Raw genomic sequence first — 72089 nt, forward strand, 5'->3', positions numbered from 1 at the left:
CATGTTTGTACCAGCCGATGTTTCATCGTCGGCTTTCCTTTGCTTGGGACACCACTCCATTTTCCGTGGACGACCCTCTTCGTCCAGGGTTCGCTGAACTTTCACAGCCAGATCAGGTCGTGCCTTCCTTAGCGTATGCAAGTATAACCTTTCGGCTTCCTCCAGGCTGCGCAATCGCTGAACCCTACGCTTTTGGGAACGGCTGAGTCCATCAGGGCACCACCTTGGCCGGTGGTACCTGTCTTCTTCTTCTTCTTGTCCCTCGTCTTCTGAATCCTCGAGATCTTCCCGTCGAGGGGACTCAGCGCGTTTGCTTTGTGGCGGGAGAGGCCCTAAGCGCTTGAACACGGACACGTTGGCTGCCTCCTTCTTCTTCTGGTTGCATTCTGGGCAATTGCCGATTGTGGGCAATCGGCTCATTCCTGAATCCCAGCGATGTACGAAGAAGGGCAGTCCCGATGCTGTCGTTGTCGTCTTGCTCCCTTGATTTTCCTTTGGCACGGCGCTCGTGCTCCTCCTCATCGCGATCATGCCGACGATATCTTCGGCTTCTCTAGCCGACGATCTCTTTCATCATCATCGGCTGGATCGTCGGCGTTGGTCATACCGACTCACATACTTGTTGAGGAGGTGATCGGAGAGGGGTCGCTGATATCTTATGTTCTTCACTTCTCCCTACGTGACGTAGCGCTTGCCATCATGAGCGGAGCCGATCGCGTGGAGCGGCCTCCTGCGTGTCCTTGCTACGAGAGCAGCTGCCCTCGTCTCCATCTTTGCCGGAGTGGTGCCCGTGTCCTACCATGTTGATGCTGAACGAGGATCTGGTGGCAACCTTCGTGGTAAGTGCATTCCACCATGTTAACGGCGGGGAAGGGTTGGGTGTCGACCTTCATGGCGTACTGGTTGAAAATTAGACGCCCTTTTTCTATCGCCGTTTGGATGTGCTGATGCCACACCCTGCAGTCGTTGGTGGCATGGGAGAGCGAGTTATGCCATTTGCAGTATGGCTTTCCGTTCAGCTCTTGTACCGTGGGGAATTTGAGACCTTCGGGAATCGTCAACTGCTTCTCCTTGAGCAGGAGGTCGAAGATTTGCTCAGTTTTGGTCACGTCAAAATCAAACCCCACAGGCGGGCCTGGTGGCTTTACCCATTTGCGAGGACACGGGGTTGCCCCCGAGTCCATTCAGCCACTGCTACCTCTTGATCTCCCGCAGAAACTTCGTCTTCCTCGCCTCGACCAGGACTATCTGCACGCTTGAATTTGTCTGAGTGCAGTGCAGGTGGCGCTGTTCATATGCCGACGGTTTACGAACCATGTGCGCCGGTGAGGGGTAGTACGCTTGGGAGGCCATGTCCTTGAGCGGTGTTGCAAGGCCCGCTACTGCCAACTCGACTGCTTCCTTTTCAGTCACACGAACCGAATAACATCGGTTCCTAAGATTCCTGAAGCGCTGGATGTATTCTGTCACAGTTTCTCCACGCTTCTGATGTATTTGTGCTAGATCGGCAAGGCCAGACTCGGAAGCCTCTGAGTGATACTGCATATGGAACTGTTCTTCCAACTGCTTCCAAGTCCGGATCGAATCTGGTGGCAACGAGGTGTACCACCCGAAAGCCGATCCCGTGAGGGACTGTGAGAAGAACCTCACGCATAGTGAATCCGACACTGAGGCCGTTCCTAGCTGTGCCAAATATCGGCCCACATGCTCGATGGAGCTGGAACCATCTGATCCACTGAATTTAGAGAAATCAGGGAGCCGATATTTAGGTGGTAGCGGGATCAACTCGTAGTCGTCAGGGTACGGCTTGGAATAGCCGATTGCCCTCCTTTTCGGCACCATGCCGAACTGGTCTCTCAGTATGGTGCTGATCTGATCCGCTGTGCTGGCTGCAGGAGTTGAACTCTGAAGATTCGCCGGGGTGGCGTACTTAGCCAGCCATGTTTGCTTTTCCAGCTCTGAGCCAACTGCAGGAGCTGAGCTGTGGAGGTTCGTCGGGGTGGCGTACTTAGTTAGCCACGTCTGCTTCTCAAGATCTGTCGCTGACGTCCCTCCTGTTTTCCCAGAAGTCCCTGATGTTGTGGCCTGGTTTGTTAGCGCCCAGTTACCGCAATCTGGCACATACGTGCACGTGTACCCGTGAGGGATCTCCTTAGGCGCCTCATGCAAGAACTGGCAGTCACTAGGGTCACCACCAATCTTGTAGATGACGAATGCCGGTGAATTCGGCACTTACAGGTGCTGCCAACGCAAATGGCAGCGGTGGACGGAGCTGGAGTGGCAACTCTCCTTGATGCGTCCCGAGAGCTGGTCTGACGGCGAGTACCGGTGCCTCATGATCTCTGGATCACCCGAAGAGCGACACGCTCCAACGTGTTTACCAGGTTCTCGAGTGGCGGTGTAGCGAGTGGGCCACCAAGTAGTTGATCTCTGCCGCGGGGACCTGGTGCGTTCTTCGACGGGCGAGAGGTCTATCCCATCGAGTGCACCATCGGCGAGAACCCCTTCCACGATGCCATGTGTACGGGTTACGTGGAAAGAGCCGATGAGGTCGGCTTCGAGGATGGCTTTGACCTCGTCATACTTCTTCTTGAGCTCGTCGGTCGGATCCTCGTACGTGGCGGAGTGCCGTCCGCCATCTCAGATGTAGATGGCGAGGTGGTCGATGTCGAAGCTTGTCCCACCGGGCGTGCCAGAATGTGTTGCGGTCAAAACCCACCGGCGGGCAGCGACGGGCAACACAGTAGAGCCGGGAACAACCTAGGGCTTCGGCTGGCCCTGGTCCCTCTGAGCGACGGCCCGCAAAGCCTCTGGTACACACGTCCGATGCTGATGCAAGGGCGTGCCACCTGACCTATACCTGGTCAGGAAGGTGATGGAGATGCCTCGCTTAGTTTCTGCATGGCATACACGTAAACATTAAATACGAGCCTCGATCGGCTCTCGGGTTATCTGTGAATCGGCTCAAGGAGCCGATCCACCCATGATTCGTACGAGGTGCACGAATATATGGTGGTCCTGCTTGATCAAGATAAAGCTAATGCGATCTACGACGATTTAGGGTTTTCACCGCATAATCGGATCATCCTACTCACGATTGGGCCTCGCGGCCACGCACGGTGATCGTAAGCCGATCCTAGATAGGGCCTAAAAACCAACACGAGGTTGATCCCCGGAACATCCTGCCTAGGACTAGCAAACGACACCCTACGTGCCGCTGGATCCTCCAACCCTTTGTAAGGCCTAACTATTGAAGATATTAAACTAATCCTTGAAGAACAAGGAGCAACCGTAACGGATCGGATCTACTAAATAATGATCAAGCGGGGTGCCGCCCCTACACCTAAGATAGGTGTAAGGGCGGCTAGATATGCAAGGGTTGCACTACGATAGCATGTTATACGAAGAACTATGCTAACCCTAACACATCTATGATAACTACGTTGCTCGCCATCAAAAAGGCTTCAGTACGAGCAACGCATGAACAACATGAAGCCTGTGCCTAGATCGCAAGATGCGATCTAGGCAGCATGATGCTTACCGGTAGAAACCCTCGAGACGAAGGAGTTGGCGATGCGCCGAGATTGATTTGTTGGTTGAACGTTGGTTGTTGTTTATTCCATAAACCCTAGATACATATTTATAGTCCAGGGGACTTTCTAACGTGGGAGTAATCCCCACCGTGCATGATACAAACTCTAACTTTTAATCTAAGATACAATCTACCATAATTAAAGATACACGGGCAATCTAGCCCAAACTCTTCGTGCAAGGCCGCTTCAGAGATCTTCCACGTGTAACCTTCCAAGCCCATCTCCCTTACGGCCCACTTCCTGATTTGGCCAAAATCTGGTGATAACAGAAGCCCATAGATGAGTGGGGTTTCGTCCTTAAGGATGAACCTGCTTCGCCAGTCAAGCCGCCTATGAGGACCAAGCTGCGCCTTAGCCTGCTGAAAAAGCATAAAAATCATGAGTTTATCCATCGGGAGGTAGTGCGCCGGCGTTAAGGATGAACCTACTTGGCCCAGAAGAAGGAACTCAATAAAGTGGTGAAGGCGATGACTGAAGCAGTGAACACTATGCGCTATGAATTGCAGAGCGATATCCGTTGCATATCTGCTCTAGAGGAGTCCAACAGGAAGATCCGTGCGGCCTTCTCCAACGCCATCCCTCCACCTTGAAGCTGCAATGGTATCAAATAATTGCAAGGATTATTTGATCCCACCTGGCTTGATTCCAAGATTGGGGAGATCTAGAATGCCTTGTAATCTATCCCTTTAGTTCGAATATTTACTTTCCATCATGCACTTAGTTTGTAGTTCGATAAGGATTGCATTAGCACTTGTTTACTTTCTCTCAGAAAGTGAATGATTTTTATCCAATGATCTTGAGTTGTTATGCTATCTGAAGTATTATTGAACTATGACTATTGCATTAGATGTATGAATTAGGATGAGTATAATTGTACTTGCATCATGATAATGATTTTATGGTCCTCCACACCAGAAATCGTTTATAGGACATAGGAAAATTATTTACAAAGTATTTTATGATCATTGGTTCCTTCATGTCAAAAAGAAAAACATAGAAAGAAAGAAAAATAAAAATGAGAAATAAAAAGGAGGAAAGAAGAAGTGCAAAAAGAAAAGGACTTACTAGTAAGATTCATGAAGAAAAGCTAACTTCATGATTTTATGATATTAAGATAGAGTAATCTTCTTGTATTTTATTAAACCTCGAAAGGTGTGGAGGCCTTTAAGTCATTTGAGTTTGAGAAGTATGGTGTCGTTCATGCTCTAGTGTACATCCGATGTTATAATCCTTGTTCTTGAAAATACCTCATTTATTTTAACGACTCTCGCTTCATGAACAAAGATGACTCTGTCCATAAAGCTCCTATCTTCCTCGGGGATGAGCAAAAATCTAGCTTGGGGAAGTTGATGAGTGCATATTTAGCATGCTTTTGCATTGTTAGTTTATCAGGATATCATTGAGTAGTGGTAGGATTTTTGTATTTCACCGCGCTACCGCGTCCTTTTATACTTGTCTACACAGGATCTCAAAATAATAAGTTAATAATGAAATATTAATGAAAATTGTCATTTTCTGGCATTTTGATGTGATAGAAATCAATTTTGCACTTAATAATGTACCTGGGCGAAAGGATAATGCGATGACAGCTTCTAGCAGCTTTAACGGGCATCAGTACGGGCAAGGCCCGCTCGTATCGTCCGCCCGTACCACCCTCCAGGAGCACCGCCTCGTCAAATACTTTCACCTCCCACATACGGATCAGAGATGAGACACACACAGCTCCGCGAAACCGAGAAACACCGCCCCAGATCAGATCTCAAGAAGGAACTTTGGAGAAGACAAGATCCGGGCTGCTACGTGGATCCTCGGAGGACAAGGCATCATCCCCTTCATCATCATCAACCGTTGCACCTCCACCATCATCATCATCCAACCACACTCTATTCCTTTAATTCCTTCCACAAGATTATGATGATGTTCTTGATTGTCTTCATGTGTGAGTAGTCCTATTAGTTCTTGGGGAGATGGAGAAATCCTAGCATGCATATGAGATGAATCTAAGATGATCTATGATTTGAAGTATTAATGTGTGTTAGTTTCTCTCTTGATATTACGTGTTGTGCACCATGTAATATATGCTTATTGATCTTGAGAGGGAACTACTCTTTAAAGTGTGGTCAAGTGAACGGCGGGAAGTGACATTACCATATCGGCGCTTTTACAAATGAATAAGGGTAAGAGGGATTCACAAATCTCATGTCGAAAGCATATTTTATCTTAATTAACATGAATCTTAGTGCTAGAAGTGGATCCAATAATCCCCAAGAACACTTTGTCTCATTAAGTTTCAACCCATTTCTTACAACATTTTTACTGCTTTATTTACTTTATTTGTAACCATTTACAACACCCCTCTTTAAGCATTTGAGATTAGAAAATATTTATTAAGTAATCTTTAGTAGCAAGTAGCAAGACGCATTAAGATCCTAATCAGTAGCTCCTCGTGGTTTGATACTCTTATTTCAAAACTAGCTACAATTGATATGTGTTCTTGCAGTTATCAAAAATGCATCGTGGATGCGCATGTTTTTGTGTTGACTTTTTCATGAATCGAACCATGAGTGCGTAGATCAGAAGAGAGGAATTGAGCATGAATAGAAGCACTTCACTATAAGAGTACATACTGAGATACATAGGTTGGGATATTACAAACTTTGATCTACTCATTTACGATCACAAAGAGAAACTTACTGACACGGGAGGTGTACAAAATGGCGAAGTGGGGTTACTCCTCAAACGAAATTTCTAATGGTAGACCAAGTGCGGAAAACTTGATAAAATTTGGTCAAACAGGTTTCAAACCTAAACATAAATTGAAGATGTACAGTTAATGAAACTCAATCGATTGTTCGGATAGAATCTAATTATCAAGGCATATATTTTCCATGTACAACTTATTTTAATCGAAACATCCGTGTGATGAGCAGATGAACGTATGTGAATGACATCAAGGAAAGTGAATGGAAGCAACCCACATGCCCAATTGACAAGGTTGCATTGCTACAGGTGGTTTAAGATTTGTGCGAGTGAAAGAACATGGAGCCCCCATGTGTGGTTTTGGTAATTGATGACAATCCCTATGGACTAACGGTTGCATTGAGAATCTATCTTAGGTCCATAGCCATGTGTTGGTCTCAAGGTTTCAAGATGGAGAAGATGGAGTACAATGACGAAGACGGTGTCGAAGAGAGATGAAGACCGTGTTGAAGATGAAGATGGATGAAGACGGTGGCGTGCGTACAAGATCAAAGAAGACGGTGGCGTGTATGTTGAAGGAATACGGTGGCATGTACAAGGTTGAAGAGGATGAAGACGGAGCTTGCCGACTCGAGAGGAACGCGCAAGGACAAGGTTTGTGCTCGATAGGATAGTGGATCGCATCATCAGAGAGAGCTCAAACCTTGCATGCATTGCATCGTGTTCCTTAGTTCTTCTTGGTTCTTATCCATGAGATAATTTAGAGCTTGTGTTCATTCTCATGACAAGCTCTAGCTCATCGGAAACGGATTCCGGATGCATCGCATGTTGCATGTGCAAGGGTGATGATTTTCCCGATATACCATATTGAGAGGTTACACCTCTATGACCATGAGAAAATCATCACTCACTCTTTTGCATGTTTTCACCTTGTTTAGTGGTAGCTCTCGTCGTCCTCTTTCCGCCAAAATTGGTTTCACCTCAATCGGAGTTTCCAAGCTCGAGATATTGTCGTTTTCGTATCGCAGTTTAAAGAAAAAATGGGGAGGGCGGTAGTACCGGTCAGGTACCGGTCAGGTACCGGTTTGGTCTCTGCGAGACAATAGATTTGGTCCGGTATTGACCCGTTACCGACCCGGTAGTACCGCTCGAGCGGTAGTACCGCTTGTGGTACCGCTTTGGGCCGATTTTTGACCGTTTTCTGCACAGTTTTGCGCGCGAGCGGTAGTACCGCTCGGGCGCGAATTTGACCGTTTTTCTGCCTCCAACAGCTATATTTTGGGCCCCCTATTTATACCTCTCTTCCACCTCCGACCCAAACACTTCTTCCCCTCCATTCTCTCTCCTCCATTGTTGACCTTGAGTTGTTTGATCCTCCTCTTGATCCCCCCACTATTTCTTGCATATTTTTGGGGGAAAGGAGAGAGGAGATCTAGATCTAGAGCTTCACCAATTGAATCCCTCTCCAAGTGAGGGGATCTTGCTAGATCTAGATCTTGGAGTTGCTTGGTGTTTCTCCTCATATTTGTTCTTCCTCCCTTATTCCCCCAATAGCTTTTGTAGCTTTGTTGGAATTTGGGAGAGAAGAACTTGGACATCTTAGTGGTGTTCTTAGCCATTGCATTAGGTGCATCGGTTTGGGTTCTCTCCGGGGTTTCGGTCTCGTAGAGGGCATGTTGACCTTGGTGGTGGTGTAGCCTTAGTGGCCTTGTTACCTTTGTGGTGTTGTAGCCTTTTGTGACCTTGTAGCCTTTGTGGCCTTGTCGTCTTTGTGGCGTTGTTGCCTTTGTGTTGTGGTAGCCTTAGTGGCGTTGTTGCCTTAGTGGAGTGTGGTAGCCTTTGTGGTTTTGGTGCCGGTTGTGGCGCGTTGGTGTCTTGGTGGCCTTGTCGCCGGTGTGGCGTGTTGTAGCCTCTTGTGACCTTGTACTTGAGAGCCTCCGTATTGTGGAGTTGCCTCAAGCTTGATACTTGGGAGTTTGCCCAAGCTTGTACGGGTTCGGTGACCACCCTCAAGGGTCCCTTAGTGGATCGAGGCTTTTCTCCTTGGAGGAAAGGCTCGAGGAGAATATGGTGGCCCTAGTGGCTCATTGGAGTGCCTCGTGCCTCCACACCGCTCCAATGGAGACGTAGCACCCTTGGGTGTGAACTTCGGGATACATCGTCGTCTCCTCGTGCACCGGTTACTTCTCAACCCGAGCTCCTTTACCTATGCGCTTTACATTGTGATATCTATCATGCTTGATGCTATATCTATCTTGTTATCACCTTGTTGCTCATCGTGCTAGCATAGGTTGTTGGAGCACTTAGGCAAACCCCTAGTTGATAGGCTTTGAGCTAAACTAGTAAACACTTAGTTTTATTCCGCCTAGTTTAGCTCTCAAGTAGAAGTTTTTATACACCGCCTATTCACCCCCCCCCCCCCTCTAGGCGACGTCCTAGTACATTCAATTGGTATCAGAGCTAGGGCTCTCTTCTCTTGTTGGGCTTCACCGCCTAGAGAGTATGACGTCGGCTAGAGGATTAGTGCACATTTCCACCTTTACATTTGATGGCACTAATTATGATGCTTGGAAATTATACATGCTTGATTATTTTAGGGGCATGCACCCACATGTGGAGCAAATTCTTGATATGGGTTTTTCTCCTCCTAAGGATCCACAAAATCCAACCTTTGAGGAGAAGAAAAACTATTATCTAGATGCTCAAGCTACTAAAGTGCTTTGCCATGTTGTGAGTCATGTAGTGATTTCCTCCATCGCGCCTTTCCGGAGTGCTCATGAGTTTTGGACAAAGCTTCGACATACATATGGTGGGTCCAAGACCATTGAGGATGATCGCACTCCTTCCACTTCACCAATGTGTGGTAAGACACAAAGTATTGGTATGGTGAGTGGTGATGGACATTGCATTGTTGACGGTGAGCCTTCTCTTGATGATTCTTCATCCCTATCCCATTGCAATATTTCATCTTTGGACTTGAACACTTATAGCACTATAAATGCTTTACATGCTAGTGTTGGTAGTCCTTGCATGTCTTCATCCTATGTTGATATGCTTGCCTTGTCTTGTTGCCATAATGAAAATACTTTGCTTTCCTCTAGTATTTGTGTGACTAACCATGTAGAGGAAACCGAAGATACTATGGGCCAAGACAAGATCTTGGATGGAGCTTCAAGTAGTTCATCTTCTTCTTCATCGCACGGTTCCTACACTTGCCTTATGGCTAAGGCTTCTAAGGTATCTCCTTCCTTGGAACCCTATCTATCTAGTGATGATGAGGATGATGATATGGAAGAACTTAATGTTGCTTCCTTAAACATGATGGGTGAGTTAGTATTCCATGCTCTCCATGATAAGAAATTTGCTTGCTCTAACTTTATGAAAATCTTGGCTTTTGCCATTGAGAGCACAAAAATTATTGAGAAAAAGGAAGAGCATGAGCGCGAGTATGCAAATGAGATTGCAACTCTTAGTGAAGCTCTTGAAGAACAACAAACCACCAATGAAACTCTTGAGGAGACCTTTACTCTAGAGCTTTCTAAAGTAAAGGAATCTCGTGATAGAGCTTTAGAGGTGGCACATGATTTTCAAATTAAAAATGGTGAGCTAGTAATTGCTCATGCTAAACTCCTTGAGGATTTTGAGCTTCTCAAAAATGGCTCTAGGGCTATTGAGAGTGAGCTCATCAAACTCACCGAGTCACATGAGCAATTTAAGGCTCTCAACCTAATAGAGCTTGCTAAGTTGCCTTCTTCTTGTGCTATTATTGATGATGCTTGTGCTACTAACTCTACCTCTTGTGAAGCATCCATCTTGAAGGAGAATGTTGAGCTAAGGGCTCAACTTGCTTTGCTAACAAGCAATTATGAGAAATTGGAAGAAAGTCATGGAAAGCTTTCTAGCTCCCATGATGATCTTCTAGTCTCTCATGATTTGCTAAAGTTAGCTCATGAGGCTATCATGTCTAAGGTAAAATCTTGTGAGCCTCATGTGAGTACTAGCACTACCTCTCAAAATGCTATTTTGCCATGTGCTAGTGCTTTTAGTTCACCCACTCATGCTATGGACTTATCTTGTGGTGAACTACCTTATATGCCTTGTTGCTCTACAATTCCATATGCTAGTGCTAGTAATTCACCCACCCATGCTATTGCTATATCTTGTGGTGAATTACATACCTTGTCTTGTTGCTCTAGCAATGAAGCTTCCACTTCCTCTAGTACTTGTGTTGTTACTAACCATGTAGGGGAAATCGAAGAGCTCGAGGCCCGAGTCACTTCTTTGAAGAAGGACTTGGTAAAGGGTCATGAAGGGAAGCAATCCCCCAATGATAAGAGTGGACTTGGATTCAACTCCAACGACAAGAACAAATCCACCACGCACAAGCTGAAGAAGGGCCAAGGGCATGTGAAGGACCCCGCCAAGATTGTGTGCTTCAAGTGCAAGATTGAAGGGCATCATGTTAGATCGTTCCCCTTGAAGAAGAAGCCACATGGCGAGAAGAAACAAGGGAAGTGGCCTCAAGATGGAGCTCATGGTCTTCCTCAAGGTCAAGCTCAAGGTCTACCTCGACTTGAAGAAAGGCCGTTACCCAAGAAGGATCAAGCCAAGGCTCCCGTTGTGGAGAAATCAAGTGAGAAGAAGGAGAAGAGAAGAACATGCTACATATGTCGCGAGAAGGGCCACATCTCCTCCTTTTTCACTAGTGGTAACTCATCCAACCTTATCTTGATCGATGGTGCTTATTCTCTTTGCAAGGATAAGGTTGGAAATGTGTTTGCCAAATATATGGGCACTCAATGTGGTTTCTCAAAAAGAACCATTTGGGTTGTCAAGCCTATTGTGACTAAATTCTTAGGACCAACTTGGTTGGGGACCATCAAGCCAAAATTTGATCAATAGGTACATGTGGAGGGCATGGAGGCTTGACTAGTTCATGAAGACTTGGGGGATCTTCATCATTCTCGCTTCCTCAAGTCAAGTACTATTCCTTTCATCCTTTACCCATGCTCCTCCTTGCGGTAACGAGTCCTCAACTCCTTTACATTGAAAGTTACTCGCTCCCCTTTTACATGTGTTGGTTTTGTACCTTGCATGTGGTTGTGTATGTTGTGCCGCCTACTTGCTTATCTTGCTTCCATGCTTATATATGTTGTGTGGAACATCATGTACAATTGTTCTTTGTTGAGCCTATTGCATCTTATTGATATCTTAGTTGTTGGCTCATGTGAGAAATTAATGGACTATCCCATTTTGGGGGAGTGATATGCTTTGTGCATTTCACAATCCTAAAATGTGCGACATGATGAATTAAAATTCTATAATGTCCATTAATTATCTCACTTGGTTCTTATTTGCCTCTTGCACGAAAAAATATCTTTATCACATTATGGGGGAGTATTATGCTTTGTGCATCTTACAAGCCTAGAAAATGTGAACATTTGAGGTTGTGTCACATAGAATTGATATTTTAGATTATCTTGTTCCTATGTGACATGTGTGCTCAAACAAATCCCATTTTGCATAAAATGCTCTTATTGCTATTCTCTTGGATTTTGTTTGTGGGAGTTTTTCTTGGCATGGTTTTCCACATTGTATTGCTAGCTCCATATACTCTTTGGAAAATCATGTGCTTCATGTTATGCTATTCATTGCCTTGCATGATTGGTGTAACTAATTGAAGCTCTCAAGAATCTCCTTTTGCATTATGGTCAATTCTTATCCTTTACCATATGCTTTCTTTGTTGTGAAGATGATCTTGGACATGCTCACAAACTACCATATGGAAATATTTCCTAAATACCTCTTGTCCTTGGACAATTGGTAATAAATTGTGTGGTATTGTTCCGGATCATCCTCACACTTGGCTCATGTGCTCAATTGCTTCATTTCTTGCCAAGAATTTGTCCTTGTGGGTTAGACTCCCATATGTCTTCCTTGCTTCGTTTGGATCTCCTCTTTTCACTTGAACCTTGTTAGTGTTTTGATAAACAATGGTTGGCGATGATCCTGCATTTGTGCATTTTGTATTCAAATACAAAATCCTAAATAGTGCACTAATCTTGGGGGAGCTCTCCTATTTTTGCTAAGACACTTCCTTGTTTCAAGAATTTGACCTTGAAAGACAAACCTTTTCTTTTCGGTACTTTTGTGCCATCATGAAAAGTGTTGAGGGTTTGGTTTATTTGGAACCTTGCTTTCTTTGGGAGTTGGTTATCTCATTACTTTATATTTGGTTTTACTTTCCTAAAATGAGATAATTCCTTGAGCATGCTTGTTTTGGATATCATCTTGCTCGTTGTGTTTAGTTCATTTGTTGAACTTTGGGGTCAATCTTGTGTTGATTTGATTCTTGGATATGGGTTGGACAACCTTTTGACACGTCACACCTTTGTGTGCCATCGTGTTCTATTTTGCATTTTGTCCAAGTCATATCTCCATTTGGTTCTTGAAAGTCTTGCATGCATATTTACTTCATGTATATCTTATGGCATGTTTGCTTTCGTCGATCCAATGCATAGGGAAAACTCCACCATAATCCTAAATCGGCTAAGATGTGCATGAAATTCAAATTCATATCCATATGCACATATTTACGTGGAGTTTGTCCTATGTGTTGTAGTTTCACTAACTACTAGTACCCAATTAGTTTGGGGACCACTTTGTACTTGAGTTGTGTCTTAGGTACATTGGTGATGCTTTGGATGCTCGTGTCACTCATGAAGAAGAAGTGGAGGAGAAGTGGCTATAGGAGGCGAGCTATGATGTTATAGCTAACTCATATCTACTACATCACACCATTGCATACGGGTAACAAGTATCAATCCCCTCATGCATGCTATCTTGTATCCAACCATGGGGTATCCTTGGTGTTTCATTTGGTGATACTTGTTTTTCCTCTCTCAAAGCATCTCAACTATCTCCTTCTCTTGGTGATTCTTGTGATGTCTTTGAGGTGTTTTTGGTTGAAGTTGTTCAATGTACAGTGAGATAAATATGAGCCATTGGCCGTGCTATAAAGCAAATGTCTCATTGGTATATTGTGTTACTTCACCTTGGATATCTTGCTCTTCTTCTCTCGTACCTATCTTGTGTGTGCATGTTTCTTTGTGGATAAATATCTTCGTGATGTTGCCCACTTAGAGAAACTTATATACATGAGAGATGGTACATATCTTTTGATATCCCTCTTTGTTGGAGTACATTCCTTCCATTCTTGTTTGTCTCTTGATGGCTCCACAAAGAATTTGTTATGAGTGCTCATTTCATTCTATTTCCATTTTCAAGCACTCATAATTGATTTTGGCACAAGCTTCGTTTTTTACTTGCCTCTTATTAAGCTTGTGTTTCTTTTTGGGTCATTGGATTGCTTGCTTCATTTGTCGAAGCTTTCTCACCTTCACATCCTCTTGCAATCTTTGATCCTCAATATAGTTGGATTTCCTCCCGGTATTCGTCATTGAATACGTGCATTTGATTTCACTCACATTATGAGAAATGCACACCTTATGGAGGAATTCTAACTATATTGGCCTTCCAAACTTTTCGTCCATTTTGGCAATCGATGCCAATGGGGGAGAAGTTTGGAGGGTTTAAGGGAATTGCTTTTGTTGGTTCTTAAGCATTTGCCTTTCATGCCTTGCATTTGTTGCTTTGCATGGTTGAATATTTAGAGGATACTCCGCTAGGCTTTAATTGCCGGTATATGCAATGAAAGTCAAGTTCATTCACACATTCATATATTATGGGGGAGCTTGTTCTAAATATTCAACTTGGGTTGTTCGCTAAATTCCATATTTAAACCCTCTCAAAGAGATTGTCATCAATTACCAAAATGGGGGAGATTGAAAGAACATGGAGCCCCCATGTGTGGTTTTGGTAATTGATGACAATCCCTATGGACTAACGGTTGCATTGAGAATCTATCTTAGGTCCATAGCCATGTGTTGGTCTCAAGGTTTCAAGATGGAGAAGATGGAGTACAATGACGAAGACGGTGTCGAAGAGAGACGAAGACCGTGTTGAAGATGAAGATGGATGGAGACGGTGGCGTGCGTACAAGATCAAAGAAGACGGTGACGTGTATGTTGAAGGAATACTGTGGCATGTACAAGGTTGAAGAGGATGAAGACGGAGCTTGCCGACTCGAGAGGAACGCGCAAGGACAAGGTTTGTGCTCGATAGGATAGTGGATCGCATCATCGGAGAGAGCTCAAACCTTGCATGCATTGCATCGTGTTTCTTAGTTCTTCTTGGTTCTTATCCATGAGATAAGTTAGAGCTTGTGTTCATTCTCATGACAAGCTCTAGCTCATTGGAAACGGATTCCGGATGCATCGCATGTTGCATGTGCAAGGGTGATGATTTTCCCGATATACCATATTGAGAGGTTACACCTCTATGACCATGAGAAAATCATCACTCACTCTTTTGCATGTTTTCACCTTGTTTAGTGGTAGCTCTCGTCGTCCTCTTTCCGGCAAAATTGGTTTCACCTCAATCGGAGTTTCCAAGCTCGAGATATTGTCGTTTTCGTATCGCAGTTTAAAGAAAAAATGGGGAGGGCGGTAGTACCGGTCAGGTACCGGTTTCGTCTCTGCGAGACAATAGATCTGGTCCGGTATTGACCCGGTACCGACCCGGTAGTACCGCTCGAGCGGTAGTACCGCTTGTGGTACCGCTTTGGGCCGATTTTTGACCGTTTTATGCACAGTTTTGCGCGCGAGCGGTAGTACCGCTTTGACAAGCGGTAGTACCGCTCGGGCGCGAATCTGACCATTTTTCTGCCTCCAACAGCTATATTTTGGGCCCCCTATTTATACCTCTCTTCCACCTCCGACCTAAACACTTCTTCCCCTCCATTCTCTCTCCTCCACTGTTGACCTTGAGTTGTTTGATCCTCCTCTTGATCCTCCCACTATTTCTTGCATATTTTTGGGGGAAAGGAGAGAGGAGATCTAGATCTAGAGCTTCACCAATTGAATCCCTCTCCAAGTGAGGGGATCTTGCTAGATCTAGATCTTGGAGTTGCTTGGTGTTTCTCCTCATATTTGTTCTTCCTCCCTTATTCCCCCAATAGCTTTTGTAGCTTTGTTGGAATTTGGGAGAGAAGAACTTGGACATCTTAGTGGTGTTCTTAGCCATTGCATTAGGTGCATCGGTTTGGGTTCTCTCCGGGGTTTCGGTCTCGTAGAGAGCATGTTGACCTTGGTGGTGTTGTATCCTTAGTGGCCTTGTTACCTTTGTGGTGTTATAGCCTTTTGTGGCCTTGTAGCCTTTGTGGCCTTGTCGTCTTTGTGGCGTTGTTGCCTTTGTGGTGTGGTAGCCTTAGTGGCGTTGTTGCCTTAGTGGAGTGTGGTAGCCTTTGTGGTTTTGGTGCCGGTTGTGGCGCGTTGGTGTCTTGGTGGCCTTGTCGCCGGTGTGGCGTGTTGTAGCCTCTTGTGGCCTTGTGCTTGAGAGCCTCCGTGTTGTGGAGTTGCCTCAAGCTTGATACTTGGGAGTTTGCCCAAGCTTGTACGGGTTCGGTGACCACCCTCAAGGGTCCCTTAGTGGATCGAGGCTTTTCTCCTTGGAGGAAAGGCTCGAGGAGAATACGGTGGCCCTAGTGGCTCATTGGAGTGCCTCGTGCCTCCACACCGCTCTAACGGAGACGTAGCACCCTTGGGTGTGAACTTCGGGATACATCGTCGTCTCCTCGTGCACCGGTTACTTCTCAACCCGAGCTCCTTTACCTATGCGCTTTACATTGTGATATCTATCATGCTTGATGCTATATCTATCTTGATATCACCTTGTTGCTCATCATGCTAGCATAGGTTGTTGGAGCACTTAGGCAAACCCCTAGTTGATAGGCTTTGAGCTAAACTAGTAAACACTTAGTTTTATTCCGCCTAGTTTAGCTCTCAAGTAGAAGTTTTTATACACCGCCTATTCACCCCCCCCCCCCCCCCCCCCTCTAGGCGACGTCCTAGTACATTCAGCGAGGGGTGGCTCGCTAGAAATAATTGATTCAGCTGTTCCTCCAAAGCATGTTAGGAAATGCTATAAGAAATACGCATGCTATAATCAGTGGCGAAGGACGAAAATAGTATGAGGTAGGACGAACTCTAAAAAAAATGTAAAGACCAAAATAGTCCTGAGACATCAACGATGCATATAATTCTAGTACAGTCCCTGAAAATAGAAACATATTTGATTATAATTAAAATCTAAAAACATACCAATAATGTCAGCTCAATGGCAAAGCTTTAAAAAAATCGTTTGCAATTCTATCGATCAAGAATTTTAATATCTTTTGCTCGATGCAGAACTCGATATTGATGATCTTTGTCATCGGGAAATCCATTTCAGTTATTTCGGTCACCATTGAAAAATGCAACACCAACTCAATGATGTGATAATGTGTCACTGCAATGATATGTCTTTCAAATATCAAGAAAATCTCCGAAGTTTGTAATTCTCCGCATATGTACAAAGAATAGCTTAAGGTTATCTTATATACAATACGATCCATGATAAATCTCTAGAAGACCAGCAATCTTATAGTAAGGTCCATGTTCTGTCGGTTTCACCCAGTGTTCACTAAAACAAGCAAAATTTTCTCATACGAAGTCTGTTTTCAACGTATTACCATCCATTGTTCAGAAAAAAAAAACACGTGCCTCTAAATGTATCCACGAAAAATCATGTTGGAGTAACGGCGACGCTCCATAAGTCTTGTTTGGTACTACAATTTTTGTGGAAATTAGTGGAGAACTATGGATAATACTCTAGAGTATTGGGTGAAACTGCTACCGTCACCTAATCTCCACAAAATCCTATCTCCAGTCAATTAGTTAGGGTAGAGTACTGAGAATTATAAAAAATACACTATGATTGGAGAAAAGTAAGGATAAGAGCATCTCCAGGCATGTCCTCGGGAAGACCCCCAGGACCCCTTTTCATTCGGATGGACGAAAATAGCCCAATCGCGCCCCCGGATCCTCGTTTTCGCCCGGATTTGGGCTTTCATCCATCCGGGGAGCCCAGGTCATCCCCCCCCCCCCCCCCCCCCCCGGAGCGCTCGGGGAGTCCGGAGGAAACGAAAGCACGGGAAACTCGAGAAAACTTCCCGTGCGGCTGGTGGCCCCGACTTGTCGGCGAGAAAGGCTGGTCGTCGTCCTCATCGCATCGTCTTCCACGCGCTGCAAAAGCCTGCCGCCGGTCAGTCTTCGCCGGTCGTGTAGCTTCCACGCGGCGAATTAATGACGTCGCCTCGAATTCACGTGCGACTCCCTCTATTTATCGCGGAGCTACCGCGTCTGGCCGCATTCACCACCCCCGTCTCCCTATTCACCGCCAAACTTCTCTCCCCAATCTCCTTGACCGAGCAATGGCGGACTTCGGCGACAGCGTGGCGAACAACGGCTTCGGCCAGTGTTCTCTCCACCAATGGGAGGGCAGGATGCTGCACGCGGCGGGCTACCCGGCACCGCCGGACTTCCGCGCGCCCGGAGGCTGGCGCCTGAGCGCGGGGGCGTCCCGATCCTGCCGCCGCCAATAGGACGCGTCGCCCTCGAGGAGGAGATCGACGCGGTGCTCGTCACCCTCAGCGACGAGTAACGCGCCGACCCTCGCTTCTACCCCGAAAACTACGAGGCGTGGACGGACTACTTACGGCAAAGGTACGAGCGCGAACTCGCCGCCTACGACGGCCCTCCCCCTCCTCCCGTGCAACAACGTTGCCGGCCGCCACCGTTGGTGGAGCGGGCGGGCCGCACCCTCGAGAACGTGCTTGCGCACATCGAGGGCGACAACTACCCCGTATTGGAGATGCCGCCGCCGGTGGCGCCTTCCTTGTCGCGCTGGTCGGGAGCTCGTGGACGCCGCGACGGATGGCACCGTCGTCCTCGTCGTCTGGGTCGGCGTCGAGGTCGGCATCAAGGTCGGGTGGGTCAGCTCCTCCACCAGCGATGCCGAGGGTCGTCTGGAAGGAGCCGGCGTCGCCACCGGCGACCAGAGGGCGCAGCAACGGTGCCCTCGTCATCCGCGAGGGGGGGCTCCGGTCGTCGTCTCCATCGCGCGGCCGCAAGAAGAAGACGTCCAAGAAGGAGGCCGCAACGGCCGCAGCTGCGTCCCAGCTCGCCGAAGGGGAGGCCAAGCGGGCCGAGGACGCGGCGATCCGCGAGGCCATCGCGAGGTCGCGGACCGCCCCCGTCCCCCCCCCCCCCCCCCCGACAACGCCCTCGTGATGGACGCAGCGCTCGCCTGGTCCAGACAGGACTGGAAGAGGCAGGAGGCGGAGCAGCAGAGGCGTCTGCTGGACCTGGCGGCCGCGCGGCGCCGCGTCACCCGTGCCACACGCACCGCACCCACCGCACCCGCCGCACACGTGCCGCTCATCAAGCTGGAGGAGAGCAGCGACGATGAGTGGTATCGGTCGAAGCCGCCAGGGTTCCAGCCGTTGGCACGGAGATGCCGGCCAGAGCAGCCAGCAGGCGCCGCCACCCGAGGACGCTGGCCACTTCAACGACGACGATGGCGACGGCGACTACACGGCGTTCTACCGCCATTTCGGCATGTAGATCGCCGTCCTTTTAATTAGTTTGTATTTCCTCTCGCCTAATTCAAATGTATTACGAATTCGACCTATATATGTTCGAACTCGCATATATATGTTAAATATCTCTAAGTAACAATTAAACTCGCTCAAACACGGCCTAAATACCGACTCCAGACCACCAGACACCAGCTCTCTCCGCCGGCCTGGCCACGACCGCTAGCGACAACCGGAACATTCACACCGCTCGACCGCGCGTGCACGCAGTGGTTGCGCCGCGGCAGCTGCCGTGTACGTAGACAGATGCCAGTGTGCAAGTTGCTGCGCCCGGCGGGCTGCGTGCTTCTAGCTAGCTCCTACTCTCCTAGGCAAAACGGCCGAGCGTTTCAATCACCTCCATCATCTTCCAAAGGTTCCCCGTGCGATCTTATGCATTATTACGAAAAGACAGTTCGCGCAAGTTAGATGCGGTGCCGGTGAGTAGTGGAGGAAATGTGCCCCGTGCTCCAGAGACACGTATGGGGAAGGATAGAGAATTATTCGTTCAGCAATCAAATTTACATGTTCTTTTCTTAGAAAACACATTAATCCCTCCCTTTGGCAAAAGCTTTCACGAATTTATTTAAATTCGAATATATCCAACCACTTGTTTATATATATCTCATGTACCTAGACACTTGTCTAAATACATCTAAATTTAGATAAATTTGAAAGATACTTTTACTAGGGAAACTATAGCCAGTATGTCTACCTTTTTACTCACATGCTGTTGCTCACACCGGTCGCCGCTGGCCTGAAGAATTTTGTCAACATGGCGGCGGGGTGTGTGTCGGTGGGGTGGGGGGGGGGGGGGGGGGGGTGATTTTTCTGCATGTGCTAAACAGAATGCTCCAATGTTACATATGTGTCCCTGTAATGTTGGAGTTAAGCAAAAATGTTATATGTATTTTAAAAGTGTTGCAAAACAATGTCGCATTTAAAAAAATGATACATTCATAAAAAATATTGTTACATATGAGAATGTATATAGTATAACTGGCTAGCTACAGCCAGGTAATGGGTAGCGTTTGCCTATTTACTAATCATATATGAACTCATACATTAGTCAAAACATCTTCTTAATTAGCATCTTACTGGACCCGCAAAATCACCGCGGAAGACAGGAAATAGTCCGTGATCGATAGAGGGCATGTATGCCTTGGGATTGCCTGTTCATCTTATCCCTATAAGCAGCCAGCGAATGAGTTACGGAGCATACAAGTGTTCGATAATGGGGAATAGTGTTTCGTTTACGACACACGGATATATTATTGCGGGGCTCGGCTCCTCTACAGTACTCTTATTACTGTACGTGCTGTAGTAGTTCAAATCTGCCGTCCATTCCAATCGCATGGCCCTCTCTTCTCCTTTTAATTTCTCCGTTTAATTTCTCCTAATAATTGGAAACAAACTGCTAATGGAGGGAAAATCTCATATGCATATAGACTTGGCGCTAAACTGCATGCACAAATTAGATGCTTCGCGCCAAACAACTATCTGTTTGACTTTTCCATGCTCTGCCTCTTCCCTCTTGCTCGTCCTTCTCGAAGCTGGACCAAGGTATACACCAAGTTGTAGATGCTGCATATGATCTCCATTTAGACACCCATCTCCTAACAACCAAAAATAATAACTCAATCAGAAGGAGGGGCTTCAGAGAAACAGAATCAAGGTTGCTCTGCTCACAAAAATCCAGGGCAGTACTAAACTATGTTCTTATTCTGAAAATACAAATTCACGACATTCAAAGAAACTGAGGGAAAGCCGTCCGATTGGGATGGACGGCAGATTTTAACTGCTACAGCATGCATAAGTAATAAGAGTACTGTAGAGGAGCTGAGCCCATTATTACGCGTAAGGTGCCCCCGCGCACCAAGGATTCTGTGACATCTTTTCAAAAAGAGAGATTCTATATATGGAATTCTTTGTAGACAGGGATTGTATCATACCATATATACTGCTAGTCTACTATACCGTCACGGGCGAATCCAGATGCTCTTAGCTGTTGGGTTTATGACAGAAAAACATCTATCGAAACCTCCTATTGTAAGTTATTGAAAGTCATAATTTCATATTTTTTCCTTAAAATATACTATCAAAGACACTTTTTCCCCATTATTATCAAAGAATTATTTTCGAAATTTCGTCTTCTAAAAATGAAAATTTGCTCCAAAAAAAACTGGGTTCAGCTTTATCCAGCGCTGGACTGTTTGTTCCACACATGTCTCTGTATTTGGTACTGTTCGGTAGCTATCATCCAAATAATAACGATAAAAATAATGGTGCAGCAGATGCTCAACGCAAGCCCCTTTGCAGCTCGTGTTAAATGTTTGTGCGTGCGTGGACTCCTGACAGATAGCATGCGCATATTAAGAATCATAAGATGTGAAATACATTGTCACCAGTACTTTATTGCCTGTTAAACTAGAGCTCAGGACAGATGCCTTTGACTCGGTTTTACTAACCTACTAGCTAGCTAGTTTCTTCAAGATATGACGAATTGTTGCCAAGATTCTTTACTGAAATATTTGTGGTTACCAGTAGTTCGTTTTGGAAATCACTAATGAGTGTAAGTTGGTCTTTCAAGATGCTACACGTAACTGAAGCTACAAGTATAGAGTGGCTTTCAGCTAGAATCTTCATTTAGAGACAACTTTCCTAGAGAACCTTACCACCCTAATAAAAAAAAGTTTGCCTTTTTATAGATTTGTCTTTGTTTTCTATTATTCTTTTTTCCTTCACGGAGAAGAATGTGTGCAAAACAACAAAATGTCGATTCGTCGAGATATGTTAGGATGCTCTTGGATCGACATGATATGTTTATTAGTCGTGATCTAGCGGCCATGCATGCTACTATTATCTTGTGTGAGGTAAAACTCTATCAATGATACCGTAGGATATATGTGTACTTTGTATTTCTACAAACAAGAGTGAACTCGGAATTGGTTATGTAAACATGGCATCCACGTCATGAGTGTGTGTGAGCGGTTGTCCTCGGGTATGTATGCCATAGATGGGCAACGAGATTCTATATCCCTGGCCCATTTTACATGCATGTCTATCCTCACGACAACGGCATTGGATCATCGACTTCTTCTCAGCAAGTAGGGACGTAGCACATGATGACTTCGATTTGGTGGTGCTCGTCAAGCACTAGGTCTTGACTTCCGGTGTGAAAACCCTATGCGTGGCCTTCATTTGTTGCATTTGGCAATGACTGTATTTAACCATTCACTTGTTGAATTCTCAGGCTTCTTCTTGATGACCTCCCTGTCGGAGAACCTTTTTCGTGGTCCCCGTATTGTCAATGATGGTTGCTTATGTTGGTGCTTTTTTAGGATACAGCGTTAACAACATCCAGAAAAAATTCAGATTTTAAAAAGTTGTAAATACGATCCTCAAAATTTTGAAGTAAAGAGGTCACTTGAGCTTGGGAACCAAAGAGAGTTTTGGTTAACAATCTTGCTATTCTCACCAACTTTTATATAGCCATACTTACCTTGGGTCGGTTGCCGGTTATGGCTAAATTATTATGTGGGAGCGTCTCAAAAGTTATATGGCTATTTCCCCATTTCCCACAAGAATCTACTACATTTTATGTGATGCAAATTTTGTAGGAAATGTAGGCATGCTGAATCGCACTGGATTCTCGCCATGGTGGTCACTGACTAGGCAGCACAACACACGACAAGGATAGGTGCAGCAGGACAATTGCTTAGGGCGGTCCCTCGGAGGCTGGCCCCTTGAGAGTTGACACCCATCACACCGCCACACAAATGTGCTCGTTCCCGTGCACAGGTGCGCCTATTTCACAGGCAAAAGTATGGGTGCTGCGTGCTTTAGGTTAAATCGATCCACAGATTACAGTTCGGTAACAATCTTTTTTGTTCTCTACTCTATTTTGGCAGCATACATTGGATGGGTCTTAATTGCCAATTAGTAGCTAGTGGCCATGTCACGGTCATGGGTAGCACCGAACTGAGCAAAGAAGAGAACGATCCCTGGAACGAGCGACGAGTCAAGCCGAGAGCTAGCCAAAAGGAGATATAGCTTGCACACAAGGCAATGCACTCGCAAACACAACATAGAGCCTGGCAACGCTTTTCCACATCAACAAAGGCCACCTGAGACGGGATTGAGATATTATTTATGCACAGTGATGTGGATGGGAAATCCACTTCGGTCCACGGGTTCATATGAACCTATTGTGTGGAAACATATTTTTGAATGTCAAAAAATTCTAAAACAGACTGAGAAAAAAAATGAAGCCCTCCGCCGATAAGAACCAGGATACACCGCGCCTCATATGCACCTAGGATCCAAAACACGGCCTGGAGATGTGGATATGGACGTGGCTTTATCCAACTAGGATCAAGAGGAACAAGCAGTGGAAAGGGAGAACACCACCACTCAATACATATACATAGACCTAAAGTAAGCAGTCAGAAGCAGAATCCCACTCAGTTTGTTGGCTCCACACGCTAAAAGAGGTAACCAACTTGGCTGGCAATGGGACGCAGAATCTAGCTACTAGTAGCTCTCTCTCTCTCTCTCTCTCTTCTCCCAGATGAGATCCCTTCCCCCTCCAAGAGTCAAAACCATCGAAAAAGCCAGGGCACATGGGTAGGACGCACATCAGATTCCTTGGAGAAAGGCGAGAGCTGCCAGTGACACCATGACAGAATCCACTCCCCTCGCAGAGATTCCCAATGGCCACCCGGATACTATTTCTCCCCCTAGTGCTCCTGCGACTATGGATGGCCAGCCTTTGCCCTGGCTGACCTGCGCCCTGCTCGCCAATGCCGGCGACGATACATGCCTGCCGACGAGTCACTCGCGCATCCAATATGTGCTTTACTTGCATGGATTCTCCTGGAGATGTATATGCTGCGTAACTGTAACCTTACTGTGATGGATGCCCATATCCAGCGTAAAGAGGTCGTAAAGATCTGGATTCCGGTAGTACCACTGTGCAGTGGTCCGTGGGGAAGGAGCAGGGCCTAGGGGATTCATTCCTATCGATGGAGCCGAGATGGTGGACAATGGATGGATTCGTCTGCGAGATGCGCTACTCAGCACAGGCGTTTGACGCAACGTCTGATGGTTCCCCTCCCCGGTAGTGGCTGCGTTGGCATCAGCACCGCCGCGCCAGCCCATTGGCCCATCGGGGGCTCGTAATTGTTGGGTGGAAAGTCGTTGCTCGTGGCAGATATGCACAAACTTGCCATAGGTAAGAGCCCTAATCATGGAGAAGAGGAAAGAGGAGGGCGGTGGTCCGCCCAGAATGATGAGCCAGACAGGACGGGAACAGCTCAAACCAGTAAAAAAGCGCACCGAGAAAGGTAAACCGGTAGTTTTGGAAGGACTGTGTATGATTCTCGTGCTCAGGTTCTACCCTTTGTGTGTTGCGGTAACGAAGTTGCAGACCAATGGTGGAAACTACAGTAAGCTAGCCTGCATCTGTGGCAGCGACAACATATTGTGCACAAGAAAAACCTCCTAAAACCCATCTATGTTAGCCAGGAGATAAAAGCCCACTTTACATGTGACCGCAACCATGGCAGATTACTACAGAACCTATGCCAGCTTCCAAACTTTGGTTACGTTTCATCCTTTGGGTAATGCCAAACTTACGTCAGTGAGAAAGAGGCAATTTCCTTTCCCCAAGGCAGCCAAGAAACTAAACCGCGATTTTAGTTACCACCTGAGGCTCACCTTCCCCTGCCATACCCATGGTAGATCCCGCCAGCGACATAGTACCGCTGCTGTCGACCACGCCCACCCCTGCCTGAACCATCCCAGGTACCACGTCCAGCGGAGCTGATACTGCTAACAGGGCTGTTTCCACCTTGACCCCAGGACCCAGTTTGGGATGACCCTCCGCTGAGTTCTTCCTCCTCCCTCTCATTGTATTCAAGAATCTTCTGCTTAATGTTTTGCTTCTCCTCGAGCAGAGCCGCCTCTTGCTGCTTCGTGCTCTGAACAAGCGAGCAGTCGCCAGGGATAAGCATTTGCTTCGTCTGCTGCTTGTGCCCTTTCTTCACTAGCACCCTCACGCACACGTTGACCTTGCTACCAGCCCTGGCATTTCCGCTTTCCTCCGCCGCACTTTCTTGTCCACTCTCTGTTTCAGTGGCTCTTGGCTCCTTTGGCCCCTCAAAGATACTCATCGGCACGGCCATGTTCAAAGTGGACTTCGTCCGTAGCTCCAACTTACGTGACTCCAAGCTTTCCTGTAGAAGGGCCTTCAGCTCCCGGTCAAACTCTTCTTGCTCCTTAGAGTCAACTTTTACCACCTTACGTCTAACCTTGACAGTTTCTTCTTCATCAGAACCAGCAGGTGTATCATCGACGTCACTGCCGACGCCATTCTCTGACCTATCATCTGATTTTTCTTCGTACAGAGAGTCCACATCTTCATGTCCATCGCGATGGACGCCTGAATATCTTTCACTGTCTGCTTCTTCTTTGTGATCCCTACCGTTTTTGTCAGGTCTGCTTGCTGAGCTTTTGCAGCTGGCATCAAAAGCAGCAATTTCAGGTTGTTTTGTCTTCTCATTTTCTTCAAGCTCAACCAGAGCAGAAGCCAACAATTCCATAGATGAATACCTAGTCATGTTAGGCCGTAGCTCAGCAAACATATCCTGCACCAGGTGTAAAATAAGTAAATTAGGAGCTGTATTCAGTGACAAGACATCTGCTAGTCTATAAAAAGGATATAATCACAATTACTATGAGCTAGCCTGCTGTGTGAGTACCGTGCAATTCACTACGCAAATTAAAGCAGTCCAACATGGAAGTAAACGGAAAATCATATTAAAGCGGTCTAAGAAAGAAGTTAACGGTTCCATGTCCACTAACAGAAACAATGCACAGGACGTATATAATAACAGTGTGTGTAAGCTACAACCAGCTATGTTGCTGACCAACATTTGTCAACAATGCATTACTATGAATTATAATTCTACCAAATGGAGAACATCCAGTTACTTGCAACTTCCATAAATACTTGGACAAGGATTCTCTAGATCTTTTGAATAATGATGTGAGCCAAGTCCCTTTGCTTCAAGCTTAGTATTGAAGCAAACACACTTAACAGTGCATATTGGTCCACTGGAGGTGAAAATGTTGAAATGTCACTACCAAATCTATCCAGATAGCTCCTCTTTCTCTCAAGCCACAGCCGGATAGCACTGATCTCGAGAAAAGAGACAAAACCAGCACACCTTGCACCAGACATTCAACTTGATGAATCTCGACAAATCTTCTCCACTTAAATTCATATCGTAACCATATACGTACATATATAATGAAGACTTGCGCGTGTATTCATATACTTTAAAGATGCACGCTCTATTATGCTGCTGATGTTTAGAGGAAGACTGACCTGAACTTCGAACTCAACATCAAGTGGCAATGGCCCTTTGTTGAGAACATATCTTTGAAAATATAGCAAAAACTTGTCAAGCTTTCTTTTTGAAGAGCCTCTATCAAAATAGTGACCACAAGTCTGGAGAAGTATAATGATCATCCTTATCCTGAAAAAATCTTCTGGGGGATCAAGCAGATCTTGCTGCACAGGATAAATGCAAAGCATAAATTCACTGAAGGGCAAATATATCAATCTTTCTAATTCAAAATATAGGTGATTAAGACTGCGTAAAGTTAAAAGACAAAGAGTGAAAAGCATGTTCAGTAATGTTTTTTTGTTACTTTTGCAACATACTTATCCAGGATTGCAGAAAAGAAATTCAAACATTCATTGGGAGGTTCACAAGCCATTCAGTTTGAATGAGAAAATATACATACCAAGCATGTTAAACAATGAATTTAAGAATAAAAACAAGGTAAGGAATTGCAGGTTAAAAAAATAGTTGTATTAAGAACGTTAACATATTATTGGGCACGGGTTTCTTCAAAATATACTAAATCAGAAGCACTTAACATTATACATGCCAGTACCTGGATTGCTGCAATATCAATATAAACAAAATCAAATAAAGACAGCAGATGTAAGTTTTGGCTTGTATTATACAGATGTTCTTACTTCTGGTGTTCCATGACCGAATACAATAATAAGGTACAGTGTCTCAAAAATAACTGACGAATCGATATGCTCATAGTTATATAGCTCCCCAAGGAATCGCATGTGGGCAAGTTGCCGTTGTTGCATTGCATAGTCATTCAGCTCAAGTCCAACTCTAATCTCCTCAAGAACCTGAATCCAGATAGACAAGGAAACCACTGTGTCAGCTAATCCATTTATAATTGAAGTGGCCATTGAGTGAAGGGGTTATAATTTGTTCCTCGTTGCTACTATGCTACATATGCCATATCCAAGATCTTTAAACAGATACTACTTCACAAACTAACAACATGCTACTAATCTCTACTACGGGAGATACAATAAATCCCAAATAAAAATATGTTACACTTGAAATGCTTTTATTAAGGATAGTCAGAGCTCAGAGCAAAGAAAGAACAGAGTAAGTTGGGCACCAAATACAGAGAATGTATAGGAAGAACCAGGATAGACATACAAGTGTGCAGAATAGTTTGAAAGATTTGATCCAATATTAGGCACGGTGCAACTTTGCATGCCATACATTATTTTCATGCAAAATGTAAAATGCCTTCTGCTATTCACTTCTAGTGTAATAATTTATTTATGACTTTGTTATATCGGCGAAAGTTTTTTTTTTAACCATCTGCTTCAGCAGAAGTAACTCACCTCATCTACCACAGCCACGGGAAAATCATCATGGTAATGACTAAGACCAGCAGTTAGAAGAGCAATCAGATGAACTTGGCTATACTTTCCCTTGTGAACCTTGAGAAAACACTTCACCAGGTACTGCTCACACTCAGCCCAAGGTAGCTTGCGTAACTGACGAAGAACATGTTGAACACTTGTTTTGTCAAGATCTGAGAAAAGCAGCTTCCTTATGTACTGCATGCATTGAAAAACAACATTTGGTATTTGATTAGTAGATTATGTAAACATAACTCAGAATATCAGAAAGAAAACAGATCAGAGAAGGATAAAAGGCCTTACCTGATGCAGAGGTGGGCGAACTTTAGAGACTCTGGCAGATCTTTCAGGTGGTTTGCACAAGTAATAGGCATTGTCTACAAGTGTGCTGTGGTGTGGATCCAAATTCTTCACATTTTTCAACCTCCTCAGTATTTCCAACATGTTTGACATGCGAACTGCAGTTCCTTGTGAGAGATAAAGAAAGCGCCCACAGGTCTCAAGAAGATTGCAGGCCACATCAATGTTATGATGGCTGAAATCATCTAAGCAAGCCTGGAAATGCAGATGGTCACATGACTAAATTTAGTTTGCATTTGCAAGGTGTTTTAGTGTCTTTGGTGTTGCAAACTTGCGATATGATAAATTACATCCTATTTTGTATGGATTATGCATGCAGGACATGTAATTGCTAACTTTATAAATAAAGGCGTGCATTAGATGACAGGGTGTTCGGCGTAGCAGGCTACCAGATGTGCGGGATCATACTCCTTCAGGCGTCACCTAAATAAAGAGATTATGAAGGTGGGGCATTCAGCAAAGACGGCATCGAGTGCAGCAGCTGCTACCAGCTGCACATATATACCAAACAAGAGGGGGCACCCGGCCAGAAGAGAGGGTCACATTTGACAATGAAAATATTTGGCATGATGGCGTCAACTTTAAATATGAATAAGGGATGCATTCAGACAAGCAAGGTGACAGGTTTTGCCAAATTTGGTGCTCCCCTATACAGCAACAGCAACAACATCAAAGCCCCTTTCCCAAGCTAGTTGGGGTAAGCTAGATATGGAACCCAACGGAAACATAAGAAAACCAAAGCAAGGAGAGAGAAAAAAAAAGAACAAGTAAACTAAGATTCCAGCACATGGATCGCTGATTTCCATGCGGTTCTATCGAGAGTCAAATCTTTAGGGACATTCCAGTCCCTCAAGTCTCTTTTTACCGCCTCCGCCCATGTCAACTTTGGTCATCCTCTTCCCCTCCTTGTATTTTTGACACTCCTTAGAATTCCACTATAACTGGAGGCGTGTAACACCAAACTCTTCCCCTTTTCATTGAAATGAAACGCAACTTTTTTTTGCGTTTTCTCAAAAAAAATCCACTATAACTGGTGCTTCTGGAGGCCTCCGTTGGATATGACCAAACCACCTTAGTCGGTGTTGGACTAGCTTCTCATTGACCAGTGCCACCCCTAGCCTATCATGTATTACATCATTCCTAACCCGGTCCTTTCTTGCATGGCCAGACATCCACCGTAGAATACGCATCACCGTAACACTCATTTGTTGGATGTGTTGTCTTTTAGCGGGCCAACATTCTGCTCTGTATTGCATCGCCGGTCTGATTGCAGTCCTATAGAACTTACCTGTTAGCTTTTGCTGGACCTTCTTGTAACATAGGATGCCATATGCTTGTCGCCACTTCATCCATCCTGCCTTGATCCTGTGGCAAACATCCTCATTGATATCACCATTTCTTTGCAGCATTGATCCCAAGTATTGGAAGGTGTCCCTCTTAAGCACTATTTGTCCTTCTAAACTAACATCTCCGTCTTCGCACCTAACACCACTAAAGTCACATTGCAAGTACTCTGTCTTGGTCCTACTAAGTCTAAACCCCTTTATTCCAAAGTCTGCCTCCATAGCTCTAACTTCTTATTTGCGCCAACCCTTGTTTCATTCGTCGAGAGTAATGTACTGTGTTGAAACTTTGTGTACAAGGTATGGGGCTCCCCTATAGATTTCACTAAAAAAAGCTCCACCAAATTGAGTGGGGTAATGCTTTTACAACTTAGAAGAATAAAAGGCTGATAAACCCACATGAGTGTGCAGCCTTGGTCTAATGCACAGAAAGGGTCTAGTAGTTGTCAGCTGGGCAAAAACTCCTGTCTAGATATTCATAGTAAATAGGGGAAAGTTAGAACAGTCATGTAGTTCTTGTTAGAAGAAAATAGATGGGCGAGAATGCCTTGTTGGAAAAAGATAAAACCCATCATGTGTGACCTGAAACCTGCCTTCGGCATGAAATCATGTGATCAGAAATCATCGTATAAGTTATTTTGAAACATACATAGCTAATTGTATTTCTCAATCCATCACTTATCAATTCCTGCCTACCACGTTTAGTGCACTAATTCCTGCCTACCACGTCTAGTCCACACAGAACACAAGAGATAGTCCGTTCCAGTTAGAAATTGTACACAGTAGCTCAGATGGCAAGCAATACATCAGAAACAGAAACTATCCAGTACCATCTCAAAGGTAGTACAACAAAAGCACAACGAAACTTAGAAACCCAACTGAAGTATAACAAACAGCAACTGATTATATAGGTGGATTTACTTGTAGATTTGCATACCTTCAAACAGCTAAAAACAAGGCCAGAAGGTGCAACTTTGAATTTGCACAATTCCCCAATAAACCTTATGTTTTTAATTTTTGATTCTATTTTGATCTGATCCTGAAAGAGGGAATATAATAGAGAACAATAATTAGTGCTGAAGAGTAGATAATCCTGTTAGTTGTACTGCATTTGAATTACATATGTGACTCTACAACAACAAAGTAAAAAACTTGAAAGGACCAAAAGCAATTTGGTAAGAATTAGAACAATGTCACATAGAGACACAATTACGAAGAAATGCATCAATAGAAGACAAACCTTCTTATTGATCAAAAAGTTAAACTCTTCTTCAAGCATTGATAAGAGCATACTTGGGAGATCCTTCATGCATGTGGACAAAGTTGCAACTAAACGGGAATAATATGGTAACAGTTCCAGCGAAGTCCTTGGAACATTGAATAAGGCTCGCGCAAGTTTCTTCCTGTTTGCTTTAGAATTCAGATAGCAAAACTCTACCTGAAAGAATAAACAAATGAAGTTTAAAAATAAGGTGCAACCATCTTAAATCCAGAGAAGTATATAATCCACTTTTTGTTACCGTCAATTGATCAATTAAATCTCGGCTGATACATCTCGGTAGCCTCAGTAGCAGGTTATCCAAACTTGCACCATCTGTGGCTCTTACTTTTTCTCTTTCAATATCCCCTTTCCGGTCAGCATCTTTTTCTTTAGAATTTTCTTTGTCTAATTTCTCTTTCTTTTCTCTATTCTTGGCTCCAGCATGTTCTTTTCCCTCCAATTGGTGTTCAGAAGTAGAAGTTTCAGCATTGTCTTGAACTTTAGTTCCTTGTTCCAATTTAATCTCCTGAAACAAAATTTAGCAGATTTCCCTCAGATTTATCAAAACGCATTATTGATGATAAATAAAGTGGGGTCAGGTGATATGGTATGTTGAAAAAGGTGTCACAGCTATCATGCACATATATCTCTAGAAAATGAAGAAAAGAAAATAAAAACAGTAGCAACAACGTGTAGTAAAGAGTTTATATTACCCAGACTAAAAAAACTGAAAAATTAGCAACATATATGTGCAAGGCCTGGCACTGGCAGTAAAAAGAAAATATAAAATGTCAGCATGCAACTAAGAAACAAGGAAGTATGCATGACTCATCAAAAGGGAGCTATCCTTCAAGAAGTAGAAAATGGAGAAAAAATCAGCTAGCTATATACGCCCTCCGTTCCCAAAACAAGGCATATAAATTTAGTCAAAAGTCAATGTTTCTCAGTTTGACCATGTTTTTAGATAAATATATGAATATCTATACCAAATTAATATCAATAGATCCACCACAAAATGTATTTTCATGGTGTATTTACCAAATATTGGAAATGTTAATATTTTTTGTATATATGTTTGGTCAAACTTACAAGCTTTGACTTTTGAAAAAAATTTATAGGCATTGTTTCATGAACGGAGGCAGTAGTAAGAAGTGATCAGCTTGCCACGGTAATATTTGATAATTCTGTTCATGAAATTAATTATTGTTGACCCTTACATAAGCTCCACCTGGCATTGCGGTTGATTATGATATTTAGGTGTTTAGCTAGCTATTTTCTTAATCAAATTGAAGTGAACATATCATTGCATTTGTGTGCCAAAACATATGAGATGAAGTAATGTAGGGATCTAGCTTTAGTTTCAATATACAAACAGAATGTTAGACCTTTTGTATGTTCCTTTTCACAGCAATTTAAAAGACAAGCACACAAAAACAACCACAAACTGAGCCTTTATTTCACACAACACACAATTCTTTAGTACAAGAGACATCTTACGCTAGTTTGTTCCTGGACTTCTCCTTGTTGATCTACTAACTTTGGTTCAGCTTCTCCCAATAGTACACCAGGCACAAATACTCTGCTCAAAAGGATATATTACATAGATTCAAGACAATAATCAGATAGTACAACTACTACATTTCAGCAAACTGTACATAGGAGTAAAAAGAAACAAGGAAAAACCTGAGATCAGGCAAAGATTCATAAAATGCCTTTGTGTCTTCATCATCCCAGATAGGTTCTACTACAGAAAAGACTTTCCCAGAAGGGGATAACTCAGTCCCTGTAGTTACCCTTGTTGTATGTCCATCATCTGGCATAACAGGAGGCTGCATATCAAGAGCTTCAGCTAAGCTGCAAGAAAACATATTTGGATGTTTCACAAGATTTATGCAAGCAAATGTATATGATCCTCATAAGATGCCAGTAAGCTAAAAAGCGAAGTGAATATATAATTGAAGCAAGAGAGAAAGCTCAGATGAACACCAGAAACGGATCTGTAGACTACCATGCTAGTGAAAGATTGACTCCTAACTAGTATCTAGTATCAAGTAGTACAGAATCACAGGTTCTGTTTTCTGAATATATTTGCCTCTTGATCCTTTCATTGTGTGAACATTTCGTTCAGTGTTATAAATAGAAAATAAACATGAACTAATGAAGGTGCAGAAAAATAAGGGTAAGAACTGGAAGAAACTTATTTTGTATTAAGCAAACAAAATGAACTACTTGTGCAGCTATAGAAACGGTAAGTGAATAAAATAAGATGGTGCAGTTTGGTAAGAAAGCTCACGATGAAACACAGCGCAATAACTGATCGAATGATTTCCGAAGCTTCTCATACAAGACAGTATTCTCATCACTTAGTTCGCCTTTGGCATTTAAAATCTTTGCATTTTCAGACTCCATTGCACGAAGAGACTGCACGGTGGATGTTATGCATGAGATGGTTGCATAATAAACAAGCTGAAGCAATAAAAGAGTACAATATTAGCCTAAAACATTAAATACTTGGGAAAAAGTTAATTTACCGCATGTTCTGACTGGAGAATTGCAGCTGCGGCATCATAGTAAGAGCACAAGGCTTTCTTGAAGAACGTTTTCAGATCATCGGTAACATTGAGGCCCATAAAAAACTGCAGCATAAAGAACGAATGTCGTGATTAATCACAAGTGGTTAGAGCTGTACCATTCTCTCATTGCGGCACAGAACAGGGCACTGATGGAACTAATCGCATGTATCAATAAGCCTAAGAGGAAGTAAGCATGTTGCTCATAATGGAAGGCTAGCAAAATGCTTGAGCTATCACATGCATACACTGTTCTATAGGTAAAGTTACATCTGGGGGCCGGCGGATTTCCCCCATTACAAAGAAGGTAGAGACATTTATCATATTATTTTTGCCAGACATTTTATGGTGTTTTCTGATGTGTGCATATTCAAGAATGAACCCCTGGGCCACAATGAAGATTACTAAATTACTACAGATCGATCACCTTGGTCATTTTCTTTCAGATTAGCTAATGCAAGATGATGAAACTAAAATCTGGCTGACCTCATCATAAGCTTCTTGCCCGTGTTTTTGTAATCCAAGAAAATGTTTTCCTTGGCGAGCAAAACTGGCAAGGAGAGACAAATTTGTCTGAGTTGTTTCACGGTCCTTCAAATGCTCCACTGATGTAAGATCCTTTATAATGCTTATGAAAGTACTAGCATCTTCAACAATTCCAACAAAGTACAGTTCCATAAGAAGTTTTAGGGTGCTTCTTTTCTTCATGGCCCTTGAGTTCTTATCTGAATCCAGATCATCTCCAGATTTCCCAGGAAAGAAGGCTTTCAGGAGTCCTTGAATAAGGCAAGGAGAGAAGTCCTTGTATCTTTGATGGAGCAGTGAACAGATCTGCATCAAATATGAGTCGAGACAGATAGTTGTTTCATTTTGCAAATTTAATGTGCACACATGCGAACACATTTGAAAATATGAGTTTTTTTAAATTTATTAATCACATATAGTGCAAAACAGTGACATAGGATGCATGCCAATAAATAAAAATGAAGGGAAAAAATCATATGCAATAGTGTGCAGGGCTGACAAAGCTGGAAAAAAAGACATGTGACTGAAAATATAGGAATCTACCAGAAAAGGAAAAAACTATCTGTACTTGTATCGCTGGATGCTCCCCACTATCTCAACCATGAAACATATCTTGAGATCTGTGCACATCCTCTAGCAGGAGCTTTCATATCTCAGGAAGTGTAGCATGAGAGTCTGTGCACATATCTCAAGGCACATTCATGGTAGATAGTATGAGAACCCACACATACAAGCACAAATATACTCTCAGACAGGAGATTCTGTAATAATCTGAAAGAAACATAACTCATTAAGTACCTGGTGGAAAGCTTTTTTAGTGAAAAATTGGTGAGCAAGGCTGCGATACAGATTTAAAAATGTAATAAGAATAGGAGGTATTTTTTTTACTACTGTACCTGGACAGCAGCTTTCATGTCAGCAGAACGAAGTTTGACCTCACATATGTGAGAAACTGCTTCACTGACAAATTTGCTTAAGTTGACACTTTTCAATTCATCCATTAAGCTATCCTTTTGTTCATCACTTATCATTTTGAGCTTCTTGATAACTGCCGTGTTGCGCTTAATACTGGAATCAAGTGTTCTCAGGTAACTTGCATCTAAAATGAAACGATTGACCATGTCATAATTATGTATTCCAAGTAAATTAAAATATGTATATTACAAGACATCAATCATTGTCTCTCACTCTATCATCAAACAAGAAACATACTAGATATAGCAAAGGAAATAAACAAATACACATAACGAACATAGCTCCAGCAGGAAAAAAAAATTAGGTTGTTTGTACGGCCATATGGACAGTTGTGTCATTATATTTTGTGGCCGCTTAAAGCTTCGAAGGTAGGTGTGGGTCACAGGAGGACGAAATTGTCCTCTGCGTCTTGGTGCCATTGCCGGCGGTTAGAAGGGTTGCAGGAATTAGATCGACATAAATTCGAGGGGCCAGGAATAGCAAGTGAACCCTAAGCTCTCCAATTGGGATGCTAGCTGCCAAGAAAATTGGAAAACAATTTGTTTCTGAACTTAAACAAGTAAATTAGCCACCAGAGAAATGCAGTAGATCCATGTGAGTACGGCTTCAGCATAATTTGTAGTGGCTCGCACTACAGACCTTCAAATTTTAGGGTATGAGTATTTATCGAATAACTAGAAATACTTCCTTGCCTCTAAAAAGCTCAGTTTCTTTATTTTAAAATTACAAGGTATCACCTACATATTCAATGGATATGGATCATTGAGTTGCACACATAGCCTAAGTAACATGCTAGTAATTTAGGCCAGGTAAGATCTAAGTACCACAATAAACCTTTTTGCACATAGTAGGAACCAGCTCATCTACCTAGCAAGTTGCCAAGTTCTACAACATCAAAAGATCTTTTGAACTCCATTTAGATCAAATGTGACACACTAATATATGCATTCCAGTTTGTCCTGGTCGAACATTATCAAACTCACAACAACCACTGTATAGTAAACAATCAACCGTGACTTCCATTGAATATAAATTTCTCAAAGAACCATGCAAGTACCAGGCCTCTCAGGGTTTAGGTTACTCTGACGGAGAGCAGCCTTTGCATCAATAAGCTTCTTGTATTCTTCAAGACGGGCCACCTGCAGACAATCAACATTAAGAACAAATCAACCATTTTGAACTTGAAGAAGCAAAAAGATTGCAATATGTACAATGACTCGTTTTCATCCAAGCTTTTTAAGATGTGTCAGGGAAAAAGAAGCTAGGCGTAAGGCAATTTATTAATTGGTGTAATGTTGCCATAACATTTTTTGCTTCATTCTGAATTACTTGGCATCTGCTAAAACAGGCATTTGGAGAGCTTGTCACGGTCAAAATGGAATGAAGTGGCAATAGGAGATATTTATACCAAATAATGTCACGAAACTACTTTCAATCGCTTTCTCTTAAAACTGACAGAAACTGTAGAACTTCAAGGTGGACACTATTTTACCCTTCTTTGTAGAATTGGATCTCTTTCCTGTGGCGGGTGCTTCTAGTAGGTTTGTTGCGCCTTAAACGCTTGTGTGGGTGGCATTGAGGCCGAGGGTTGTTTGGTTGCGTCGCTTATAATGTCTGCCAAGTAGTAGTTGGCCATACTCTCGTCTTGAGTGGTAAGTTGTTTGGCCTAGTCCTAGGCTTGTGCTGTTCTACACTATACTTCTTCTATCAATGCATCGAGATGCAAGCTTTGTGTTTTCTCGAAAAAAGGTGGACACTATAATTGTACCTTCTATTAACCATTCTTAGCCAAGAAACCTAAAAAATATGGACTATGTTATCCTATATACGAGGGTTGTGATAGTATGAAATTAAAAAATTCTCAGTACTAGACAACTTTTAAACCCATTTACTCGCTAGATATCAGGGTTATTAATCCGCATTTCCACAGCATTTGAATATTTTATTGCATTTGCTAGGCAAGCCAGCAATGGTGGTCAAAATATATATATGAGAAGGGAAAGCAGCAGCCGCTTCTTCCATTTTATCAGCAATGGCACATTGACAGGGAATTGACATAGCAGCTAGTCCTCCACAATTGCTGCCAGCAGCCACTTGATCATCATCATGCTGACAAGCAAAGGTAGCAAGCAATCCTGACAATGGATGGCTTCAGAAAGCCTTGGCGATCACATTTAGACAAAGAAATGGTATTGGACAACTCCCTTTGCTTCAGTAACAAGCTTGCCAGCGTAGGGCAGACAATTTAGCTCCATCTGCACGGCAAAGGTTTTCTAGCCATCGTAAACTAGTTTTGTTGGCAAAGCTAAATTTTCTGGATTCCCTGGACAGGCCCTCACCTAGCACCACTAATAGTTAGACGGCCTGCCATGCTGCTCCGAGATCAGGACTCTAACACAGCATTTAGCTTCCAATAGAAAAGGTGGATACCAAAGACGAAACGAAATAAGAAAAAGAAGGGGATGAGGAATTGTAACTCAACATAGAGATTTCGCATCAATGCAGCTCCATCTGAGGCTGCAGTAGTCGCAACCGTAACCACATGATTCCACTCACTCATTTAACCGTAACTTAGCATAATGCAAATCCATTGCGCACTTGAATTGAGAAATTTCCATGCAAGTAAAGTCTGGAAGTTTGCAGGGAGTAACATTCTGTGCTATGTGGTGGAATGAACATCAACAAGCGAATACAGTGGCAGGAGTAGCACTGTAACTCCCTCAAAAAAAAAAAGTAGCACTGTAACAGGACATGAATTACCAACTTGTACTACAAGATTGGAACATCAGTGCAGATCAGGCAGGCTGCTACACAGTTTGAGACTACTCAGTTCATATCATTTTTTGCTTTGAGTTCTACGGTTCTCACCTCGCTGTTATGATGCCCCTCTTCACCTTGCTTTTTTGTATCCGGACTCTCATTTTCCATGTGCTCCATTTTCTTTCGCAAGCGAAATGTTATGCAGAGCTGCAAAACAAACAAAAAAATGCACATCAGCACCAAATATTTTGAGGAATTTCACAAGTAGTAAATAATAACAATTTCTGTATACTAGAACAAGCATAAGCACCCCAAAACAAATTACGGCGCAATGTAATGTAAATGAAGCATGAACCCTCCAAACAAATACAATACAGCACGGCTCACCTGCTGCTTCTGCTACTAGAAACCTAACGCCAATAACTGAAATCAATGCGCAACTGCCGGCACGAAGGGGCGGATCTAGATGGTGCGCCACGGGGACACACGGAAGTACTTGAGGACAGGGGTTGTTTAACTAATCAGTTGATGATATAAGTCTGATTACCTTAAACCCCAATGTCGAACATGGAACCGGGGGTGCGGAGGTGGAGACACCGGGGTCGCGATGAGGGAGAACGGGAACGGGAACGGGAACGGCGCTGGCGCAGGCGCAACGCCCGTGAGAGGCGGAGGGCTGGGGTTACTGGCGGGGGCGGAGGCGGAAGGCTGGGGTTGCTAGAGGAGGCGGGGGCGGTGGCGGTGGCGCACGGCGGCAGCTCTAGGGCACGGCGGTGATAGTCTGATGGACTGCAGGAGAGATTTTAGAGCCGCTTTTGGTCGGGCTGGAGCTTTGGGTCGGTCGCGCGTGACTGGAGAGAGCAAAAAAGAAACGGGACGACGGAGACGTGGAGGAGATACAAGAGGACCTCTTCCGCTGCTGACACGTGTGGCAGATCTGTCCGCAACATCAATAAGTCAGAAAAACACCTACGGCGCGTTTGGTAGGCTGCAACAATTTCCTACACCACTAACGCAGGGGAAAGAAGACCCTCTGCATATCTCAGATGGACCATGGGCTAGAAAAGTCACGTTGTTTGGTGGTATGTGCATAGTTTTTTGGTCTGTGGAGATTTGGGCTCTCCTCGTTTGGTAGGTCGGTTTTCAGTCCTAGTAGCAACCTAGAACAGCGCTCCTGTTGTTTGGTTGCAACCCAAAATCCGCTTATGGTTACTTCTTCCCTTCAGTAGTGGTCTTACCAGCGATCAACAGCACGAGCAAGAACATAATAATGCAATCACAAGCAAACTTAGCACTAGTCGACGACACAAGTTTACGACACACCATTGTTCAAGCACGATCATTGTTCAGGACACAGCAGACACGATCATAGTTTAGGACACGACAGGAACAACAACTTGATATTTGGTGGCATGCGCAGAGTTTTTTTAGCCCCGTGGACATTTGGGCCCCGCTCGTTTGGTAGGTCGGTTTTCAGGTCTAGTAGCAACCTAGAACGGCGCTCCTGTTGTTTGGTTGCAACCCAAAATCCGCTTCTAGTTACCTCTTCCCTTCAGTTTACCAGCGATCAACAGCACAAGCAAGGACATAATAATGAAAACACAAGCAAATTTTGCACTGGTCATAGACGTTCACGGCACACCATTGTTCAGACACGATCATAGTTTAGGACACAATAGACATGATCATAGTTCAGGACACGACACGAACAGCAACTACACACGACATGGTAGCAATCACACACACAACAAGGTAAGCTTCAGACATGATTTTCGAAGACGACACACCTCGTGAGCTGATGGGCGACGGCGAAGCCTGCCCACCCCTCGTCGATGTATGCGTCATCGCCTTCTCTCATCGTAGTAATCCTCTAGTTGCAGCCAGTGTTGGTGCGGACGATGATGTTCGAAGGGATTTCTCCAAACCACTTGACGAAATCTTTAGGGATCGGGAGCCGACCGAAGGTGGGCCTGAAGACGATGTGCATGAACTGGTCCGGCCCTACCTCGTCCTGGAAGTGGCCAACGTTAGCCGCCCTTCGCTTCTTCGACAGTCCCTCGTCGGGGGTCTTAGTAGGTGACCAAGCTTGAGCTTCTCAGTCTGCCACAAGAACACATGTCATTAGAGGTGTGCCTCCTCACAAGTATAGATGAAAACGGGCATTCAAAACATTAGTGAGTCCTCATACATTGGCTCACACGGTAGCTAAAGGGACTGCCCTCAAACTAAGTCTAGTGTGCAAGTAATGTCACACACACGATTAAGTTTGAGGGAAACACCTTGCCTTCCATTGTGCCTATGTTGAATCACAGGTCAATGCAGAAGTGAAGAAGCACACAAGGTTTCATACATTGGCTCACGCGGCAGGCATCGGGAGTGGCCACAAACTAAGTGTAGTGTGCAACGACTATGGCACACATGACTAAGTTTGAGGCCACCATATAGCCTTCTATTGTGCCTTTGTTGAATCATTGGCTAACGCAAAAGAGGCCTCGTAGATTTGATCACATGGTAGGCAGAGGGACTGTGCCCAAACTAAGTCTAGTGTGCAGATAAACTGGCATGACTAAGTTTGAAGGAAGCACATTGCCTTCCATTGTGCCATTGTTCAATCATTGCCCAGTGCACTAGACAAACAAAAAGAGGCCCCATATATAGGATCACACGACAGGCAAAGGGATTGTCCGCAAAATAAGTATAATGCGCAAGTAATATAGCACACATGACTAAGTTTGAGGGCAGCACCCTGCCTTCCGTTGTGTCATTGTTCAATCATTGGCCAATGCAGAACTAAAGAAGCAGAAACATGCAAAGCAAGGTACCATAGGCCTCATAATATCAGGACATATGGAGGAGATGTTTGATCAGAACCAATGGCATGGTCATGTTCAGTCATGCCATAGGTTCTGATCAATCATCTCCTCATAGTACTATGATCCCAGGTTATAATCATTGGCCTAGTTCAATCAGAAACAACACAAGTAGCAGTTTAAATTGAGTACATTACGAGTGGTACTTAGGATCTGGGGCGTGGGCCTTGTCTTGGGTTGCATCTTCTGTTCGGCGAGCTGCAAGCAAGATCTGGCGTCCATGAAAGAGGGGAACGGCGTCGCCAGATCCAGGAACTCCTGCTGGAGCTTGAAGCGGTCATGGAGACCATCGATCAACTACATGGTTAGTTTCTTCTTAGTTACCGAGGCACCGACATTGGCCAATTGATCGGCGATGCTCTTGAGCTTGTGGCGGTATGTGACAATGGTCATGTCGCCCTAGGTGAGGTTCTGGAACTGCTTGGAGAGGAGAACCTCGCATCCTTCGGCGTTGGTGGTGAATAAGTGCGAGAAGGCCTGCCACGCCTTGTAGGTCTGTTGACTGCCAAAACCCACCGGCGGGCAGCGACGGTCAACACGGTAGAGCCGGGAAGAGCCTAGAGCTGCGGCTGGCTGAGACCCCTCCGAGCGACGGCCCGCAATGCTCTTCTGGTCACACGTCCGATGCGAAGTGCAAGGGCGTGCCACCTGACCTATACCTGGTCAGGAAGGTGATGGGGATGCCTCGCTTAATTTCCTGCATGGCATACACGTAAACATTAAATACGAGCCTCGATCGGCTCTCAGGTTATCCTGTGAATCGGCTCAAAGAGCCGATCCACCCATGATTCGTACGGGGTGCACGAATATATGGTGATCCTGCTTGATCAAGATAAAGCTAATGAGATCTACGACGATTTAGGGTTTTCACCGCATAATCGGATCATCCTACTCCAGGTTGGGCCTCGCGGCCACGCACGGTGATCGTAAGCCGATCCTAAACAAGGCCTAAAAACCAACATGAAGTTGATCCTCGGAACATCCTGTTTAGGACTTGCGAACGACACCCTACGCGCCGCTGGATCCTCCCCCCCTTTGTAAGGTCTAACTATTGCAGATATTAAACTAATCCTTGTAGAACAAGGAGCAATCGTAACGGATCAGATCTACCAAATAATGATCAAGCGGGGTGCCGCTCCCACACCTAAGATAGGTGTGAGGGCGGCTAGATATGCAAGGGTTGCACTACGTAAGCATGTTATACGAAGAACTATGCTAACCCTAACACATCTATGATAACTACGTTGCTCGCCATCAAAGACGCTTCAGTACGAGCAACGCATGAACAACGTGGAGCTTGTGCTGCCTAGATCGCAAGATGCGATCTAGGCAGCATGTCGCTTACCTGATAGAAACCCTCGAGACGAAGGAGTTGGCGATGCGCCGAGATTGGTTTGTTTGGGTTGAACGTGAGTTGTTGTTTATTCCATAAACCCTAGATACATATTTATAGTCCAGGGGACTTTCTAACGTGGGAATATCCCCACCGTGTACGAGACAAACTCTAACTTTTAATCTACGATACAATCTACTATAATTAAAGATACACGGGCAAACTAGCCCAAATTTTCCGCGCAAGGCCGCTTCAGAGATCTTCCACGTGTAATCTTCCAAGCCCATCTCTCTAACGGCCCACCTCCTGATTTGACCAAAATCTGGTGATAACACATGCCCCCCTGGTTTTGGAAATAACTTTTCCAAAATCATTATGCTTTCCTTCGTCGGGTCATGTCATGGCGGAAGCAGAGTCGTTGCGGTATCCGTTATCATTATGCCCCGTCTTCTCGGCTTCTCTCGCAAAATTCGATAGCTCGCGTCATCTCCTTGGAAACTATAATGACATTAAATTTCCACCAGGCTCCTCATTATTTAACTGTGCCGATCGATTAGCTTTCTTCATCCCCTTCCTCTGTTCCAGCCATCGGCACCCAAAAAACCCCCTTCTCCTTCAGCCATGTCTTCCTCTTCCTCCTCCTTCTCAAACCTCTTCCCCCAATCCTCGCCGAAGAAGAAGAACGAGGACAACCTTCACTCCAAGGTGAACCCCCTCTCCCCCGACAATGAGAAGAAAGAAGGAGAAGTAGCGAAGGCCAAGGCCTTCCCCTCCGCCAAGCTTCCGCCGAAGAAGCGCTCCCGCATGTGGGCGGATAGCGAGGATGAAGACGACGATGAAGAAGGAGAAGAGGAGGAGGAAGATGAATCTTCCTCTTCCGCCGGGTACCCGCCAACCAAGCGCTTCCGCTCCTGGGCGGACAGCGAGGATGATGATGATGACGAGGAGGAAGAGGCTCCGGCCACGGGCTGGGGTAGCAGCGACGAGGAGCTCCCTGGGAGCAGCGCCGACGACATCGACGGCGGTGACGACGAGGACAGCGACGACTAGTAGAATAAGACTAGTAGTAGCAGTGCACTAGGCACTAGATCCCTCTTTTGAGAGCCATCGACTCTTTCTTGTAAAGCCGCTCCTCTGAATTAATGAAATTGTTCTTTTGATTCATCCTTCAATTACTCCAATTTCATTCCTTCCGCCTGTCATGCCAAGACCGATAGCAACGCATCGGATTTCTTTTCTTTTGGACGCCCATGAAGCCGGATTCTCATGTCGATTAGCTCGTAGGCCAAGAACTTCTCAATTTCAGGCTGCGATTTGGTATCTGACCACAATTTTTCGCAATCCCTTAGCCGATGACTACTCATCGGCTATTTTGAGAATCTAGTCCCTTTCCTCCTCTTGCAGCGACAGGACGACGGCCTCCTATCCCGATTCAGAGGAGGTCACAATGCAGGGCCAGTCGATGCGACTCCACTCGGCTTTCCAAAACAGAGCAGCCACCAGGCCAGCTGCCCCCCGAGTCTCAGTCGAGGCGAGAATCGGTAATGGATCAGCCGAATGTGCCGCCTATGCGAGTTAGCCGATTTCAACAAAATCGGCTCCCCAAAGAAGAACCTTCGGGGTGAGCTGCCCCCGAGCTTCTTCGAGTCTACTTTTCGCGCCTTGCAGTCGGATCGGCTCCTTTCTGCACCGACCGTCGATGCCGATGTGAACTTTGAGCATATAACCAGCGGTCTTGGTCTTGTGTGATTGTACTAGAGTCGATGGTCGAGCATCGGCTAAATTTTTTTATTTGGCCGATTTTTCTTAATCGTCCCCCAATGTTCCACCGCACGCATGTCCGCACGTGTTTATCTCGCACATGTTTATCCGACTATATGCCCTCGAGCCGAATCGCGCCGGATGACCTGCAGATATCGGCTTTTATGGTTAGCCAGGGCAGCACCGTACTTGCACGTCGGCTCCGCAAGGATTCGTGCCGACTTTCATTCGCCGACGTGGCCGTTGCCCGATAGATCGATGCTTGAACACAAGCGTAACATGTGGTGAAGATAATTTTGGCCGATTCTTGGAATCGGCCTCCATATCCATTGGAGCGCGACGGAAGGTTCTGTAATGCTCCTTCATAATTTTTGGGGCCGATCACAAGGACCAGCCTCGCCCGTTTGCTCATCGGTTTGTTCTTGCTACTCGGCAGCTGGTGGATAAAACCAGCCCAACCTCGACTTGATGCGCTCATCGTCGTCCACCTTGAGTGCATCGTAGAATCGTGGAGCACTAAGCTCCGTCGGAAGGACGAGCACCATGTTTGTACCAGCCGATGTTTCATCATCGGCTTTCTTGCTTGGGACGCCACTCCATTCTCCGTGGACGACCCTCTTCATCCAGGGTTCGGCTGAACCTTTGCGGCGGATCAGGCCGTGCCTTCCTTAGCGTATGCAGTATAACCTTTCGGCTTCCTCCAGGCCGCGCAACCGTCGAACCCTGCGTTTTTGTGAACGGCTGAGTCCGTCAGGGCACCACCTTGGACGGTGGTACTGTCTTCTTCTTCGGTCCCTCGTCTTCGGAATCCTCAAGATCTGCCCACCGAGGGGACTCAAGACGTTTGCTGTGACGGGGAGAGGCCCTAAGCGCTCGAACACAGACACGTTGGCTGCCTCCTTCTTCTTCTTGTTGCATTCTGGCAATTGCCGATTGTGGGCAATCGGCTCATTCCCGAATCCCGGCGATGTCCGAAGAAAGGGCGCCCCGGTGTCCGGCGTTGTCATCTTGCTCCCTTGACCTGTCCGTGGCACGGCGCTCGTGCTCCTCCTCATCGCGATCATGCCGACGATGTCTTCGGCTTCTCTAGCCGCACGATCTCCTTCATCATCATAGTTGGACCGTCGGCGTTGGTCATACTTGACTCACATATTTGTTGAGGAGGTGATCGAGAGAGGTCGTTGATATCTTATGTTCTTCACTTCTCCCTCGTGACGTAGCGCTTGCCATCATGATGGAGCCGATCGCGTGGAGCGGCCTCCTCTGTGTCCTTGCTATGAGAGCAGCTGCCCTCATCTCCATCTTTGCGAGTGGTTCCCGAGTCCTACCATGTTGATGCCGAACGTGGGACCTGGCCGGCAACCCTCGTGGTAGGTGACTTCTACCATGTTAACGGCGGGGAAGGGCTGGGTGTCGACCTTCATGGCGTCTTGGTTGAAAATTAGACGCCCCTTCTCTATCGCCGCTTGGATGTGCCGACGCCACACCACTGCAATCGTTGGTGGCATGGGAGAGCGAGTTGTGCCATTTGCGTGACGGCTTTCCGTTCAGCTCTTGCGCCGTGGGGAACTTGAGACCTTCAGGAATCATCAAGCTGTTTCTCCTTGAGCAGGAGGTCGAAGATTTGTTCGATCTTGGTCACGTCAAAATCAAATCCCCGGGCGGCCCCGGTGGCTTTACCCATTTGCAGGACACGGGGGTTCCTCCCCGAGTCCACTCGGCCGCTGCTACTTCTTGGTCTCCCGCAGAACTTCGTCTTCTTCTCGCATCGACCAGGACTACCGCACGCTTGAACTTGTCTTGGTACAGTCCGGGTGGCGCTGTTCATATGCCGATAGTTTACGAACCATGTGCGCCGGCGAGGATAATCTGCTTGGGAGGCCATGTCCTTGAGCTGTGTTGCAAGGCCAGCTACGCCAACTCGATCGCTTCCTCTTGATTATACGAACCGAATAACATCGGTTCCTAAGATTCCTGAAGCGCCGGATATACTCTGTCACCGTCTCTCCGCGCTTCGACGTAGTTGTGCTAGATCGGCAATGCTAGACTCGGAAGCTTCGAATGGTATTGCATATGGAATCGTTTCTTCCAATTGCTTCCAAGACCGGATGGAGTTTGTCGGCAAAGAGGTGTACCATCCGAAAGCCGATCCCGTGAGGGATCGTGAAAAGAGCCTCACGCGTAGCTGATCCGACATCGAAGCCGGTCCTAGTTGCGCCAAATATCGGTCGACGTGCTCGATGGAGTTGGAGCCATCCGATCCACCGAATTTGGAGAAGTCGGGAGCCGATATTTAGGTGGCAATGGGATCATCTCGTACTCGTCGGGGTACGGCTTGGAATAGCCGATTGCCCTTCTTTTCGCACCATGCCGAATCGGTCTCTCGATGGTATGATCCGATCCATTGTCTGGGCTGCAGGAGTTGCACTACGAAGATTCGCCGGGGTGGCGTACTTAGCCAGCCATGTTTGCTTTTCCAGCTACGAGCCAACCGCAGAGCTGGGCTCGGAGTTTCGTCGGGGTGGCGTACTTAGTTAGCCACGTACGCTTCTCAAGCTACGTCGCCGACGTTCCTCCTGTTTTTCGCCGGAGTCCCCGATGTTGTGGCCTGGTTTGAGAGTGCCCGGTCGCCACAACTGGCACATACGTGCACGCGTATCCTTGAGGGATCTCCTTAGGCGCCTCAGGCCAAGAACCGGTAGTCACTAGGGTCACCACCGATCTTGTAGACGACGAATGCCGGTGTAGCCGGCATTTGCCCGGTGCCGCCAACGCATATGGCAGCGGTGGACGGGACTGGAGTGGCAACTCTCCTTGATGCGTCCCGAGAGCTGGTCCCGACGGCGAGTACCGGTGGCTCATGATCTCCTGGATCACGCGCAGAGTGACACGCTCCAACACGTTGACCAGGTTTTCGAGTGGCGGTGTAGCGAGTGAGCCACCAAGTAGTTGATCTCCCGCGCAGGCCCCTGGGTGCGTTCCTCCGACGGGCGAGAGAGAGGTCTATCCCATCGAGTGCACCTTGCGGTGAGAATCCCTTCCATTCGATGCCATGGGAACGGGTTCTCGAAAGAGCCGATGAGGTCGGCTTCGAGGGTGACCTTGATCTCGTCATATCTCTTCTTGAGCTCGTCGTGCAGCTCCTCGTAGGTGATCGGCGTGCCGTCCGCCATCTCGGATGTAGATGGCGATGTGGTTGATGTAGACGATTGTCCCACCGGCGTGCGTGAAATGTGTTGACTGCCAAAACCCACCGGCGGGCAGCGACGGTCAACACGGTAGAGCCGGGAAGAGCCTAGAGCTGCGGCTGGCCGAGACCCTCCGAGCGACGGCCCGCAATGCTCTTCTCGGTCACACGTCCGATGCGAAGTGCAAGGGCGTGCCACCTGACCTATACCTGGTCGGGAAGGTGATGGGGATGCCTCGCTTAATTTCCTGCATGGCATACACGTAAACATTAAATACGAGCCTCGATCGGCTCTCGGGTTATCTCGTGAATCGGCTCAAAGAGCCGATCCACCCATGATTCGTACGGGGGTGCAGGAATATATGGTGATCTGCTTGATCAAGATAAAGCTAATGAGATCTACGACGATTTAGGGTTTTCACCGCATAATCGGATCATCCTACTCCAGGTTGGGCCTCGCGGCCACGCACGGTGATCGTAAGCCGATCCTAAACAAGGCCTAAAAACCAACATGAAGTTGATCCTCGGAACATCCTGTTTAGGACTTGCGAACGACACACTACGCCGCTGGATCCTCCCCCCTTTGTAAGGTCTAACTATTGCAGATATTAAACTAATCCTTGTAGAACAAGGAGCAATCGTAACGGATCAGATCTACCAAATAATGATCAAGCGGGGTGCCGCTCCCACACCTAAGATAGGTGTGAGGGCGGCTAGATATGCAAGGGTTGCACTACGTAAGCATGTTATACGAAGAACTATGCTAACCCTAACACATCTATGATAACTACGTTGCTCGCCATCAAAGACGCTTCAGTACGAGCAACGCATGAACAACGTGGAGCTTGTGCTGCCTAGATCGCAAGATGCGATCTAGGCAGCATGTCGCTTACCTGATAGAAACCCTCGAGACGAAGGAGTTGGCGATGCGCCGAGATTGGTTTGTTTGGGTTGAACGTGAGTTGTTGTTTATTCCATAAACCCTAGATACATATTTATAGTCCAGGGGACTTTCTAACGTGGGAATATCCCCACCGTGTACGAGACAAACTCTAACTTTTAATCTACGATACAATCTACTATAATTAAAGATACACGGGCAAACTAGCCCAAATTCTCCGTGCAAGGCCGCTTCAGAGATCTTTCACGTGTAATCTTCCAAGCCCATCTCTCTAACGGCCCACCTCCTGATTTGACCAAAATCTGGTGATAACACATGCCCCCCTGGTTTTGGAAATAACTTTTCCAAAATCATTATGCTTTCCTTCGTCGGGTCATGTCATGGCAGAGCAGAGCTGTTGCAGTATCCGTTATCATTATGCCCCGTCTTCTCAGCTTCTCTGCAAAATTCGATAGCTCTGGCGTCATCTCCTTGGAAACTATAATGACATTAAATTTCCACCAGGCTCCTCATTATTTAACTGTGCCGATCGATTAGCTTTCTTCATCCCCTTCCTCTGTTCCAGCCATCGGCACCCAAAAAACCCCCTTCTCCTTCAGCCATGTCTTCCTCTTCCTCCTCCTTCTCAAACCTCTTCCCCCAATCCTCGCCGAAGAAGAAGAACGAGGACAACCTTCACTCCAAGGTGACGTTCCTCCTGTTTTCGCCGGAGTCCCTGATGTTGTGGCCTGGTTTGAGAGTGCCCAGTCGCCACAATCTGGCACATACGTGCACGCGTATCCTTGAGGGATCTCCTTAGGCGCCTCAGCCAAGAACTGGTAGTCACTAGGGCCACCACCGATCTTGTAGACGACGAATGCCGGTGTAGCCGGCACTTCAGCTGGTGCTGCCAACGCATATGGCAGCGGTGGACGGGACTGGAGTGGCAACTCTCCTTGATGCGTCCCGAGAGCTGGTCCTGACGGCGAGTACTGGTGGCTCATGATCTCCTGGATCACGCGCAGAGTGACACGCTCCAACACGTTGACCAGGTTTTCAGAGTGGCGGTGTAGCGAGTGAGCCACCAAGTAGTTGATCTCCTGCCGCAGGCCCCTGGTGCGTTCCTCCGACGGGGCAGAGAGGTCTATACCATCGAGTGCACCTTGCGGTGAGAATCCCTTCCATCTGATGCCATGGGAACGGGTTCTCTGAAAAGAGCCGATGAGGTCGGCTTCGAGGGTGACCTTGATCTCGTCATATCTCTTCTTGAGCTCGTCCGGCAGCTCCTCGTAGGTGACTGGCGTGCCGTCCGCCATCTCAGATGTAGATGGCGATGTGGTTGATGTAGACGATTGTCCCACCGGACGTGCCAGAAATGTGTTGACTGCCAAAACCCACCGGCGGGCAGCGACGGTCAACACGGTAGAGCCGGGAAGAGCCTAGAGCTGCGGCTGGCTGAGACCCCTCCGAGCGACGGCCCGCAATGCTCTTCTGGTCACACGTCCGATGCGAAGTGCAAGGGCGTGCCACCTGACCTATACCTGGTCAGGAAGGTGATGGGGATGCCTCGCTTAATTTCTGCATGGCATACACGTAAACATTAAATACGAGCCTCGATCGGCTCTCGGGTTATCTGTGAATCGGCTCAAAGAGCCGATCCACCCATGATTCGTACGGGGTGCACGAATATATGGTGATCCTGCTTGATCAAGATAAAGCTAATGAGATCTACGACGATTTAGGGTTTTCACCGCATAATCGGATCATCCTACTCCAGGTTGGGCCTCGCGGCCACGCACGGTGATCGTAAGCCGATCCTAAACAAGGCCTAAAAACCAACATGAAGTTGATCCTCGGAACATCCTGTTTAGGACTTGCGAACGACACCCTACGCGCCGCTGGATCCTCCCCCCCTTTGTAAGGCCTAACTATTGCAGATATTAAACTAATCCTTGTAGAACAAGGAGCAATCGTAACGGATCAGATCTACCAAATAATGATCAAGCGGGGTGCCACCCCCACACCTAAGATAGGTGTGAGGGCGGCTAGATATGCAAGGGTTGCACTACGTAAGCATGTTATACGAAGAACTATGCTAACCCTAACACATCTATGATAACTACGTTGCTCGCCATCAAAGACGCTTGACGAGCAACGCATGAACAACGTGGAGCTTGTCTTTGCCCTAGATCGCAAGATGCGATCTAGGCAGCATGTCGCTACGATAGAAACCCTCGAGACGAAGGAGTTGGCGATGCGCCGAGATTGGTTTGTTTGGGTTGAACGTGAGTTGTTGTTTATTCCATAAACCCTAGATACATATTTATAGTCCAGGGGACTTTCTAACGTGGGAATATCCCCACCGTGTACGAGACAAACTCTAACTTTTAATCTACGATACAATCTACTATAATTAAAGATACACGGGCAAACTAGCCCAAATTCTCCGTGCAAGGCCGCTTCAGAGATCTTCCACGTGTAATCTTCCAAGCCCATCTCTCTAACGGCCCACCTCCTGATTTGACCAAAATCTGGTGATAACAAGGTCGTGTCATCGTCCTGCAGGATGACGTCCTACAGTTCATCGGAGATGGACCCGTAGATCCAGAGGATGATGTCGACGTCGACGGAGTGCCACTCCGCGTCGGCGAGATGTGGATTGGTCTCCTCCTCGACGTGATCCTGGGCATTGTACTTGGAGAGGACGTAGAGGAAGAAGTTGTGCCACTTGTTGTAGTTTCCCTTGGCCGCATCGAGGTTGAACTTGATGTTCCGCGTGATGTCGATGCCATTGGTGGTGGGGATGGGAGGGAGCGAGCTGGATGGAGGTGCTTCCAAGATGGTCAGAGAGGGGAAGGGAGGCAGCGGCAGTGTCATCATCAGAGGGAGGCATGGATAGGGAAGGGAAGGGGGAGATGTGCTCTGATACCAAGTTGAAACCTTACACTCAATCATGCAACTATTATCTCAATTCTGCTACAAATTTATACAAGGCCTCGGCTAGGTGCGGAGTGTGCCGATCGTGGGCATGATCATGCCGATCCTCTAGCTCTAGATCTAAGCCTCCTGATGACGAGCTCTAACTGTTACATACCAAAGGTTACATACAAGCCAACATACATATACATGACTATACAACATTTATACTTCAAAAAAAATAGTTAACCTCGTAAAAAAATTACAGGCCAACATGCATATGAGACCGCGATCTCCATTGTTGGAGTTTCGAAGGCGTTTTTGCAAGCCAACCTAGATATGGTCAACGTGCTCGCGACATCTTGCTCCAACATATTTTGCCGATGAACTCACTGAAGTCCGCCCAAACTCCGACGAACTTCCACATAATCCAACCAAATATTAGCAAAAATCAAACCGCGATCGCCGGAATTGGCCGCCGATTGGCTTGAATTCGACGAGCAGGGTCGGCGCCGGAGCAGGCAACGAGTAGGGGCGGCGCCGGAGAGGAAGCTCCGGGCGGTGGGGCAACCGGTGCGCACGGGAGGCAACCGGCGGCAGGGCGGGCGCGCGAGGCAGGCGGGGGCATGTTGCATGCGCGGAGAGGCGGGCGCAGGAGGCTGGCCGGCGGGCGGGGTGGGCATCCGGCAGGGCGGCCGGCAGGCCGGCAGAGGGGCACACGTGTGAGAAGAAGAGTTGGGAAAAAAAGGTGAGATTCCCAAATATGCTCTTTCAGTGTCCCGTTTTACAGTGTCTAGACTGCTGAGGCTTTTTCAGCTCCCAAATCGTGAATTTTTTGGCTTGCAAAAGCGTATTTGGGATTTACGGTTTGAGATGTCTGCTAGAGATGCTTTTAATACACTCTAAGAACATCTCCACTCGCCCCCCCCCCCCATATAGGATCCGGTGGTGCCCATTTTTGGCCCATATGGGGGGCTCCAGCACTAAACACAAAATAGGGGTCGGTCGGCCCCAGCCGTGACCCCCATACAAAAGATGCACATTTAAATAAAATTATTTTTATTTCATTATATAAATAAAAGACTAATCATACTCATATATAGGCCTATAGTACATGTACTCGTAGTCGTCGTCATTGTCGTCGGAGGAGCCGTCGTCATCGCTCGTCGGGTGCGGCTCGAACCTACGAGGCGGTGGTGGTTGCACCCGCAGAGGCTCTGACGGCGCACACCGTGAGGATAGATGGCCGCAGCCGCTGCAACCTAGGTCGTCGACGCCACAACATGCATGGTAGGCCTGCTCCTCCTTCACCCACCGGGACTGACCAGCCTCCACCGGTGACGGCAGAGGCGGCTTCAGGGAGGCGCGGATGGCCACGCATTGGCCTGGGAAATCCTTCGGGTCGCCGGGGCACCTAAAGTCGTTGGCGACCGTGGCGTACTCCGGCGGCACCTTCCACTCTGGTTCCTCCTCCGGCTGCGGTAGGCGATATGGCGTCCGGGTAACGAAGCCGCCGCGATCGCTACCACCTTTCTTCGGCGGCTGGAAATGAGGGTATCGCAGGCGGGGGTAGTCGCCTGCCAAGATGTCGTTCACCACACCCTCGAGGGTCCGGCTGCCCCACCATAGCCGTCGGTCAGCCTCGTTGTTGTCCACGGGAGGCGGCCCATCCCCCTCATACCTGGCGATCTCCATATCCGGGCGATTGGCGAAGAAGGCGTCCCAAGTTGAGGGGTTTTCGGGATCCCAACGAGGATCCATGCACTGCTCGGGGGTGAGCTCGGCGTAGTAGAGGTGGGTGATGGCCTCATGCTGAACTGCACCTTGGGTGCCGGGAGAGACCGGTACACCTCCGGCGCTCAAGCGCTAGCCCGAGGGTGAAAGGATCGGATGCCGCACCTAGAGGGGGTGAATAGGTGCTACCAAATTTTTAGTTCTTTTTTCAATTAAGGCTTGACACAAAGGTAAATTCTCTAGGTATGCAACTATGTGAATTTTCCTAGATGACGAGTTCATACGTCCAAAACGTATCTACTTTCCCGAACACTTTTGCTGTTGTTTTGCCTCTAATTTGTGTATTTTGGATGCAACTAACACGGACTAACGCTGTTTTCAGCAGAACTGTTCTGGTGTCTCGTTTTTGTGCAGAAATCCAACTTTCAGGAAAAACCTCGGAATTTATACAGAAGGCCCTATTTTCCCAGAATACTTACGGAGCCAGAAGGGCAAGTTAGGGGGAGGCCCGAGGGCCCCACACCCTAGGGCGGCGCGGCCCAGGAGGGGGGCGCGCGGCCCTAGCGTGTGGCCCCCTCGGCCGGCCTCCGACGCCCTCCTTCGGACTACTTATCGGCCTCGACCTAAAAACGCACGGGGAGAAGTCGAAGTCGCCAGAAACCCTCCAGAACGCCGCCACATCGCGAAACTCTGTCTCAGGAGCCAGAAGTCTCCGTTCTGGCACTCCGCCGGGACGGGGAATTGGAGGAGATCATCGCCATCATCACCACCGACGCCTCTCCATCGACCAGCCATGTTTCCCCCATCCATGTGTGAGTAATTCCCTCGCTGTAGGCTGAAGGGAATGGTAGGGATTGGATGAGATTGGTCATGTAATAGTGTAAGATTGTTAGGGCATAGTGCCTAGTGTCCGTAATTGGTACTTTGATGATATTGTTGCAACTTGTTATGCTTAATGCTTGTCACTAGGGCCCGAGTGCCATGATCTCAGATCTGAACATGTTATTATTTCATCATGATATTCATTGTTTATGGTCTTACCTGCAAGTTGTATACACATGTCGCTGTCCGGAACCAATGGCCCCGAAGTGACATAAATCGGGACAACCGGAGGGGATGGTAGTGACGTGAGGATCACATGTGTTCACGGAGTGTTAATGCTTTGCTCCGGTACTCTATTAAAAGGAGTACCTTAATATCCAGTAGATTCCCTTGAGGCCCGGCTGCCACCGGCTGGTAGGACAAAAGATGTTGTGCAAGTTTCTCATTGCGAGCACGTACGACTATAATTGGAACACATGCCTATTGATTGCTTTGTACTTAGACACCGTTTTATTATTATCTGCAAATGCCCTGCTTGATTGTTACATGAGTTTCTCTCATCCATGCAACGCCCGTTATCCGTCCCCGTGCCTACAGTATTTTAATCCTGTTGTTTACTATAATCACTACTGCTGTCTCTGTTACTCGTCTTGTTATTTTACTACTGCATCGCTATAAAGCTATTACCGATAAACTCTTGCGAGCAAGTCTGTTTCAGTGCAGCTGAATTGACAACTCGCTGTTAAGGCTTTCAAGTATTCTTTGTCTCCCCTTGTGTCGAATCAATAAATTGGGTTTTACTACCCGCGAAGACTGCTGCGATCCCCTATACTTGTGGGTCATCAAGACTGTTTTCTGGCGCCGTTGCCGGGGAGCATAGCTTTATTTGGAAGTTCACTTGGATTGATATTGTTCGCTGCAAATTCTCCATCATGGGTAAAACTCGCGATCCTAAAGTCGCCATATTACCATCCACTACAAGAAAAGGTACAACTCTGAGTACCTCTGCTGCTCTTGATTCACCATCTGTGATTGATAAACTTGTTTCTCCGCCACAAGCTTCACTTGCTGGTACTTCTGCTGAATCTGAAAACTCTTATGATATTGATAATGTTTCTGCTGTGCTTGATGATAGTGGTTCATTGGGATCCTTTCTAGATGCTACAATTGCTAGGTCTAGACAAATTGAAAATCTTGAAACTCTGATGCTACTACACCTGTTAATTCACACGAACTTGATTATTCTAGTGATGATCCTGATGAAGATTATGTGGAGCTTAATGATGATTTAATTAATAGATGCAATGCTACTGCTGATGCAAGTAAAATTAAAAAGTTTCTCACACAATATCTCGTTAGACATAAGTTATCTCCTGATCCTAAATTTGCCACATCTCCTATATGCATTAAGGATAAAGATTATGATTTTTCTCTTGATCTATCTCATATAGCTGTTGTAGAGAAAGCACCCTTTTGTGGTACTGAAAAAGAAAGTGCTGTAGAACACATGATTGAACTTTCTTCTATGAGTAGTTTGTTTTCTGATGATATCAAGATGCGTACTTATTTTGTCGCTAAAATTTTTCCTTTCTCATTAAAGGATGATGCTAAAACTTGGTATAATAATTTGCCTCCTGGTTCTATTAAAAATCCAACTGATTTGCGTGATGTTTTCTTTCGAAAATACTTTCCTGCTAGTGCTCAACATATTGCTTTACAGAGAATTTATAGATTTGACCAGGGAGATGAAGAGAAATTGCCTGAGGCTTGGGCAAGATTTTGTTCTCTTATCAGAGCTCGACCTGGACATGATTTAGAAAAGAATGATTTACTTGATATATTTTATAGTGGACTAACCATTGAGTCTAGGGCATACCTGGATAGTTGTGCTGGTTGTGTTTTCAGAAAAGAACTCTGCAGAATTTGAAGAATTATTGGCTAAAATAGGCCGGAATCATGATGATTGGACTACACCTGAACCAACTCCAACGCCAATATTGAAGAAGAGGGGTTTAATTAAATTGAATGATGAAGATATGAGGGAAGCCAAGAAGTCTCTCAAGGAGAAAGGTATTAAATCTGAAGATGTGAAGAATCTACCTCCCATAGAAGATATATGTGAGATAATTCCCCCTTCATCCATGATTGAGGTAAACTCCCTTCAGCGCTTTACTAGAGAAGATATTCCGTATTCAAAACCTCCTGCGCAATGCTTAGATGAGTTTGATAATTATATTGTTAAGCAAGAAAATTTTAATATAAGAGTAGAGAATCACTTAATGGAAAATTCTCGAGCTATTGGTGAATTGCATGGTATTGTAGAGAGAACCTCCAATGATGTTAAGATGCTTGTTAAACATTTTCAAATGGTTCAAACTCAAATTGATCAACTTACTAAAGTGCAAAATGACTTATTAAAAAATAATTCTAAAGAGAAACATGCTTATGAAGTAACAACTAGAGGTGGTGTCTCTACCCAGGATCCTCTATATCCTGAAGGGCATCCCAAAAGAATTGAACAAGATTCTCAACGCATTGAACCTAGTGCTCCATCTAAGAAAAAGAAAAGGAAACATAAAAATGTTGTAGAATCCTCTGAACCTGTTAATGATCCTAATAATATTTCTATTTTTGATGCTGAAACTGAAAGTGGTAATGAACATGATAATAATAATGGTAATGATAAGAATGATGTTTCTGATAAAGAAGAAGTTGAAGATGAACCTGAAAAGCAAGATAAAAATAAAAAGTATACTAAAGAAGACTTTATTGCTAAGAAACATGGTAATGAAAGAGAACCATGGGTGCAAAAGCAAATGCCTTTTCCTGCTAAGAAACTAAAATCAAAGGAAGAAGAAAACTATAATAAATTCTGTGATTGGATGAAACCTTTATTCTTGCAAATCCCTTTGACCGATGCTATTAAATTGCCTCCTTATTCAAAGTATATGAAAGATATTGTTACTAACAAAAGGAAAATCCCCAATGAGGAAATTTCCACTATGCTTGCTAATTACTCTTTCAATGGCAAAGTTCCAAAGAAGTTGGGCGACCCAGGTATACCTACTATTCCTTGTTCTATTAAGAATAATTATGTTAAAACTGTTCTGTGTGACTTGGGAGCCGGTGTTAGTGTTATGCCTTTTTCTCTTTATAAGAGACTTTACTTAGATAAGTTGATACCTACTGATATATCTTTGCAAATGGCTGATAAATCTACTGCTATTCCTGTTGGTATATGTGAGGATGTTCCTGTTCAAGTTACTAATAACTGCTTGATATTAACTGATTTTGTTGTGTTGGAAATGCCTGAAGATGATAATATGTCTATTATTCTTGGGAGACCTTTTCTTAACACCGCAGGGGCTGTTATTGATTGCAATAAAGGAAATGTTACTTTCAATGTTGATGATAGGGAGCACAGCGTCTATTTCCCCAAGAGGATTGAAAAAGCATGTGGAGTTAATACTATTTCTAATGTGAGAACTATCAAAGTTGGAACTATCGATTGTCCAATATATGAGCCTAAAGAAGAATATCAAATTCTTGTGATTGGATCCATATCAATACAATTCAAGGTAACATGATTGATTTGAGGTTTATTTCTTCATATGCTATGTAAAATTTATTTGGTGGCAAGACTTGATCAACTTTGTTAACAAATACTTTTTATATGCATAGAGGAGGTAAACAACATTTCTTTCTTCCTCCACTTGTTCTACTTGCTGTAGCATTTTTGTTTTGCAAAGTTCTTTAGTTAATTGGAGATTTCAAAAAAATTCCTGGCCAGTAATAATAAACTTAATACCCAGAAATGTGCATTTTTCAAAGTTTTCAAAAATTCACAAAAATTATACCGTTGGTCCTATTTTTCGACGAGGCACCTGGGAGCACCTGGGGATGACCAGTGGGGCACCCCAGGGTGGCACCCCACAGGCTGGCGCAGCCAGCAAGGGGGGCGCGCCACCCTGGTGTGTGGGCCCCCCTTTACCCCACTTTAGCATCTCTTCCTCCCACACTCTTCTCTCTCCCGAAAAAATCGACACCAGCTTCCTATCACTCGTGTTTTTGATCAAGAACTCCAGATTTCTCGATCTCTTTGCTCAGCCTAGATTTCTGTCTGAAATTTGGCACATTTGCTCTTCGGTATGTGACTCCTTCGATTATCCAAGTAGAATTTTGTTTGGTGGAGTATATCTTGCATATTTTGCTGCTGTAGGTAACATGTTTAGTGAGTTTGCATGCTTGTTCTAAGTGGTAGAAACTAGTTTTGATGCATGATTAGTACTCTAGCAAGTTCCTATGGTAGTTTCCCTCAATTATATGTCACCAAATCAAGTTTTATATTGTTTGTTGAAAAATTTCAGAAAAGGGGGATGGACAACTTTAACTTTGGAGAAGTGTTCCAAGGGGAGACAACAAGCACGGGGAGGCCCTCTAGGTCATCCACCCGATGCAGGCCATCCTATAATGAGGACCTCATCGCGCCAAGCTTCGCACCCGAGGAGGACAATGGAGTCCCCAACGCTGCATCCTTTCCATGTTATGACTTTTTGAGTAATGCAGGGTTGTTGGATGATTTCTTTACCCTCATCGGTAGGGCAAGCTTAACCACCTATGTGGGAGATGAGAGTGAGCAATACTACACGCTCACTAAAATCTTTGTGGAGAGCTTCAAGTTCAACAATAAGCACTTTCACCCAACAGTTTCATTCAAGATCTATGGTAAACCTATTACTATGAAGTTGGAAAATTTTTGTGCTGCATTGGGTATTGTCCCTGTAGGTACAGCAAGGAAGATCGAGGACAACCCAAGGGAATTGTTGGAGCTCTATCGAGGGATTACCAATGATGATTGTCGCACCATTCAGCGTGGCAAGATAAGAAACATTCAACTCCCCGCCATTAAGTATTTTGCTTATTACATTGGTACTAGCATTCTTGGTAGGGAGAACACTAGCAACATATCTAGCTATCACCTGGGTTTCTTAATTACTGCACTCACTGGGGAAACACCTTATCATCTTGGTGCTCTTGTTGCTTGCCGCTTGTCCAACAAGGGGCCTATATTTGGAGGAATTATTGCTTCGCGCGTTTTAGCATATTTAGAGCTTCCTCTTGACCCTAATGATGTAAAAATAGCTCCTATGAGGCTCGATATTGCTGCTATGAAGAGTCATCAATTTGTTACAGCTGACTCTAGGTTAGATAATATTGTCTATAGAGTGTTGTTTGCTGACGGGGAAGAGAGGGAAGTCCCTTTGCCCCAACCAGATTTGTTCAGTATCAACAGGAAACCATGGTCGCGTTCTAAGGAGGAGGTGGACGAGCAGCTCAAGATACACAACTTCCACCAGCAGCATGACTCCGAGGACGCCGAGCCCTCCTACGACTACACCGTCACGTATCCGGGTGCTTCTTCTAGCACATACCCGGAATATGATCCATCTTCGTACTACGAGGGTGCTTCTTCATGGGCACCATGGGGTTGATCTCCACTTAGGCCAAACGCCTAAGATTGGGGGGAGGTATACCAGCATCACTCATTCTTTGCATATTATGGTTGCTGGATACTTGTATACACTTGTTTAGTTTCTTTGAGTGGTTTTCTAATGAGAGGGAGATGATATTTGGGGAAGTGCTGCCTGAAAATAGATTCTGGACTGTTACCAAAAAAAATCGTGCGCACAGCCAGAACGTTATTTTGAGCTGCCAATTTTTGTGAATGTTGCCCAGGTTGTTATATAACTTTCATTAGTTGAACATTTTTCGAGCTGAGCAACGGAAGATTTTTGTAAAAATCGATTTCTGTACTGTTGTCAAGTTTTGGCAGATTTCTGCCATCTTGCTTTTCTGTGTTTCTTTTAGTTTTCATTTTCTTCTTCTTGCTTTGTTTCTTTCCTAAAACACAAAAAGACCAAAAATATTTCTGTTGTTTCTCTTCATCATTTGTTTATTTTGGTTTCTTGCATTTGCTTCGCTTTATTTGCTATTGCTAGTTTGCTATAAGAAAACCCAAAAAGATTTTGCTTTGTTTGCTTGTTTCCTTTTGTTCTTGTTCTCAAATTCGAAAACACCAAAAATATTTGTTGTTGTTCTTTGGTTTGTAAAGTTCATTATGAGTTCAATGGTCTTCGGTGGCTGGAGCGTGGTTTTCATTTCATATTATCCAAGCTACACAAGTGAAAAGGCAATAATGACGATCTATGACAATCTGATTGTGGTGATAGGCTGGTATGAACTCTATTTGTTTCCATTTTTGTACATATACTCATCCATGTGAGCATGCTTAGTTGGTTCATGTGAGGTATATGTCATTTAAGAAAGTCTAGTAGTTCATAATCTCTCATGTTTAGCTCCAATTTATTAATATGAGTAGCATGTCATGGATGTTTGCTTGCATTGTTTTATTCATAGATAGGTATGATATTGTGGTATCCTCCTCTGAATAATTCGTTTGAATTAACTTGGCACATGCTCACGCATGCATATGACTGAAAAAAAGTCAATTAAGCCTCGATGATTTACACTGCTTCAGAGTTCTTGTATCACTTTTATGCCTCAGTTAATTTATTTTGCCGCAAGCATGATTATGACAGTTACTGCTCTCTTGATTTGTCGCTCCCTAGTCTTTTGCTAGCCTTCACTTGTGCTGAGCGGGAACACTGCTCGTGCTTCCAAACACATGAAAACCAAGTTATTCCAGAGTGTCCACCATAAATACCTATGCATGGCATTTCAAACCATTCCAAGTAAATTCTCATGCGCTACCTTTAAACCTTCAAAATGCTTCTCAATTTGTGTTAACATTTCATAGCTCATGAGGAAGTATGTGGTGTTTAAATTTCAACCTTGTCATTTACTCTTGATGGATTTTCATATGGACTAGTGGCACATCCGCTTATCCAATAATTTTGCAAAAAGAGCTGGCAATGGGGTTCCCAGCCCCGATTAATCAACTTTCACTAATAATTCTCTTCACATGTTTTGCTCTGATTCATCAGTAAGCAACTTAATTTTGCAAATAGACACTCCTCCATGGTATGTGATTGATGGAAGGCACCCGAGGATTCGGTTAGCCATGGCTTGTGTAAGCAAAGGTTGGGGGGAGTGTCACCCATAATAAAACTAAAATACATGTGTAAACAAAAGAGAAGAGGGATGATCTACCTTGCTGGTAGAGATAACGTCCTTCATGGGAGCCGCTCTTGAAAGTCCGGTTGGCGAGGGAGTTAGTGTACCCATTACCATTCGTTGACAACAACAAACACCTCTCAAAATAATTTTACTCCTGTTTTACAAATGAAAAGCTCTAGCGCATGTTAATCCCTGCTTCCCTCTGCGAAGGGTCAATCTTTTACTTTTATGTTGTGTCTTCATCCTTTCTTTGAGCACTTTCTTGAGAGCACAACTATCATTCTTAGTATAATATGCTTGTCTCAAAATATGATTGATTGTGGTATAACTTTGATGCTTTTATCTTTGACAATCACTATTTCTAGTCTTTCTATGAACTTCAGAGGTGCCTGAGCATTTATGTTTCTTGATCAAATATGGGCAAGCGAGATACCACTCTATCATACTCTTTTATGAACATTGCAATCCTGCTTATATACATGATTCATGATGCTTATTATTAATTGTTGGTACCTTTCCATGATTGATATAGCTATTAGATGATCTTATTTGCATGTATCTTATTATGAACTGCCTAAGTGTTAGCCATAGCATGAGAATATTTACATCATATGAACAAATGTGTTCGTGAAAGTTCTTTTATCGCTCAGTTGTTAACTGAATTGCTTGAGGACAAGCAATAAGCTAAGCTTGGGGGGAGTTGATACGTCCAAAACGTATCTACTTTCCCGAACACTTTTGCTGTTGTTTTGCCTCTAATTTGTGTATTTTGGATGCAACTAACACGGACTAACGCTGTTTTCAGCAGAACTGTTCTGGTGTCTCGTTTTTGTGCAGAAATCCAACTTTCAGGAAAAACCTCGGAATTTATACAGAAGGCCCTATTTTCCCAGAATACTTACGGAGCCAGAAGGGCAAGTCAGGGGGAGGCCCGAGGGCCCCACACCCTAGGGCGGCGCGGCCCAGGAGGGGGCGCGCGGCCCTAGCGTGTGGCCCCCTCGGCCGGCCTCCGACGCCCTCCTTCGGACTACTTATCGGCCTCGACCTAAAAACGCACGGGGAGAAGTCGAAGTCGCCAGAAACCCTCCAGAACGCCGCCACATCGCGAAACTCCGTCTCAGGAGCCAGAAGTCTCCGTTCTGGCACTCCGCCGGGACGGGGAATTGGAGGAGATCATCGCCATCATCACCACCGCCGCCTCTCCATCGACCAGCCATGTTTCCCCCATCCATGTGTGAGTAATTCCCTCGCTGTAGGCTGAAGGGAATGGTAGGGATTGGATGAGATTGGTCATGTAATAGTGTAAGATTGTTAGGGCATAGTGCCTAGTGTCCGTAATTGGTACTTTGATGATATTGTTGCAACTTGTTATGCTTAATGCTTGTCACTAGGGCCCGAGTGCCATGATCTCAGATCTGAACATGTTATTATTTCATCATGATATTCATTGTTTATGGTCTTAACTGCAAGTTGTATACACATGTCGCTGTCCGGAACCAATGGCCCCGAAGTGACAGAAATCGGGACAACCAGAGGGGATGGTAGTGATGTGAGGATCACATGTGTTCACGGAGTGTTAATGCTTTGCTCCGGTACTCTATTAAAAGGAGTACCTTAATATCCAGTAGATTCCCTTGAGGCCCGGCTGCCACCGGCTGGTAGGACAAAAGATGTTGTGCAAGTTTCTCATTGCGAGCACGTACGACTATAATTGGAACACATGCCTATTGATTGCTTTGTACTTAGACACCGTTTTATTATTATCTGCAAATGCCCTGCTTGATTGTTACATGAGTTTCTCTCATCCATGCAACGCCCGTTATCCGTCCCCGTGCCTACAGTATTTTAATCCTGTTGTTTACTATAATCACTACTGCTGTCTCTCGTTACTCGTCGTTATTTTACTATCGCTATCGTTGCTATAAAGCTGTTACTCGATAAACTCTTGCGAGCAAGTCTGTTTCCAGGTGCAGCTGAATTGACAACTCCGCTGTTAAGGCTTTCAAGTATTCTTTGTCTCCCCTTGTGTCGAATCAATAAATTGGGTTTTACTACCCGCGAAGACTGCTGCGATCCCCTATACTTGTGGGTCATCAACAAGTTATAAAACTAAGCAAGATATAGCTAGGCAAGATATAATAATGCAATCAAGGATAGAGATAACCGAGAGTGGAGCATGTGGAGACACAAGGGATGATTCCTGTAGTTCCTTCCTTTTGAGGGGAAGTACGTCTATGTTGGAGGGGTATGGTCGCCACAAAGGCCTAACCAACGCCAAGAAGGCCTCGCCCTATTCTCCGGTATGCAACGCCAGAAAGGCCTAGCTCACTTGTCCACTAAGGGATTTCCTCGAGGCAGAAACTGGCATCTACAAGGTATTGGGACACACATCCACAACCGAATTGGAGGCTCCCAATAGATGTAACAACACAAAAACAACAAGAACAAATCAAGCAACAACAACTAGAGTTTCCAAATGAAACACTAGCAAAGGGGCCCTCAAGCAAATGAGGGGAAAATGTAAATCGCTTTGGTGAAGATGTAGATCGGGGTCTTCTCCTTCAATTCTCCAAAGATCAATAACTTTGGATGGTTGGAGGAGGATATCAAGTGATTTTGGTGGCTCAGCTTTAGGTGATGAACATGGACTGGTCGAGCAACTTTAGCTTGGGGAAGAAGGGGGTATTTATACCCCCCCCCTTGAAATCCAGCCGTTGGAGAAGAACGGGGGCGGAGATATCCGCCACCCCCAAAATTTCTGGCCCCTCGACTGAAATTTCCGGCCAAATTTCCAGGGGTGTATACTGTAAGCTCGGACCTTAATTCCTTAGCCGAATTTTGGGGGCGGAAATTCACAGAATTTCCGGCCCAGAATTTCTGGCCTAATATTTCATGTTTTCTTCCTTTTCAACTAATGGCTCTTCCCTTCTAATTCTTCTCATTATGAAAAAAATATAGATCATATCTGCACACTAAGCCACATTATATTATCCCACATGTTGTCATCAAACACACAAAACCATAATTTTGGAGAGATGTTCTTTCAATCTCCCCATTTTTTGTGTTTGATGACAACATACGGATTTGCAATAAAATCACTAGCAAGAAACAACATGTTGCCAAAAAAAGATAGAGGCACTCCCCCTAGATGTGTGCATATAAGTAATTTGCATTTGAAGACAAATGCATGACAGATAGGTTCAAGTGATCTCGAAACATAAAATAGGCAACATGATAAATAACAAACAACCCGAGACATAATATCACATATAGTTGAGACATCGAGATAGAGATCTGACGAACCACAAGTATAGAGGATCGCAACAGTCTTCCAGGGAAGTAAAACCCAAATTTATTGATTCGACACAAGGGGAGGTAAAGAATACTTATGAGCCTTAACAGCAGAGTTGTCAATTCAGTTGCACCTGAAAAAGCACTAGTAACAGGGGTGATGTAAAAACAGCAATAATATGAGAGCAATGACAATAGTAACATAGCAGCAATAGCAGTAACACAGAGGCGATGGCACCGGAAAATATTCCAGTGCGTAGTTGACTTAAGAGCAATGGTGATGATAGAAGGACCGGGGTTCCCAGCTATCTACACTAGTGGTAACTCTCCAAATAACATGTGTTGGGTGAACAAATTACAGTTGGGCAATTGATAATGTGGGGGCATGACAATGCATGCTATGATAAGATAAAGGTTACTATATTATTTAATTGGGCATTACAACACAATACATAGACTGTAATCCAACTGCGTCTATGACTAATAATCCACCTTCAGGTTATCATCTGAACCCCTTCCAGTATTAAGTTGCAAGCGACAGACTATCGCATTAAGCAATGTGTGTAAAGTAAACAATAGAACCCTCAAATAAAACATTGTTGTTTTTCCCCTAGTAGCAACAACACATCTACAATCTTAGAAGTTAAAGTCACTCTTCCAGAAAACTAGAGGCATGAACCCACTATCGAGCATAAATACTCCCTCTTGGAGATACATGCAACTACTTGATCAAGGTAACTACAAGTACCGGAAAGCATGCAAGTTCTTAAATAACAGTAGTATGATAATATGATGAACAATCTGATCACAATTCCACAATTTATTGGATCCCAACAAACACAACACCGATTACATCATATGGATCTCAATCATGTAAGGCAGCTCATGAGATCATCGTATTGAAGTTCATGGGAGAGAGAGAGTACCAAGTAGCTACAGTTGAGAACTCGTAGTCCAGGGGGAACTACTCACGAACCATCATGGAGTTGAAGTGGAGGCGGTGGAGTCGATGGAGATGGCTCCGGGGGCCAATCCCCGTCCTGGCAGGGTGCCTGAACAAGAACTTCTGACCCCCGAAACTCGTCTGGACGATGGCGGCGGCGATGGAACTTTTCGTGGAAGGAGGCTTGTATATTCAGGGTTTTCTCATCGAAGGCTTTATATATGCGGAAGATTTGGGTCCGTGGGGTGCCTGGTGGCTCCACACCTATCCTAGGCGTGGGCCAGGTCCAGGCCGCGCCTAGGGGTGGTTTGGGCGCCTCATGTCCCCCTTCGTCTCTCCTCTGGACTCCGTCTTAGTTTCGGTAAATATTGACTTCGGCTTTTGTTTCATCCAATTCCGAGAATATTTCTTGTACAACTTTTCTGATATACAAAAACAGCAGAAAACAGGGAATGTGGCATATTGTTAATAGGTTAGTGCCGTAAATTATGTAAAAGTGCAATGAAGTGTAAGCAAAACATATATGAATTGGTGTAAAACAAGCATGGAGCATCAAAAATTATAGATACGTTTGAGACGTATCAAGCATCCCCAAGCTTAACTCCTGCTCGTCCTCGAGCAGGTAAGTGATAAAAAAAATTGAGGTGACATGAGGCAACACAATCTTGATCAAGTTATTGTAAGAGCATTGTGAGCTGAGATCAAAGTACTCTAAACATAGGCATGATAGATATAATTTTAACCATAGAGCTTAGCCACTATATGTTATAACATGAGAAGTAACTCAAACAAAAGATCATGAATAATGATGCACTGAACGCAACTGTTTTTTTATGGGCGTAGCAAAAACATAGCAAAGTGGTATTCAACTTGTCCTTTATGAAGTAGCAAAACCCTAAATGCCAGGACACCTTTAAAGTTTAGAAGGTGACTAGATACAAATAATATGAGAACAAGCAATAGTCATAATCATGAATCAATCAATAATAATTTTTGGGACTATGCACATTGCACTAAGGATGACAATGTTGGAGATATGCCCAAGAGGCAATAATAAAAAGGCTATTATAATACATCTTTGTGTTTATGATAATGTTTACATACCATGCTATAATTGTATTAACCGAAACATTGATACATGTGTGTTATGTGAACAACAAAGAGTCCCTAGTATGTCTCTTAACTAGCTTGTTGATTAATGGATGATTAGTTTCATAATCATGAACATTGGATGTTATTAATAACAAGGTTATATCATTGTATGAATGATGTAATGGACACACCCAATTAAGCGTAGCATAAGATCACGTCATTAAGTTATTTGCTATAAGCTTTCGATACATAGTTACCTAGTCCTTATGACCATGAGATCATATAAATCACTTATACCGGAAAGGTACTTTGATTACATCAAACGCCACTGCGTAAATGGGTGGTTATAAAGGTGGGATTAAGTATCCGGAAAGTATGAGTTGAGGCATATGGATCAACAGTGGGATTTGTCCATCCCGATGACGGATAGATATACTCTGGGCCCTTGATACGTCTCCGACGTATCGATAATTTCTTATGTTCCATGCCACATTATTGATAAGAGACCACATACCACGGTACGAGTAAAGAGTACTTGTCAGGAGACGAGGTTGAACAAGGTATAAAGTGATACCGATGATCAAACCTCGGACAAGTAAAATATCGCGTGACAAAGGGAATTGGTATCGTATGTGAATGGTTCATTCGATCACTGAAGTCATCGTTGAATATGTGGGAGCCATTATGGATCTCCAGATCCCGCTATTGGTTATTGGTCGGAGAGAGTACTCAACCATGTCCGCATAGTTCACGAACCGTAGGGTGACACACTTAAGGTTTGATGTTGAAATGGTAGAACTTGAATATGGAATGGAGTTCGAAGATTTGTTCGAAGTCTCGGATGAGATCCCGGACATAACGAGGAGTTCCGGAATGGTTCGGAGAATAAGATTCATATATAGGAAGTCATTTTATAAGATTTAAAATGATCCGGAAGGTTCTACGGAAGGTTCTAGAAGGTTCTAGAAAAGTCCGGAAGAAACCACTAAGGAAGGCGGAGTCCCGGAGGGACTCCACCTCCCATGGCCGGCCAACCCTAAAGGGGAGGAGTCCCAAGTGGACTCCCCTAAGGGGGCCGGCCACACCCCCACATGGAAGGGGGAATCCCACCCCAAGTGGGATTCCCACCTTGGGTAGGTTTCCCTATCACATGGAAGGTTTTTGGTTCGGGTCTTATTCGGAGACTTGTAGTCCAACACTTGGGGCTTCCACCTATATAATGAGGGGCCAAGGGGAGGGGGCCGGCCACCCTAAGACCACAAGGTGGCCGCACCCCCTAGTGGTCGGCGCCCCCTCTCCCAAACCCTAGCGGCCCTCTCTCCTCCACCACATCCCGCACGCTTAGCGAAGCTCCGCCGGGTTTCTCCACCACCACCGACACCACGCCGTCGTGCTGTCGGATTCAAGAGGAGCTACTACTTCCGCTGCCCGCTGGAACAGGAAGGTGGACGTCGTCTTCATCAACAACCGAACGTGTGACCGAGTACGGAGGTGCTGCCCGTTCGTGGCGCCGTGATCAAGATCTTCTACGCGCTTTTGCAAGCGGCAAGTGAACGTCTACCGCAGCAACAAGAGCCTCATCTTGTAGGCTTTGGAATCTCTTCAAGGGTGAGACTCGATAATCCCCTCGTTGCTACCGTCTTCTAGATTGCATCTTGGCTTGGATTGCGTGTTCGCGGTAGGAAATTTTTTGTTTTCTATGCAACGTTATCCTCCAGTGGTATCAGAGCCGTGTCTATGCATAGATGGTTGCACGAGTAGAACACAATGGTTTTGTGGGCGTTGATGCTTATGTTGTCTTTAGTTTGAGTACTTTGCATCTTTGTGGCATGGTGGGATGAAGCGGCTCGGGCTAACTTTACATGACCGCGTTCATGAGACTTGTTCCACGTTTGACATGCAACTTGTGTTGCATAAGTGGCTTTGCGGGTGTCTGTCTCTCCCACCATAGTGAAGATTCAATTTACTCTTTCTATTGACAACACTAGTATCACCGTTGTGGTTCATGTTCGTAGGTAGATTAGATCTTACTCGAAAACCCTAAACCACGTAAAATATGCAAACCAAATTAGAGACGTCTAACTTGTTTTTGCAGGGGTTTGGTGATGTGATATGGCCATGATGTGATGATGAATATGTATGAGATGATCATTATTGTATTGTGGCAACCGGCAGGAGCCTTATGGTTGTCTTTAAATTTCATGTTGAGTAGTATTTCAAAGTAGTTGTAATAGTTGCTACATGAGGTGAACAACCATAAAGACGGCGCCATGGACCTTGACGCTACGCCGACGATGATGGAGATCATGCCCGTTGATGATGGAGATCATGTCCATGCTTTGGAGATGAAGATCGAAGGCGCAAAGACAAAAGGGCCATATCATATCACATATGAATTGCATGTGATGTTAATCCTTTATGCATCTTATTTTGCTTAGAACGCGGCGGTAGCATTATAAGATGATCCCTCACATTAATATCAAGATAATAAAGTGTTCTCCCCTCGTATGCACCGTTGCCAAAGTTCGTCGTTTCAAAGCATCTCGTGATGATCGGATGTGATAGATTCAACGTTCATATACAACGGGTGTAAGCCATGTTGCACACGCGGAATACTTGGGTTTGCTTGACGAGCCTAGCATGTACAGACATGGCCTCGGGACAACGGAAACCGAAAGGTTGAACACGAGTCATATGGATGATATGATCAACATGTTGATGTTCACCATTGAAGCTACATCATCTCACGTGATGATCGGTTTTGGTGTAGTGGATGTGGATCGTGTACCACTTAACAACTATGAGGGATGTTGTATTAAGTGGGAGTTCATTAGTAATTTGATTAAAACATGAACTAATTATCATAAACATAATCTGAGTAGTATTTTGAATTAATTTGTAGTATTGGCATCCGTTTTTTTCTACCAAGCGCTAGTCTTGTTATTGAGATAGAAATACTGCTAAAATCTGACAAGAAACTTTACGGATTGGTACCGTATTGTTAAAGAATCAAGAATTGATTAAGTCCTATTGCAAACTTTTAGTAAACCTCACATTGTTGATTCAAAGAGCTATGGTTTCAATTAGTACCTAAAGTTATCTTGTCTCCGTGAAACTTGAAGTTCAAATCTGTTTGAAAAGTAAGGAGCTGAAAATTTAGTTTTCAGAAATAATCAAGGTATGAGATATATGTGATATCTAAGACCTTATTGCAAGATGATAGAATATAAATTTGGTGAGACTACATAAACTCATAAGTTTTATGGGAATGTACGAAGGTTGAAGACGCAAGGCGTCCCAATCCTCCAACTATTGGGGCACTAATAATATTCGCATATCCATGAAGTTATCATCCTTAGTATGCACCGTTGCTAAGACTCGTCGTTTCGAAGCATCACGTGATGATCGGGTGTGATAGATTCTACGTGTGCATACAATGGGTGCAAGCCAGATTTGCACATGCGAATACCAAGGTTAAAACTTTACGAGCCTAGCATGTACAGACATGGTCTCGGAAAGTCGTCATGATATAATGGATAAAATTATGAGTGAAATTGTTCATCATATTACAAAGTTACTAATAGTGAAATCTGAAACACTTGTCATATGATGATCAACTTAAAGTAAGAACCTCAAGGTTATTGGTATTTGACCAACAAACCTAGAAGTTAATAATGTTAAAGTGTTTTTCTGAATAATGAGAAAAGCTAAAAGAGAAACTGCAAAAGATATTTTGGCAAAAAGAAAAGAAAAGACTAGAAAGTCTAGCTCAGGTGTATATAAATGATATACATGTTATGGTTGTATTCCTAGTTAAGTCACACTATGAAATTCTTGGGTATTAGTACTATATTGGTTGGTATGAAGTGTCATACAAAAACAACGCAATACAAGAATACTATGGCCTAAGTGACTGATAAGGAATATGGTAATAATGCACGTCTGGAACATAATAAAGTGTTATTATGTTTGTCGTTGGCATTCTACCTAACCCTTAGAATTTATAATAAAGAGCTTAATAAATTGTTATTTTGCTCTGGTCAAATAAAAACAATGAGTTGTTCAAATTATGACATTACTCCATGTACGATGGATAAGTTATTATAAATCTTAATGGTGAAACACACACACATAATACTGACGCTAAAATGCCATAAGGCAAATGATTTGAATTCCACTTATTTGTGGAACCGCCATTTAGGTCATGTTAGAAAGGAACGCATGAAGGAACTCCATGAAAATGGATTTTTGGAGTCATTTGATTTTTTGAATCGTTTGGCGCTTGCAAAATCTTTTCTAAAAAGTAATGACTGAAATACCGTTCATAGGCCGAGAGTTGAACGGGCAACTAACTTAGTGAAAACATACATAATGATATATGTGGTTCACTGGGCATAGTTGTGTGCGGGAGATTCTTCTACGTCATGAAAACTTCCAACAATGAATTGAGTATATATGTGGATATATTCAATAAGGAAGAAGTTTGAAACATTTGAATGGATTCAAATAAATTTCAGCATGAAGTGGAAATCATCGTAATAGAAAAATCAAATATCTATGATTGGATCATGGTGGAAATATTTGAATTACGAGTTTTAGCGAACATCTAAGAGAGTTATGAAATTGTTCTACAACTCACGTTTCTTGGAGTATCATAGTGATGATGAAGTATCCAAGAGATGTATCCAAACCTTGTTGGATCAATGATGAGATAAGATATTGACGCCATTATATTTTTGTGGATTATGCTTTAGTGACTACCGCTTTTACACTGAATAGAGCATCATCATGATCCGTTGAAATGACACCATACGAGTTATGGCATGGGTATGAACCCTGATAGTCTTTTCTTAAATTTTGGTATGCATAGCATAAGTAAATAAGTTTACAACCAAAATCGGATGAATGTCTTTGTTGGTTATCCCAGAGATTTGATTGGGAATTCTTCCCACGAGACAAAGACAAAAGTGTTTGTCAATGTTTCTTATTTCTGAGAAATTGTTTCTAGTGAAGTATTTGAGTGGGAGGACAATATAATTTGATAAGGTTTATGAACCTGAGCATAATGATCAGAGTAGCGCAGCATTGGAATTGGTTCCGGAAGCGGCCACGACGATCATGGCTCCCATGACTACAAAGTGTTTTAGCCATGGAGATCGAAGTACTTATTGAACCTTGTAGATATGGTTTACTTTGTGATCAAATAAATGATTTGTGGACAAAGGATTGATTTTGAACAATGATAAACCAACTACAAAACAAAGAAGTTATGATGGGCCCTGACTCCGTTAAAATGGCTATACGCCATGAAATCCAAGATAGATAAATACTTTTTGAAAGTAAATGGATCTATAAAATTGATGGACTTGGATGGAATATCCATGAATAAGCTCGACTTGTCGAAAAGTTGTTTACGACAAAGTTCAAAGAGTTGACTACGATAAGATTAGATCTTCCGTAGCAATGCTTATAGTCTATGTGGATTATTCTAGTAATCGCTACATATTTCTTTCATGAGATATGATAGTAGGATGGCAAAATACATTACTTAACAGAACTGTGTATTAAAGGTGTATACAAGATACAACCAATTGTTTTGCTAGTCCGTGGAATACTAGATAGATAAACGAACTTCAATTGGATGAAGTAAGTATCGCAAAGTTGGAATCTTCACCGGATGAAATAGTCAAAGAGTTTTGGATTTCATCAGAAACGATGAAGATGCTTGCATTTGCAAGAAATTAAGTGGGAGCGCTGAGACATATTTATAATACTTTATGTAGATGACATATAGTTGGTTATAAATGATGTAATTATATACTTGATTATAAAAGGTTTCATTGAGAATTAACTTCAATGAAAGAATATGGACAGAAACATATTTAGTGTCAAGATCTATGAAGATGGATTGAAACACATAATAAGTTTAAGTCAAAGTACATAGAATGGATATTGAAGTAGTTCAATATAGAAATATTAAGAAGGTGTTCTTTTCATGTGAAGTTTTAACAAGACTTGAGTGTATCTGACACTCAATAAGTAAAAACACATGAGTGATTATGGATCACGAATAATATGTACACAATCAGATGTCCTGTGCTCTAAAATGTTATGAGAATATACCAGAATGATTCATGTGATGATCATTGGACGACAGTAAGAATATCCTTGAGTACTTTAGAAGAACCAAGGATATATATATAATTTTATATGGGGTAATGTCAAACAAATCGTTGTAAGGTGTTGCACCGATATTTGTTTGGTCACATATAAAAATGAAATTCAAATCTCAATTAGGCTAAGTATTGTTTTAAAAGGTAGCACAATGAGATAGAAGTTGACTATGCTAGATTTAGAAGAGTTCTAAATATTGTGATGGATTCTACAAAAGAAGGCAGAGTATGTCATTGTTTTGACAATGACAAAGGATGTTAAAGTCAAGAGGTTCTTTGAGAACTTGGTGTAGTTAAGCAGTCAGAACTTTGAAGCTATATTGTGTGTGACAATATTAGTGACATATTTCAGACCGCGGAATTAAGGTTCCACCAGAAGACCAAACATATTTAATGCCGACTCATTTGGAAATGAGTGATGCGTTGAGACGCAAATGAATTACAAAATACATACGTTTCTGAGCATGTCAGATCCGTTGACTAAAACCTCTCCCGTGCGCAAAACATGATAAAGCACCAGAAGGCCAAGGTGTT

General features: G+C 44.6%; 1 protein-coding gene across 1 annotated transcript; it reads right to left on the reverse strand.

Moving 5' to 3' along the window:
- Nucleotides 1–24289: 24289 nt before the first annotated feature.
- LOC127335638 (regulator of nonsense transcripts UPF2) lies at nucleotides 24290–38262 on the reverse strand. Its single transcript, XM_051362362.2, has 17 exons — nucleotides 37964–38262; nucleotides 37525–37623; nucleotides 35714–35795; nucleotides 34578–34780; nucleotides 33643–33987; nucleotides 33118–33222; nucleotides 32880–33007; nucleotides 32270–32440; nucleotides 32084–32165; nucleotides 30846–31112; nucleotides 30566–30763; nucleotides 30263–30364; nucleotides 27926–28177; nucleotides 27602–27820; nucleotides 26918–27088; nucleotides 26258–26443; nucleotides 24290–25514 (listed from the first exon to the last, which is right to left on the reverse strand). The coding sequence occupies exons 2-17, from the start codon at nucleotides 37591–37593 to the stop codon at nucleotides 24582–24584; spliced, it is 3513 nt and encodes a 1170-aa protein (XP_051218322.1). The 5' UTR covers nucleotides 37594–37623; nucleotides 37964–38262; the 3' UTR covers nucleotides 24290–24581.
- Between the last annotated feature and the right edge of the window lie 33827 nt (nucleotides 38263–72089).

This window comes from Lolium perenne, chromosome 2 (assembly GCF_019359855.2).
Source record: "Lolium perenne isolate Kyuss_39 chromosome 2, Kyuss_2.0, whole genome shotgun sequence".
Lineage (NCBI taxonomy): Eukaryota > Viridiplantae > Streptophyta > Magnoliopsida > Poales > Poaceae > Lolium > Lolium perenne.

Coding starts and splice junctions, on each gene's coding strand:
- LOC127335638 (XM_051362362.2), bottom strand. CDS start 37,593: ATGGAGCACATGGAAAATGAGAGTCCGGATACAAAAAAGCAAGGTGAA. Junction 33,988..34,577: donor ACATGAAAGCTGCTGTCCAG/GTACAGTAGTAA, acceptor TATTTGATGCAG/ATCTGTTCACTGCTCCATCA. Junction 31,113..32,083: donor AAGTCCAGGAACAAACTAGC/GTAAGATGTCTC, acceptor ATTTTGTTTCAG/GAGATTAAATTGGAACAAGG.